At 43.5% G+C, this 72,089-nt stretch overlaps 2 long non-coding RNA genes across 4 annotated transcripts; both read right to left on the bottom strand.

The window, feature by feature from the left end:
• Positions 1 to 13,248: 13,248 nt before the first annotated feature.
• Positions 13,249 to 16,139, bottom strand: LOC140608565 (uncharacterized). The gene is made up of 2 exons (XR_012010541.1): positions 15,965 to 16,139; positions 13,249 to 13,461 (listed from the first exon to the last, which is right to left on the bottom strand). It is a non-coding gene; the product is annotated as an uncharacterized lncRNA (long non-coding RNA).
• Positions 16,140 to 24,977: 8,838 nt separating this feature from the next.
• Positions 24,978 to 46,786, bottom strand: LOC140608562 (uncharacterized). 3 transcript variants are annotated; one of them, XR_012010539.1, is made up of 6 exons: positions 46,591 to 46,786; positions 43,738 to 43,843; positions 40,325 to 40,463; positions 28,684 to 28,888; positions 27,001 to 27,201; positions 24,978 to 25,792 (listed from the first exon to the last, which is right to left on the bottom strand). It is a non-coding gene; the product is annotated as an uncharacterized lncRNA (long non-coding RNA). The 3 variants fall into 3 exon arrangements; XR_012010538.1 differs by lacking the exon at positions 27,001 to 27,201 and having other exon boundaries at positions 46,591 to 46,783; XR_012010540.1 differs by lacking the exon at positions 24,978 to 25,792 and having other exon boundaries at positions 26,533 to 27,201; positions 46,591 to 46,785.
• Positions 46,787 to 72,089: the final 25,303 nt, after the last annotated feature.

Raw genomic sequence — 72,089 nt, 5'->3', positions numbered from 1 at the left:
GGAAGAAAGTATACCTCCCAGTGAAAATAAAGACGTCAGAGTAATCTCTTTAAAGTATGTTCCTATGGTTATCTTGCAGAAATTTTGCCAGTTCTAATCACAAGTACTTTTGAAATGTGTTTTTAAACAACTATCCATCAAAAATGTGTTTGACTTCCTTTAGTGGTATTGAGGGGACCCATGAAATACTAATGAATTACTCACTCTGACATTGAAAGACAAGCACAGAGGTTAGATAAGTCTCAGATGTTACTCAGTAATTCCCTTTAGCTCAGTCCGAGGTGTACCTCACCCATGACTTTAAAGCCGAAGTAAATTGCTAATCTGTCCCTCCAGACACACTCACAACTACAAAACGTAAAGCCTGAGGTGGAAGGAAATTATCTTCCTGTAACATTCTCCTGTTTTCAAATGTCCAACCATCACAGAAAACAAGCTTTAGTTTCTGGACGTGTTCCTTGAACCATTTTCCCTTGGCTGTACTTTCTCTTTTTAAAACTGTTTTTATTTTATTGGTTTTTTCTATATTGACAAAACATTGGGAACAAAAGCAACAATCTAATGGCTAAAGATTTTCTTAGGTTGTGGTTATTAAACCAAAGAAGAACTAATGTTAGCTCTCATTTATAATGCTTTTGTAAAATAGCTGATCATTTCAGAGCTACATGCTGGTATCTCTAATTTATTAGCCTTTTTTTTCATCCATTTAAAAATCACTTTTCTTCCCTCTGTGTCATAAAGATTTTCTGTACAAACTGAGTTTTGGCTAAAGCTACTAAATTAGGCTAATAAAAAAGCATACAAGTGATTAAGAGATCAGCTTGGAACCAGGTGGAAATGACTAATTCTGCTATAAAGATAGTATCATTATGGTCACATGAAACCAAAGAAATCCAGAATATGAAGAAATGCTATGCCTAGAAATCCAATGACCATGTGCTAGAGTTTCACTTATGCTCTTATTCATTCAACATATATTCTTATACATCTATTCACATAAATAATAGATATTTCCCTTTAATAGGAATTACCTAAACCCCTTTCAAACAAAATTTGGAATGAAAACCTTAATTAAAGGACTTTCCAAATGCAAGAATTAAGAAGTTTTTTTATTTGCATATTCTAATTTTTATATTTATTTATTTATTTATAAAATATTTTATTTATTTATTAGAAAGAGAGAGAGTGTGTGCACAGAGGGAGAGGGAGAAGCAGACTCCCTGCCCAGCAGAGATCCCAGTTGGGACTCCATCCCAGGACCCTGAGATCCTGACCTGAGCCAAAGGCAAACAACTGACTGAGCCACCCAGGCACCCCACACCTATTCTAATTTTTAAAGAATCCCCAATGATCTCAAAGTGTCAAAATATTTTTTAAAAATTATTATTTAGAGGCTACCCCTCTGAAATTGTATGGTAATAAATTAACTTTAGTGAGAAATTATGTTGATTTAAAAAATTATTTATTTACTCATGAGAGACACAGAAAGGGACAGAGACACAAGCAGAGGGAGAAGCAGGCTCCCCATGGGGAGCCCGATGCAGACTCGATCCCAGGACCCTGGGATCATGTCCTGAGGCAAAGGCAGATGCTTAATGCCTGAGCCACCCAGGCGTCCCGAATTATGTTGATTTTAAGCATAATTAAATGTAACACAAAAGGCTACTAAATTAAAAATCAGCATTTTATTTGTTTAGACATTGTGATTAGTCCCTTTAGACTTCCTTCTTATAACCATGTTATAAAAAGTTCAGAAGCACATTTTATAGAGGGTAACATAATATGAAACAGACTTAACTAAACTGAATCAACTTCTTTGAAGATTTCAGTAAAATTTTGTTTGGTATCCGAATGCCAAACAGCTCATCTGCTTCTCAAGCTGAAACTAACCTCCAATTTGTTCACTCTAAGACTTATTAGGACCAATATCTGGAAGTAGTTTCAGTTGCACACCTGATTCAGCCCCAGATTCAAGACTCCTTTCATTTTGGTACCCAAAGCCCCCCAACACCCCAACCCAACAGTCCGGTATTCAATTGCCAAATGCCATCTTTCTATCACTAACACAACCTATGACCAAACAAAGCTGAGCTTACTATTTATTGTGGTGAGAGAAAGAACACCACTTTGATAGAGCGTTGGCTGTGTTTCAAAACACACAAAAAAAGGTCAATTTTCAATTAATCGAAAATTGAAGTTTGGTTTAAAGTGCGCCTTTCAATATGGAAGCCTAATAAGGATGGATAAGGATCACGATACAACACTATTCTCATTGTCTGTGGACTATTTTGTACCTTTTGTAAATTGCAGGTAACTGATGGATATGCAAGCTCTGGCTTGTGTTTGCTGAGATTTAATTGACTTCCTTCCCCACTTGGAAAAACCGTTACCTACGTTAAACTGGATTGGATGTTGTGAGCTGGCACAAATGGTCAACCCGTAACCAAACTTGCAATGCTTCCAGGTTCCCTCACTATCTAGCTACAGCCCTCCAGTTTATGTTCCCAACTCTTCTCCTTCCCTCCTGACTTGGCATCACTGGGAACAAACCCCTGACCGCACGGGTCCCCACGGAGACTCTAGGTTGCCCTGCGGCCGACTCTTTCCCTCAGGATCTGAAGAAGCACTGTGAGCTAAAGCCTGTTGACACCATATCAACCTTGAGGGACTCATCACCACAGCAGATCATGATTTCTCCCTGGACAAGTCTCTGTCTGAGCCACTGAGGAAGTCCAGTGAAATGCTGGGGTCATGCTTATCCGTATGTGACAAGCAGCCAAGACTGGACCTTATCACCAAGAGCACTGACATCCTAACCTCCATGAGCAATGATGCATAATCAAAAGATTTCTATCTGCCAACTCTTGGTATCCACTGGACCGAATATTCTCAGAATTTAACTCCTCTTTCTTCACTTTAACCTTTTATGTCAATATTTCTTTTTTTAATTTTTTTAATTTAATTTAATTTTATTTATTTATTTATTTATTTATTTATTTATTTATTTATTTATTATGTCAATATTTCCATTTTTCATTTAAGGCATCCCTCTTTTAAGACGACTGGTCTCCACAATTCTAAAAGAACTGACATGTGCCACACTACCTTTCAAGGAATGATCCAATTAATTTTGCAAGTACAGCTCTAGCAAGAGTCCTCCCAACAGTATTTCCTCATTTCTGGTTCACCTTACTCAGGAGCTTTATGGTCACCTCTGAGTTGTACAACAATTAACGATATTTGTTTGTCTTGAACAAAGAAAGGAGGGGGGACTGACAACTGTTTAATTTCACCGGACGGAGCCTTGAGCTTCTAGCAAACAGTGATGGTTGAGAACTCTCCGCAATTTTTTGTTTTCTAAAATCCTTCATCATTTTTGTTCTAGAAAAACAATTTACCAAAAAGATTCACCCTCCCTAAGTGACTTACATAAGATTTGCTATCCACTCTTTCTCATGACTCTAATAAGCCTCAAACATGACTCCCTTGGTTGCCTGCGACAAGACCTTTCCCTCTTCCCTAAGCCTGCTGATAAAGTCAGACACGTGCTTCCCCTTTAGCTGGTACTCAGCTTCCTGTTCTTTGTCTCATAAGTGATTAGCTAAGATTAGAACTGTTTGTCCTCCTGAAACTAGCCAGACAAACATTTCCTGTTCAGCTAATGATCAACTGTTGCCCTTATTGCAAACCAGTCTTCACTGTAATTCTCCTCACCTGTAACATGTCCCTTCTAGGACGCGCTCATCTCATCTGGGGGGCTTTCCCTGTTGCAAGAGCCTGAATGAAATAATCTCATTGTTCATTTCTTCTCACGCCGCACCGAGGGGGTTCCCTGCGTGGCATGAGGGAACGGATGCCAGTGCCAGTCGCACTCTCTTGTCCTTTTCACTTTCCGGACAAGTAAAAGAAATAAAGGCAAAATGCTATGCACTTACATCGGCCTCAGATAAGACTCTGAGAGATACTGATACAGTCGGTTTGCATAATTTCTGCTTTTGAGATACGGGTAGCAGGAAGTTACATGTTTTTAAAGAAATTCACATTGTTAAATTTGTGAATATAATTTTTACAATGTTATAATGAATCTACCCATTGACAAAATAGACTGTTGTGTTATTTTTAAATACGGTTGATGCAGTGCATGTCTGCCCATTTTATTTTTTTTTATTTGTTTAAGGATTTTATGTATTTATTCATGAGAGACCCAGAGAGAGGCAGAGACACAGGCAGAGGGAGAAGCAGGCTCCATGAAGGCAGCCCGATGTGGGACTTGACCCTAGGTACTCTGAGGTCATGCCCTGAGCTAAAGACAGACGCTCAATTGCTGAGCCACCCCGGCGTCCCTTGTCTGCCCATTTTAAAAAACAACTCATTACCCTGGGTAGGGGTGTTGAGGGGACTCAACAGTAAGAGCCCATCTGGGCTACACATCTAAATTCACTTAATCCTTTTAATGACCTGCGTAAGTTATCATCCTTATTTTAGAGACGCAGAATCAAGGCTCCTAGGAGTTAATATCCAGCTCAAGATCACACATCTGGTAACTGATAGAGTTTGAGGCTCCATCTAGAGCCTCTATCCAGAGTATCTGATAAACCTTCAGAGCTAATTCTTCAGAAATCAGTAAACCATCTCTGAATCGAGAACTCACTCGAGACAAATACATATCTCTGCCTTCTACATGGTACATATTAGACCCATTAAGTATCCCAAAAGATGTCCATTCATTTGCCTTATTGTTCCAAAAATGGCAGATTTTTTCTAGAAGTCTCGGGGATCCCTGGGTGGCCCAGCGGTTTAGCACCTGCCTTTGGCCCAGGCTGTGACCCCGGGATCCTGAGATCGAGTCCCACATCGGGCTCCCTGCTTGGAGCCTGCTTCTCCCTCTGCCTGTGTCTCTGCCTCTCTGTCTCTGTGCATCTCTCATGAATGAATAAATAAAAATCTTAAAAAAAAAAGTGTTAGAAGTCAAACTTATTGTGTACAACCTGTTAAAAAAAAAAACCTTCACTGTTCTGAATATCCTTTGCACAAACTAGCATTCAGATCATTAATTAAATTTAAACGAGCAGTAGAATCAAACCAAAAATCTTCGATTGAAAACAAAAATATGGTTTTGATTACTGGATTTATTTGATCAGAAAACATTTTGCAGAACAACTCTGTGCAAAACAAATAGAAAGATCATTGTGTCCAAAGAACTTGGCTTTAAGGCACCGCAAAAATCCCTGGGGTCAGCTATGAGAGATCATCCGGTGTAATTATCTTCAAGAGGCGTTTTCTGCTGTCTTCGTGAACAGCCTTCTGGGCTTGGCTGTGGAGGCCTCTCTGAGCGCCTCTCCTCCGTCCGCGCCTCTCGGCCCCATCCTGCTGGCTGCACCAGAGTCCTTCACGCTCCCTTGATCCATCACTTTGATACTTCAATTAAAAAACAAATGCCCAGGGAAAAAAGTCTGTCCTGTGTGCTGGTGGCAGTTATATACCGACAAACAACTGCTTAATGGCAGGTCAGCAGTTTGGAAAATTAGAAACTTTTCCAACATAAGCAAAATGAAGGATTCCACTCTATTTGTCTGAGGCCATAATTTTCCAACCCACTTCCACTGTTTGCTTCATGCAGGACATCTCAGAGTCAGAAAAACTATAATTTAATGCTTCCTGATGATGTCGGCTGAAACGCCGAGTTCAGCGTGACCATTAGCTTGTTTATCTGACTCGAGGTAAGGCATTTACCTTCCATCAACCACTATTTCTAATTTTCTTGTGGACGTTTATACCTTCTGAAAAAATTAGCTTTTAAGGTCCTGCAAGCGCAGCCCTAGCAGCTTGGCAAAGTGCAACCGAGTGGACTAATCATCGTAAAGGGTTCACGGGCAAAGACAGGAAACCAGGGCTGAAAAACCAGTGTCAGAGCTTACACAGGTGCAAGAAAAAACCAAGAACACAATTTCCAAGGGGGGTTCTGTGGGTTTTTTTTTTTTTTAACACTGAGAGAAAAGCATTTGTCGAGGTATGCAAAATGTGCAAAATCATTTTAAAAATAGTCTTTCTCTCAGAAATGAAAAATCCTACGATTTTAGGAAATGCTGAACCAAAGGAGTGGTGGAGGATGTGGCTGCGGGATTCTAGGTGTTTCTGGCGCCATCTCGTGACGGCCACGAGCACGGCCGCCGGGCTCCCCGCCTGCACACGCAGCCAGGAGAGCGGGGCCCACTCCAGGATGCGGCACCTGCGGGCCGGGGGTCACCGTGCGCCCCCGACGGACACTGGGCCTCCCGGGAGCAGTGACGAGCCGAGCTCCCTGAACACTGCAGTCGGGCCGAGATCACCATTATTTTGAACAAGAATCATCTTTTCTTTTTAGACACTATCTCTGACCAGAGGTTGGTGACCGTAAAGACAAACTTCATCTCAGTAGAAAACTTTGCACGCCTTTCTGGGTCATAAGACTCTGGCCCGCTCGTTGTCTGTGGACCATTTTGTACCTTTCTGTAAACTGCAGGTAACTGACGGATACGCAAACCCTGGCTTGTGTTTGCTGAGATTTAATTGACTTCCGTGTCCGTTGTGGAAAAACTAGTTCTGCTGCCTCTCTGTAAACCGGATACTAGTTAGTCTGCACCAAAGTCAACCCTAGTGATCTCAGCCTAATTATATTTGGTCTGCTTATTCACGCAGTGCGACAGGGATGGGCATTTACCACGCAGACCTTAAATGTGTTTTGCTAGAAGTTACCATTAGGGACTCTAGATTTGACTATTAATTAGGTCAGCTCCCTTCTCACTTTTAAAATAATAGTCTTTATTTTACAGAATACTTTATATTTAAGGAGATAACACACGAGCACCACGTCCTGTGCACCTAGCTTCCCCGATTGCTCCTATTCTACGTTAGTGTGGTGTGTCTGCTACCGTTCATTAACTAAGATTTCCTCAGTTTTTACCTAACGTCCTACTTCTCCCCAAGGATCCCAGTGAGAACACCTGTTACATTAAGCCATCATTTCTCCTTGGGCTCCTCTTGGCTGTAACAGCTGCTCAGATTTCGCCTGTGTTGACGACCTTGACAGTTGTTGAGAAGTACTGGCCAGGTGTTTTTGCAGGACAGGTGTCTATTGGAATCTGCCTGAGGATTTTCTCGTGATTAGACTGGGGTTGTGTTTGGGGGAGGAAAACCACAAAGGTAAAGTACCATTTTCACCACATCGTATCAAGGTACATATCGAGGGTACAATGCAATTTATTTCTATTGATGTTGACCTTGATCACCTGGCTAAGTTCGTATTTGTGAACTTTCTGCACTGTAAAGGTGTTTTTTTTTTCTATTTTTAAAGATTTTATTTATTCATGAGAGACACAGAGACACAGGCAGAGGGAGAAGCAGGCTCCCTGCAGGGACCCGATGTGGGACTCCATCCCAGGATCCTGGGATCATGACCTGAGCCGAAGGCAGAAGCTCAACCGCTGAGCCACCCGGGGGCCTCTGAACTATAAAGTTTTATATTTTTTATCCCCTTTTCATATTATACTCTTCAGGAGCAAATCACTGTGTGCAGCTCACACTTAAAGAGTGAAGAGTTATGCTCCTTCCTTGAGGGTCAAGTATCAACATAAATCATATGGATTTCTTCTATATGGGAAATTTTCCTCTTCATCCCCATTTATTAATTTATTCAATCACTTATGCATATCAGTTTGGACTCAGTGTACTTATTTTATATTTTGGGTTACAATTCAATGTTTTTTTTTTTAAACATTTATTTTGTTCCTCAAATCTTTCCCATTATGGTTACTGGGAGCTCTTTCAGTTGACTCCTTTGCCCCCTTCACATCCCTCCATCAGTGTGTTTTTTTTTCCTTCCTGTTGTTGTAGATTTTCTTACTTTCTGGAACCACAAGATCTTCAAAGAAGGAGGCACTTCATCACTGTGAGGTGTGAGTGCAAGTCTAGGCTCCCCTCTTGGCCTTTGTCAGCATGAATGGTGATGGAGTTAAAGTTTTTTCTTTGATGTATGACTGAAATCAAATGGTTATTGTCTAAAAATTTATGTCTTTCTAGGATATTCCTTTCTGGTCTTTTGGCTGGAAAGAATATGCTTCTGGTTGTTATTTATTTATTAGTCTGAACCTATTGGCATTTTCAGGTAACTAGCTTCTTTACCTGTAAGTCCAGGGATATATGAGGCACTCCCTCCCCACCAAAAAAATAGACCAAAAAACAACAACAACAACAACAAAAAAAAAACAAGAACAACCCAGGAAACAGAAATACCCCCAAGGAACTCATCACCATTTTGTTCTTTGTGTCCCGAGGTTCCCTCTGGTCTGCCTTCTCTCAACCTTTCAGGATTTTCTTACGTTTTACAACTAGTGAATAGGAGTTTCCCTTGTTTTTAGCATGAGGGATATGTGTACACTTCATCTTCTAAGAAGTGGAAGTCCCACACTTGCTTCTTAAAAGTCCTTTTCAGAAGCAATGATCAAATTCAGTATTATTTCGATAAGTTACTTTGTTGTAAGTGGCACTGACTGGTTTTTCCAGGAGTCACTAAATATTTCTCATCTTCCCTTGTAAAACATATGAAAACCTCTATGTTGTATTTCATACGTAAACCTTAAAGATGGACAACAGGAAATTAGCCTGCCATGGAAGACTTACCTGCTTAGATTATAGTTTGGAGGTTTATTTTGTTTTGTTTCATTTTTCTGAAGGTCTAGTGTTGGGACATCAGTATAGTTCTGGCTCTAAGTCAACAACATCAATCACTGCACAGATCAAATTGGTTTCTGTCCCCATCAGAGAGTAAGACATGTACTCCATAAGACAATAATGCCCGAGGAGTCACTTTTCCGTGAAATGAAACACAAAGTTTGTTTTCTTGCAGCGATAGAGAGACACACAGCCCACAAGGAGCTGTTCACAAATGTTCTGGAAGCAGTACCCAACATCTGGAAGAACCTGAAACTTGCCAAGGACAGTTACAAGTGCCAAGTAATCTAGAATCAATTATCACCTTCCCAACTAAGTAAAGATGACTTGAATGTCCCAAAGTCAATCATTCCTGTGGGTTCTCTGGAACAGTTAACCGAAACCTCAATTTCATAAAATATAAATACCCCTTTCATAATCATAGTAGTCATACTCAATCATATGACCATTTTGACCCTACTGAACACAGCACACTTTTTCATTATGCAGCGACTTTCAGGTTCGGTTTTATCTATTGAACCAAAACATGTTAAATGTTTTATACAAATTCCTGGGAATGTTGATCAGGGGCATAATGTTTCATCTGTATTGTTCAGAATTCAAATATATATGCATTGAGGTCAGAAATTAATTGGTATAGCACAACATGTGGTGGTAAACATATTCTAATAACAAGGATTTCTGTACAAGAAAGCAAAGAGTAAATAAACAGAAATGATCAGAATATTATCACTATTTTGGTAAGATGATATTTATTGGTAAACACTTGTGTTTTTTTTTTTTTTTTTTTTAAGTGTGGAGCAGGCTGCTAAGTTTGTTACAATAAAGGCAAAAAGAAAAAAGGAAGAAACTAAGATAATTACCTAAAATATATCAGTGGTTCTCTGTGGCCCCTGATTCAACAGCATCAGCATTATTAGGAACTAATTAGAAATGCAAATTATCCCAGCCCCCTCCACTGCCCCAGATCTGCAGATTCAGAATCTCTGCGGGTGGGACCCAGCAATCTGTATTTTAAAAAGCCCTACAGGTGATTTTACATATATATACATTCATTGATATCAATATTTCATGTCAGGCAAGGAAGAATTTTAAATATTTTCTCAATGTGTTCATATAATTTGCTCCTTTTCATTATCCGTATCATCCAAGACTCTGTTCATTACTTTTCTTATAAATATATAATTTTCTTAATGAATTAATTGTTTTTGGTACAATCTGAATTTTTGGTTCAATTCATTTTTCAATGACAGATTAATTATTATTTATTTCACCATTATATAATCGATCATACACGGTCTTTCCTTTATATTTTATTAATTTAATTTTTTCTCATTTATATAATTTAAATAAATAACTAATTTAAAGATGTGTAAGGAAGTTACTCCTCATATATAAGAAAATTGAGCATTTGTCGTTTATAATCAGATTTACTAAAACATTCTAGAATGCATTTGCAAGTTGTGCTTAAAATGGCCTACTCTCAACTCAACCTCTGCTTAGTTGGACCTAGAAAATACACAGCCTCTCCAGCATCTTGAGCAGGAAGGCGAGTAAGGGTAGAGAGGTGGTCACAGTAAAAACAGATGGTTCTATTAAACTTAAATTGAAGGTAAAATTTTAACTTTTGCAAATTTTATGTACAGCCACGGGAGCACATTCCTAGACCCAGCTGCCTTCAGGCCCATTATAGTCTTCCTGGGAGCCTTCGTGGGGGGAAGTGAATCAGATGAGGGGCCTCCATAGCTGAGGAAGGTAGCTCCTGGAGGAACCACTAAGAGATATTCTCTCTGGCAGCAGGAATGTTGCTCAACAATCTATTTTATATCCTAAAACTCTTATAAGATATTCAACTCAACAACAATCTAATTAAATTTAGGCATGTTCTGGGACGCCTGGGTGGCTCAGTGGTTGAGCATCTGCCTTCAGCTCAGGTCCTGATCCCAGGGTCCTGGGATTGAGTCCCGCATTGGGATCCCCGCAGGGAGCCTGCTTCTCCCTCTGCCTGTGTGTCTGCCTCTCTCTGTGTCTCTCATGAATAAATAAATAAAATCTTCAAAAATAAAAAAAATTAGGCATATTCTATTGATCCAGAAAATTCAGCTTGTTGAGCGGTTGAATGACACCAAATGAGTATACGGTTTTAATCCAGGAAGACATTGGTTCTACTTTTGACACTACTTTTTTATTTTTATTTTTATTTTATTATTATTTTTTTTAATGAGGGAAAGAAAATCTAAAATACAGGCCCCTCTCTGTCGTCTCCACACTGGGAGCAGTTCTGCTACGGCCCCTCATCCCCTGAAAATGTGCACCTGTGCAAAGCTCATCTCCACCCCCTTCTTGGTCAGGATCCCCTCCCAGCTGCCCAGCCAGGTCACCGTCTGCAGTGGTGCTAAAACCACCGGAGACACTGACGGATCAGAGCCTCAGCAGCTTGGCAGCCCCACAGCCCCCGACCTCACTCCTAGCCGCAGCTTCCGAACCAGCGCCACTTCTAGGGACATTGACCCAGCAGCCACGTTCACTGGGGCTGGGGCTGCCACTGTGGGGTGGCTGGCTCTGGGGCTGGAACTGGGACTGTGTTTGGGAGCCTCATCCTTGGTTATGCCAGGAATCCCTCTCTGAAGCAAAAGCTGTTCTCCTACGCCATTCTGGACTTTGCCCTCTCAGAGGTCATGGGGCTCTTGCCTGATGGTGGCCTTTCTCATCCTCTTCGCCATGTGACGGAGCCCTCTCCACCTCCCATAGGTCTTTCTCCCATGTTTTGTCTGCGCTGCATGTTCTTTTTCCTATACCTACCCAGGCAGCCTGGGGAAAGTGGTTGGCTCAGGGTTTGACAGAGGGAAGACAAATAAATACTGTATTAATAAGAAAAAAAATAAAATATCAAAGTATTGTCAAACAAAAACATTTCATAAATCAGAAAAAATGTCAAGATAGAACATATGGAATAAAGACTATCATTTCATTAATGTAACTACTGTATTTTCCCCTACAGATGGCTTGCAGAATCATCAACTCTTAAAATTCAGTGGAAACCACGGAATTTTGAACAGTTTAGATCCTGCAGTGGTACAGAAACCTAAAAAGTGGAGGACAGGAAGGCTGGGAGGTTTACTAAATGCTTTCCTAGGGGAAGCCACACGACCAAGTGCAGCTGAGCAAAAAGCCACATTTTCTAGGGCCAGATGCTTGGGTCATAAGGGGGTTTGTTAGGTCCCTGTCATGCCTCTGAATCAGAGACCAAAGGGGATTTGGAGAGAAATATGGAGGCCTTAGTTGTTCTTTGCCTGGAAGGAAGGAAGGAGAAAGGAGACGTGAGCACTTTCTTTGGAGGCCTATACCTAGCCCACCACATGGTTTTCACCTTCAGATAAAGAAATCTCTGACAGGAAATTGCATTACTTGTCCCCATGCTCCTCACTAAGGGAGCTGTTAGGACATCCTTCTGGAAAAGAGGAAGAATGGAGGCAACTGATATCTTAATGCACAAAATCTAACTAGAGTTGGAAACGGGAGGAAGTATATGTTTTGGTTTGTTTGTTTTAACCAATCCATCCATCAACCAATTTTTTAACACACGTTTATTGAGCAACTACTACGTACCATGCACTTGTGCCAAGTTCTGGGGCTAAAGGAGACCTGTTCCTTAAGAAACCTCAAGCCCAGGAGAGAGAGTCTAGTATAAACAAGTAAGTGCTACACCAGTCCTGGTGATGAGGCAGTTGTGTGTACAAGATCCCAGGGGTACAAAGGAGTGGTCAAGTCTATCGGTGTTGGGGTGGGGGGAGAAAGGGACTGTAGTCACTTAAAATATAGCTTCCCGTTCTCTGATATTCTTCCCTTTGGGAGGTGGGGTCGATACCTGTCCCCTTGCATCCGGGCCGGTGTGTGCCTGCTTTGACGCACAGAGTACGGTGGGAACGAAGGCTAGTCTTGAAAACCCTGGAGGCTTCCTCCTGGTTCTTTTGCAATGTCTCTGGACGCTCCCTTGTTACACTTCCTCTCAGAACCCAACAGCCATTTAGTGAGAAGACGAAGGCCCTTGGGGAGGCCATATGCAGGCCTTGGGTTTCCTTCTAAACCCTGCCATGGGCTCCTCCAGTCCCACCCCAAGCCGTCGGATGATCCAGCCCAAGCCCCTTGTATCTATCTCTCTGGACGAAGCCGCAGTCTTCATCGGACACAAGCCACCTGTGCCTTGTGCGCCCTGGTGGAGTATTCCGCCATACGTGACAAGGACGGGCCCAGGGGATATTATGGTAAGTGCCACAAGCCAGTGACCAAAGGACGTGCACTGCAGGATTCCACCGACATGAGACATCTAAGCCAGTCAGATTCACAGGATCGAAGGGTGGAATGGTGGTCACCACGGGCCGCCAGGAGGAGGATCTGGGCGGTCAGTAATCGAGGGTTCAGTTAAGTAGGGTGAACAAGCCCTAGAGGCTGCCGTACAACATCGGAACGCATGATTCACAGAACTGTACCGTACACCTAACAATTTTGTGAAGAAGGTAGGTCTCATTTTAAATGCTCTTACCGCAGTAAAATAAAATTTATTTTGAAAAGTAAAATAAAACATGAGGTACCTGCCTGGGTCAGTCGGTTAAGCATCTGGCTCTTGATTTCTGCTCTGGTCATGATCTCAGAGTCATGAGATGGAGCCCCGCGTCGGGCTCTGTGCTGGGCGTGGAGCCTGCTTAAGATGCTTTCTCCCTCTCCCCCTCTGCTCCCTAACTCGCTCTTTCTCTGTAAATAAATAAATAAATAAATAAATAAATAAATAAATAAATAAAATCTAAAAAAAGAGAGAAATTTCTGACTTACAGAATCCAGAAGCATAATAAAATTGTGGTTGTTTTATGCCACTAAGTTATTGGTGGTTTGTTAGGCAGCAACAGACAATCACAATAGGAGACTTCCAGGGAAGGCTTTATAAAATATATAATACGTGAACGAAACCTAATCCACCCTAACAGTACAGACTTTGATCTTAAAGTGGGGTAAAAAAAGAAAATCCCAATTCTACAAGGAACTAGCTACGTCATTTAGGTGACCCTAATGGGTTTGTTGTATGTATTATGGCATAATGACGGACAGTGTTTCTTACACTGTTGGCACAAGGTAAGCCATCGATGTTTAAGAAATACAAGTAGAAATAATAAGAGCAAAAGCAATCAGTCACACTGGTATGGGGTCTACCATTCTAGTCGGGGTACCCTCCTGACATGGGTCATCCAGGACAATTCTCATATATTCCCATTGTCCTGGTATCCTTTCTATTTTCGCATTGGGGTGGAGGTTATTTATTTACCTTTATCCTTTCTATTTTGCTTTTGGGGGGGGGGTATTTATCCTTTCTATTTTCTTATTTAGCGGGGTTAACTATCTTTAAAATGAAGCATCAACATTAATAGTTGCATTAAAACAAACTGGGGTAGATTGGATAGACCTTTGCTTTATACTTCCAGGTTCTGCTGTGCAGTGAGCAGAATTCTCAGTTCAGCTTGGCCTTAAATCAAAAGAATACTTTTCCCATCTCTTTCCAGAAAAATCTAACGATCACCTTTTTTTTTCCCAAGGACAACATGGATGACTCTGTGACAAAATAAAAGTGCATTGGGGGTAAGCAACAAGGAGCAGGTAACTCCTTGCAGGGCAGAGCGGTAGGGAAAAAATATTCAAAGCTTCTTCTGCCTCCTGTGGCCACATGGCGAGGGAGCTGTGGGGGCACAGCCTCTGCTTTAGTGTTTGAGGCCTACCAGCTGCTCATCCGCAGCATTACTGGGAAGCACTGGAAACTCTAAATCGGATGTGGCCGAAGTAATTGGAGGAAATGGAGCCTGGACAGTCGTTGTGTAGAATAAAAGTGGTCTGAATGCTTTGCTACAGTGGTTTAGCCTTTTATTATGCAGGGTGTAATGGTATTTATTTGTGATATTTTATAATATATATCATATAGTAAATGCAATGCTGTATTTTGGGGTTAGGCTCTTGTATTTTGCAATAAACCCTTTTGACAGCAATGCACTCAAAAAAAATTGATGATGTTTATTATCTAACCATTGGAAATCGTAGTGATAGCATGGAAAAATAAAAATAGGCTTCAGATACATCCCCCATCTACCTCAAAAGTGGGAGTGGGCAGTTATTTTAGGAAGACTATGAAGAACTTTTCATCAAGGATCACATGAGTCTTTTAATTCATTTCACTCATTTCTGATTTACATTATTTTTAAACATGTATGAAAAGTAAAACAAATGCAATTAATATGTTGACCCTTGTCAGGACTTTTCAAACACTTAAATAAAGGCTGTTTTACATCAGTGACATCAGATGCTTCAAGTGGGAAGTCAAGTAAATTAATTCCAATGGTATGATTTTTTTTTTTTTTTTTTTAGAGTTTTAATTAAGTAACCGCATCCCACAAGGGGCTTGAACTTACAACCCGGAGATGAAGAGTTGCATGCTTTTCTGACTGAGCCAGCCAGGCACCCTGCAGTGGTTTAACTTTTTAATTCAACTTATGAAACCAATGAAATGCTTCTAAAATTTCCTTTATTTGAAAGGGACATCACTGATGCCATCATGACTGGCACTAGAAAGTAAGCAAAAATTCTGCACTGAAGAACAAATTACATTTTTTTGACATGATAAAACTAGAATATTTGTGGAGAATAAAGTCATAGTAAACACAACGCTGCATTACACTAGGAAATTCATGGAGCAGAAATACTTGAAACTAACTGCCATGCACACCCAACTCATAGTTGCGTCTGAAGCATTTATACTGTATCAGCCACAACCGATAGCTGCTGAAATACACTCATTTTTAGATTCGCATAATTCAGTAACTGACGTATGAACTTCTTGTGACAAGGTTAATGCCGAATAAGAAAAATATGTTAGGATGGCAGGACATGTTTTCTCCTTAGCTGCCCATCATCAGCTAGATTTTTGAAATGCTGACCTTTGACGACTGGCCCTGTAAATCCCCTGTAGCATGTTATAATGCTCTCAAACTTTTCTAAAATGAGTCCTCTAAATTTTTCTTGCGTTCTGTCCAAAATCTACTGGAAATGTTTAATCCAATTATTTGATGAATGGAGAGCTGCAAATTCCATTTCCTTGGCCCCACGCCTCCAAACTCTCAGCTCTGTCTTTCCAGCTAAGCTAGACTGCCAGCCTCGGGTTTGGATTCCCCTCCCGGGAAGCCCTGCGGGTAGTGAGCTGGGACAATTGTTGACTTACCTCATCTGTTTCCTCCTCTCCGGGAGCCCTCTCCTGCCTGCCTATTGTCCAGGATCTTACATCCTTTGTTTCATGTATTTTGTCCATCTTAAAATTGCTTAAGACGAGAGGGTAAATCCAGCCATCACTAGTTTATCAAGGATAGAAATGGAAGTCCCTGAAAATGGTTTGTGAATAGAATCATCATTTATAGAAAAAAAAAAAAAATCAATACTTCTATCCACCAATATAATAACATTGAGTAATTAGTAGGTGAATAAACCTGGTGGAGAGTATATGCTTTGTTATTTTTATGTTTCCCTATATTCACAAAAGTTTCCCAGATTGGATGCTAAACTATCTGGTAACTAATTCTAGCGTATTAATAATGTTTGCTAGTATTCAGCACTAAAATCATTCACGAAATTTTCTATTACATATTTTAATTTAAATAAAATTAGGAAGTGTATCAACACCTTAATTTCTTTCATGTGCATTAATTAATGAGCTCATTGGTTGAACTTTGAAACAGCACTATATAATTATCCCCGATTTGGGGATCCCTGGGTGGCTCAGCGGTTTAGCGCCTGCCTTTGGCCCAGCGCGTGATCCTGGAGTCCCGGGATCGAGTCCCACGTCGGGCTCCCGGTGCATGGAGCCTGCTTCTCCCTCTGCCTGTGTCTCTGCCTCTCTCTCTCTCTCTGTCTATCATAAATAAATAAATAAATAAATAAATAAATAAATAAATAAATCTTTAAAAAAAATATCCCCAATTAAACAAAGCTTTCAGAGTGTAAGAGGATTCCGTCAAACTCTACATTACGGCAGCATTCAGGATTCCATGTTATTTTTTTAAACCCGATGTGCAAAAAGTTCAGTTAAATATATATTAGGCACTTTATTTCACCAATATATATCCTTGCTAGATTCCTCTTGTTTTACTATTATTCTCTTATTCTGGCCTCTTATTCTCATACTTTACATATGTTTGATATATACCCTGGAACATGTTTGAATTCTGATAAATATGTAGTATTTAAGTGTATATTTGTTTTTAATTTACGCTAATGGCATAGCACCATAACATTCATTCTCTTTTTTACATTTCCACGCATGTATTTTCATCCACCCGTGTCACTACATGTATGTATCTGATCCTCTGTTCCAAGTTGCTACCTCGTGTACCACCATGTGTATCCGTCACGTGTTATTATACACTGCTCTAGAGATGGGCACCATTGCCTCAGACTCACAACTGTGCAAGTAAATGGATGGTTATCCTTGCTCGCTACCTTCATGGACATGTGTGGACATTTCTCTGTGATACAAATGCAGGAACGGGCTAGCTGGATCATAGGTTCTCTGAGTACTGCCAGGTTATTATTCCTGAAATTATACCCAAGTATAGTCCCACTAGCCATACAGGGGCTTCCCATTTCTCCACATAGTTCCCAACATTCAGAATTTTTGGTACTCTGTGTTTTGCCAAGCTGGTAGGTATAAAATAGCATGTTAGTGTTATGACTACCAGTAGGTTTAAACCTATATCTGATTTCCCTTCTTTTTCTGATCAATTTACATAAGTTTCTTATGTATTTAGATGTAAAATCTTTTTATTGGTGTAGACTTCGTTATATCCTTACAGTTTTCTGTTTTATATTAACCTCGTCTAACCTTAATATTTATTACACCAATATTATTTCCACGTTTTCAGAAGCTCTCCTGTATTCCTAGTTCATAAAGATATCTTCTACATTTTCTTTAATTTTGTTTAACTTTTCTAGTTAGGTCTTTGACTCTTGTGATATTCATTCACTTTTAAATATGCCTTATTTTATTCCATGTTGGGGCTTTATCAGGATAAAAAGCTTCTACACAGTGAAGGAAACAAACAATAAAACTAAGAGACAACCTACAGAATGAAAGAAGATATTTGCAAATGGCACATCAGATGAAGGGCTAGTATCCAAAATCTATAAAGAACTTATCAAACTCAACACCCAAAAAATAAAAAACCCAGTTAAGAAATGGGCAGAAGACATGAACAGACATTTCTCTAAAGAAGACATAGACATGGCCAACAAGCACATGAGAAAATGCTCTCCATCACTTGCCAACAGGGAAACACAAATAAAAACCATAATGAGATACCACCTCACACCAGTGAGAATGGGGAAAATGACCAACTCTGGAAATAATAGATATTGTAGAGGATGTGGAGAAAAGGTTCCCCTTACACTGTTGGTGGGAATGCAAATCAGTGCAGCCACTGTGGAAAACAGTATGGACGATTCTTAAAAAGTTAAACGTAGAACTACACTATGACCCAGCAACTACACTACTTGGTATTTATCCAAAGAATACAAAAACAGTGATCAAAGGGGCACATGCACCCCAATATTTATAGCAGCACTATCCATAATAACCCAAATATGGAAAAAGCCACCCAGATGAAGGGATCAACAAGATGTGATACACACACACACACACACACACACACACACACAGAGTGGAATATTACTTAACCATTGAAAAGAATGAACTCTAGCCATTTGCAATGACCTGTATGGAGCTAGAGTGTATTTTGCTAAGTGAAATGTCAGTCAGAGAAAAACAAACACCATATGATCTTACTCACATGTGGAATTTAAGAAATAAAACAGATGAAGGGATAGGGGAAGGGAGGGAAAAAATAAGATGAAAACAGAGAGGGAGGGATGCCTGGGTGGCTCAGCAGTTGAGCATCTGCCTTTGGCTCAGGGACAGATCCCAGGGTCCTAGGATCCAGTCCCAGATTGGGCTCTCTGCAGGGAGCCTGCTTCTCCCTCTGCCTCTGTCTCTACCTCTCTCTGTGTGTTTCTCATGAATAAATACATAAAATCTTTAATAATAAAAAAAACAGAGGAGGTAAACCTTGAAAGACTCTTAACTACGGGAACAAACTGAGGGTTGCTGATGGGTGGGGGGGATGAGTAACTAGGTGACATGGGGTGTGATGAGCACCGGGTGTTACATGCAACTGATGAATCATGAACCTCTACCCTTGAAACTAATAATACATTATATGTTAACTAACTGGAATTAAAATACTGAAAGAAAAAAATGTACTTTTTCTTTCTGACTAGGAATACCCAATATGTGCATTTTGTACCTCAGAACCAGACCAAATGGAGTCTAGGCTGGTCACATAGACATCTTTTTTCTTTGTAACCAATGACAGAGCCTTCTGGGGATTTCAACAAGAATAGGCATAGATCACCAACTTACCAAACAATGATATTGATAAGTTGGTCCACATTTTCCTCAGACTCATGACCACAAAGAGACACTATTAATCTGTACGATGCAGGCCTTGCCTGGGGGTCAGTGCTGTGTGGGTAATTTAGGAAAACAGCCAACAGACCCTTGGGGAAACTTACTTAAGATAGTAGATGTCCTTCTGAAGGCTTCCAGTAACCACAGTGTTGTTCACCCACACCCACCCCTCCCCAACCTCGTGCCATCAAGTGAAGCAGAAACTACAAAATGCTTGGACAAAGACGGTAATAGGTGGCAGCAGCTGTCAGATATCTGTACCACTAGTGTGGTAAGAGAGCAGCTTGTGTCTGAGGCTCAACTCTTGCCCCCGTACAATCATTATGTTTGCTGTCTACAGCCACCTCTGCTTTTGCTCAGTTTCCACTTTCTTCAAATATAAAAAATACATCAGTATGTTTTCCCAAGATACAGTTCTTTTTTTTTTTTTTTTAATCTGATGCTTGTGTATTTATTTGGAAAGAATGTTTACACAAAAGTCATGCCTAGCTCAACCTTGGAGAAACAGAGACACCATAATCTGTTTAACCTCAGAAAGCATTTTATAGTTAATGTTTGTTCTAGGTCCTTTTATTACCCCATATCATGTAAGAGTAAAATAGGAATTAGAGAAGTGAAATGATACACAACTAGCAAGGAACAGTCTAGATTTCTGATCACGAGATCTTCTCCCTTCACATGGTGACTGGGGGAGGACATACTTAGCGGAGGAAGCAACATGAAAAAATATGGAACTACAGAGGCGTTTCCAGGAATTCCAGATATTTCTTCATGATGGGAGCTTAGGATGTATGTAGAACTATGGAACAGGGAACCCAAAAGAAAGGATTAGTGGAAAAGGTAGAAACTGAAGGCCTCATGATTGATTCGTTAGGTAAAAAGTGGTCATTGAGAGTTCTCAAAAATAAGTAACATACTCAGGTTTGAATTTCCAGAAAAATTTTCTAAATTCTCTAGGACCCTTATGGAGGATGGCGTCAAGGATTAAAGCTGAATAAAAGAATTGTTTGATCATGAAAGTGATGGTGAACATAAACTAAGCCATTAGTAGTAAAGATAAAGAACTTGGGGAACTTTGAGAGATGCTGGAGTGAACATGCATGAGACTTGATCCTGATTGACTCTGGTGAGAGTGGAGCGAAGAAATGGGAGAAATCAAGTGTGTCTCCATGGTTTCCTGCTTGGGTAGCTTAGGTGGTTGGATGATGTGATAGTGACTTCCTGGACTGGAAATACAGCGAAGGGGCATGTGTGGAAGAAAACAAATGAGTTCAAGACGTCTTGTATGTGTTATAGATGTCTGTGGGGCAGAAGGTAGAAATGCTCTGGAGGCTTTTGGATGGACAGCTCTGAAATCAGTGAAGTCTGTCCTGGAGCTAGATACAGATGTGTGCCTAGACCCTACCTTAGACCGACCAAATCGGTTTCCGGAAATAGGTCCGTGTGTCTCCCACTGAATCAATCTTATATTGAATAACGTGAGGGAGATATATTAGGGACTATCTAAGAGCGATGAGTATATGGTAATATTTTCTTACAATGGGGAAGAGAAGACTCGTGATTTAAGGCTATACATGGGCTAATCAACTTCTTAGGTTCCTCGGGTTAAAAATCTATTGTGATTTAGTATTTAACTTTGTACGTGTTTATTTCATTTCATATTCTACTAAAGAGGCCTATTCAAGCGATTAAAACATAGTTTTTGAAATTCTTTGCTAGAGACGATGTGATCTCCCAAAACAAAACAACTTCTTTAATCCTGCAACAAGATTCAAATCTCTAATATGAGCAACCTAATGGAGTTGAAAGAGTTGAAAAAAGATGGGGTTGGTGTCAAGAGATTTGGCTCTGCTACTTCTTGTTTGGTAAAATCACTTGATTGAAGTGCAATTCAATAAATTGACTGAGTGACTACCATGTACAGAGCACTTAGCTAGCGGTGGAGGGAATCCTCAGATATATACAGCACTTCCTCTTCTCTTAAGAAGCTTATACTCCATTAGCATACTCCTACACGGTAAGCTCTCCAGGAGCTTATCTCTGCACGCCCTAGAGACGGAAATAACTTGAGCACAATCACAAGACAAAGTAGAGTAGGACCGGTGTAAAAAAAAAGGGAGATCGAGTGTTGTTATAAAATTTAAAGAAAAGGGAACATTTATTGAGTATGTACTACGCGCTATCTTTCTTTCTAAGTAATATGCTAGAATTTTGGAACATTCCATCTAAAAATAGCACTGTCTGATAGTCGTTCAATTTTATCTAATCATTAAAGTTAGTTAAATAGGGCCATCTGTTATGAGACCTAAATGCAAAGCTAAATACCTTGCTTTTGACACCTGGTGGAACCGGAGGACTTTGGTCGAACTGCAAGTTCTCCTCCGCGCTCTGCGTCAGTGAATAAGGCCCCCTACTCAAACCACTGTTCTTATCAGGAGGACCAGGTACCCTTTTTGCTTTTCTCTGTAGGGATTTCAGTTCTCTGCCAACCCGTGGAAGTATTGCACAAGCCAATCACATCCTTCTACCAGAACCAAGGCGGAACCTCACAGTCTTGATTCTACAAAGGCTGCCGCCCACAGCCTCTGCTTGTTCACCCTCTTCCTGAAAGCAATCCTGGCCCAGTGTGGTGTGTGATTCTCCGCTCCCCAGGCTAGGAGTAGGCTTGATAAATAAACTGCTGTTGATCCCATCTGTCTAGTATTGGGTTCATGTATCTAGCTATCTCATAACCAAAGGGTGGGAGTCCCTTCCTCACAAACAGGGTGATTAGGTGGTAATTAAAAACAAGTCATGAGTAATTAAAAATAATAGATAATCTAACATAAACGTGACAATGTAGCAATTGCTTAAAAATTTGTACAATCTCCTTAATTAAAAACCAAGAGCAAACACAAAAAACACAGGGTGAACTCTTTAGATATACAAGAAATTCCATAACCTTAGTTTGTGCCTACCTCTCTGATATTATTTTCCACAGCAAGAGTCTACCTCCATCCACTGTAAACCATTTTTGTTTTTTAATGCTCTACGTGGTGATAAATATCTATACTTTTACTTTTTTGTGTGTCTTCTGGCTGGTAAAATGTCTCATTATCTGTTCAACTCCTTAAAAAAAAAGCCGACTCCGTATCTTCTCTACAATGAGGTTTTCCTACACACCCCACAGAAATGCTGTGGTTGTGCCTTCCTCTATATCATCACATCACTGAAAGTCCATATTATTCCATAATGCAACGATTTGTTTATATACTTGTCTCTCTTATTAGCTTGAGGATAGAGTCGGTCACTTTTTTATTAACGCTTATGCTTCCGAGAACTTACCATGGTGGCTAGCATCAGATGATGTCAGCGTTCCAAAATCCTAGTTCAACAGACGCTGTTGAACGAATGAATCATCGTGTAATTGTGTCTGGCCAACATGGGGTTTATAGCCACGAAGCTCACGATGCAAAGAAATAGTTCCATTTCTCCCTCTCTTTCTTCCCGCAGCCCTTCTAATGATTGGAGTAATGGGAGGCTTACGTGTCTGGGTAAAGAAAGCTCAGATTTTCCACCGCCTCCTGGCCTCTGATGGCCACCAGTGAATTGTAATGGACCCTGTGGTCGTTGGGCCTTGGCCTTTATACCCGAGATGCTGAGACCACGGCAGATGCAGTGTAGCCCCACATATGTCCAGTGCGTTACTCTGCGTTTTCCTCATCCTCGAATTAGACTCCTCTGCTTCCTGCATCTTTTTAGGAGCCAAGAAATCTTTGCCTGCCCTCCCCGCCCGCCTCTACGTCACGCAGACTGAGCCCTCCACTGGGCGCCGTACGCATCATCGCTAGAGACGGCTGTTCCGACACCAAGCTTCTGCTCTCCCTGGGTTAAACCAGGACACAAACACACGTCCTCTCTGTTTTGGGACTGCCTAGCTCTATCTGGGGTCTGAGGATTCCCCGTACCATTCTGATCACTCATTTTAAAATTCCAATCAATTCCACCTTTTCAGGTAAGCTTTCCCCAGAAAGAAGACAACATTGTTCCCGCCTGAACGTGAAGGGATCTTTTCTTTTGAACTTCTAGTTTATTATCCCGCCTTCTAGCTGACATTTATCACATACAGCTGTGAAATAGCGTATGTATGTATATATATTTTTCCCAACTATATCATATATTATATATGTGTTTTAGCTTTTCAACTATACCCTAAATTTCCCCTCCTCGTTTTGGATTTTTTTAAATAAGTGAAAACTGCCCAAAAAATGCCATTATTCTTTAAAAAATTACGTATACTCTGATGATAGTATATTATTTCCATGATCTCCAATAGAAGATCTGTAAATTTAATCTAGTAGCTGTTTAATGAATGGTTTCCAGGCCAACAAAAAAACAGCAAACATTACACTAAAACATATTTTTATCACAAGTTAAATTCCACTAGAGCGACGAAAATTTCCAAATACCAAAAACTGTTTTTCAACTCCAGCTATGGCCCACTTATTTCAAACAATACTTAATATAATAGCATTCTAGTATGACAATAGAATTGAGACAATCCCTTAGAGTTCATGTTAATTAGGTTTGCAGATGGCTTTAAATCTTTTCAATTTTTTTCTTATTTAAATTTAAATACAATGGGGAAACGGATTAGATATTGCATGCCAGTTAACTCAGCTACATTGTAAAACAAGTATAATATCAAATTACACATGACATCTATCCATGGGCTTATTCAACTGTAGGAAAGTGGTCTTACATTTTGTCAAACAAGATCAAACTAAAAGATTTAATCCAAACAATTCAATATTTGATGAGCGATAAAAAGTGACATGTGTTTGTCTAAAGAAAGACCTAAATGCCTGGACAAACAGATGTGCCTCTAGAAACATAAAGCTTTTGTTTTCCTTTTGTTCAGATTGTGCCAAGGAGGAATATTGTCTCCATTACGGTGAACATTTTATTATCGTGTCTCAACAGGAGTGCTCTGGTTGAGAAAGCCCTTTTCATTCTAAGTTCTTGTCCCCCATGGGCTCTAAGTTTCTTATTCTTACTTTCAATGCAGAACCGATTTTTTTTTCCCTCTTGAAATGTTTGATGAAATTTCTATGTGGCCAATTTTGAGTTATTGGAGCATAAAAATGATGATTTTTTTTTCACCAGATAGGCGATTTTTCAGGTGCTCTGGGGACGGTTAACTTAAGAATTTATTTCGAAAAGTTAAACATTCTTCAGAATATCATTATTCAAGAGAAACAAATTCATCAGAAATAAGACCAACGAAATAAACAAGTGGTATAGATTGAAAGTCCGAAGACGTAGGGAATCTGAAACCTGAAAACTAGGTTTGTTATAAATAGTTGCATCAGTGAGTTCTCTTCTTCAGTGTGCGGAAGAGGTTTAGCAATGGGGGGCTCTGAGGCTGGGCAGTTTCTTCCAGTATGTGCTTTTCTACATCCTAAATATCCTTGAGACCAAGTCCTGTCTTTGTGCAAACTCTCATGTCAGAAAAGACAGTAAAATAGGGTACAAGGATTTAAGAATGTTCCTCAAGAGTCAGTGCTCCTTCCTCTACTCCCTTTCTGTATGTCTCAGAAAGTTCCAAGTACATGGCATGGAGATTGGTCACTGCCCCATGTCACAGCAGGATCTCAGTTTGTTGCCCTTAGTTTGTGCCTTACCTTTCCTTACCTTCCTTACCTTGTGCTTTTCCTTCACTAATTCTGTTTTTGCCTGAGATTTCAACAGCAGAGATCATCGAAAAGAGTAACTCGTTTTTTTGTTTTTAACCACTTTATTGAGGTATGATTGACAGGCTGTACATACACAAAATTGTTTCTGCCTCTTCAAAAGAAGCATGGATCCATCACTTTGTCCCCAAAGTTAAGACCTGGTGTCACGGAAGGAGAAGCAGTCTAGCATATTGTAGAAAGCACTGAAGACATGGGTGTGAATCCTGACTCTGCTAGATTCAGCTCTACGATCTTAAGCAAATTGGTTTAGTCTCTCAAAAAGCGGGTCTCCTCACCAGCAAAATGAGGATTTTGATACTTTGAAGGCTATTTTGAAGATTAAAGACGATGTATGTAAAATTCAGGGATTGGCAGATGTTTCACAAATACTTCTGTTAACTGTGACCTTGAGCTTCAAAGAGAACCCTGATGAAAGGGCTCGGGCTTTCTTGAGAGGGAAGTTTGCCCTCATGCCCTCGCATGGTTTGAAAAGTCTTTGCCTCACAAAGAATTTATTGACTCATTTGAGACAACGCGTGGTATAATGAAAGGAGCACCCAATTTGGAGTCAGGAGACTTAAATCTTGACCCTTCTTTCTTGCTAATTCATCTCTGTCACCCTGAGTAGGTCCCTTAAATTTTACGGGCTACCGTTTCCTCGTCTATCATGGAATGAGGCGCTAGGACAGAGGATCCAAAAGTCCCTTCTAAAATTTTCTGACCCTGAGATTCAGAGCTCACGCCAGACTAGGGCAGCAGTGAAAGCGGAGGAGAGGAACACATGGGAGCGGCTCCCTGAGGCATGTAGTTCCAGGTCAATCTGAGAGCGAGATCAAGAGAGATTAAAACTAAGTTCAGTAAGAGAAACAGAGTCGTTGCTCTTTTAAAGTACTTTGGAAATTTGGTTTCTCTCAGGATATGTTATAGAGCTCATTGGCATTAAAACCCTTGGTGCATGTAAATCACACGTTTCTAAGATCGCTTCCAATGGCACCGGGAGCCCCGGATCTTTGAACCAGAGACCATTAGGTTGAAAGAAGGAAGAAAAGATGTTATGATGGTTAAGAGGGATTCAATTGGCTGGTGTCAAGGTGGTTAATGACACCATTTTTTTTTCCTTTTGTACGTATGACCTCTACATTAGAGGCATCTATTTTCCAGGAGGGAGATTATTTTCATTATGATTCTGAGACATGTGCAAAGAGCTTCCAGCTGAGACAGACTTCCCAGAGCCCCCGTTGGGAGACTGAGCATTAAGATACATGCTGTGATTTCACCCTTGTCAGCGCAAGGAAGTACCAAGAGACGACTGGCTTCAGGCCCGTCTGCCGCCGCCCTTGCTACCAACCAGAGGAGCTGCTGCTACCTCAGTGAAAACGGATCCAGCTTTCATCTTAAATACTGATGGACATCGGACCCATGATGCACCCAACCTCAGCAATCTGGCTATGATTTTATTTTATTTTATTTTATTTTATTTTATTTTATTTTATTTTATTTTATTTTCTGTTTTATAAAAGAAATCCTATTTTATAGAATTGGATAACCATGCTATTGCTGGTATAACAGCTATTGTAAACACTTGGTCAATTTTTATTGTTGTGATACATTTTCTATTGATGATCACTGGGCAACACAGAAAATATAAACAAGAAAATAAAAGCCACCTATTATAGAATCTTCCTGAAATGGCCTTGATAGTATTTTATGTACATCCTTTCAGCCTTTTCATGTGCATGAATATGATCTTCCCAAATTGGGATAATATGCCTATTATTTGACATTGAAAAAATAATTAAGATAATATCATGAAAGTCTCCCATGACATTAAATGTTCTTTGGGGAATATGGTTGTCGGGACGAGGTAAGGGTGGAGGGGACAAAGAGAAGAAATGGAAGTGGTGAGAGCTGAATTGGGAAGTCTCGTTGGGCTGGTTTATAAAGCAGCCAGGGTCTTGTAGGCCATGCTACTGCGGAGGAGGAGGCAGAGGGTTACGGTGCAGCGTGAGCAGAAGTCACTGAACCCACCTCTCTAAACAGGGGTGAGCGAGACAGTTGAGCAGGATAACCCAGGATCCTTGCGATTCATTTATGTCATGAAGGGAGTACAGCAGAGAAGAACAGGCCATGGACTTTGGACTCAGCCATTTGGGATTTGATTCAACATCCTGAACTTAACCCATGGTGCCACCAAGACAAGTTATGTCACGCCTTATGAGGTTTCCTCATCTGTAGAACAAGGACAATCATATACATAACTTCTACTCACGATTAAATGAGATAACACACGGAAAGCTTGTGTCTTTCTGCTGGCACATATACGGTGCTCATTAAACTTTTCCATTCTTATTATCCAATTTAGGTTATAGAGGGAAAGATCATCTGTTTTCCCATAAAAGACATTCACTCCTGTTAATGGGTCTGTCAGGGACACTATTTCTCAGAAGTGAGAGCAACTTTGTGTGTATTTACTATTTCCCTTATACAGAGTTGTTCACACAGTTGGGGGGGCGGGGCTTGAGACTTTTTCCATCAGTTTGGCCACCAATCAAATATAAAGGAACAAGTGTGGTAACTTAGGGGGTGAAATGTGGATTTAGTGAAGCCAATGTCCCTTGAAGATCTTTCCCCAAGATGACGGCCCCTCGTGGCATGCATCCTCCCCAGTGCTTCCTGCCCATTTTTCTTTGTTCTTCCTCTTCCTCACCCAGCTCCCACTGGTGCCTGCCTTCTGACCATGAAGCTCCATTGCTAAAACACCCTCCTCTAGTCTCATCCTCCTCACCTATGATGAGATCCATCCTCTAACTCCCAGAAAGGCACAGATTGCCGGGCCTACGGCTCACCTCACCTACGGCTCTGCCCGGGGCAAGCTGTGTGATCTGGTGAAATGAGGAGGTAACAGTAGGGCCTATTATATAAACGTGTGTACACATATGCACACAAGTTACTTATGGCTACCCTATGTTATGTAATTTGGGGCTGCTACACACTTTCACTAAATTAAGACATTACAGAGCACTTATAAAAATAACTGATAGAGGGGATCCCTGGGTGGCTCAGCCGTTTAGAGCCTGCCTTCAGCCCAGGGCGTGATCCTGGAGTCCCGGGATCGAGTCCCGTGTCGGGCTCCCTGCATGGAGCCTGCTTCTCCCTCTGCCTGTGTCTCTGTCTCTCTCTCTCTCTGTGTGTGTGTCTATCATGAATAAATAAATAAATCTTTAAAAAAAATAACTGATAGAGAGTAAGCCCTTACATCTTAGCTATGATTTTCTTATTTTGTATAAAAATAAAAATAATAACTGTGAATCAATCCGGTACTGAATGAGATGGTCTGTCTCGAAGCACTTAGTCTTGAGCATGGCCCCGCATAGCCCTGGCCCTCAATGGCGATAGTCGTTAATCTCTGTGTCCTAGCTACAGTGAAATCCTTCCAGCTTCCCGGGTGAGTGATGCTCTGTTACGTCCAGATGCTCAGTTACATCTCTGCACACTCTGTTCTTTTTGTCTGGAACTGTCCCCCTGTGGGACCCCTGCTCATTCTTGAGGTCTTCCCTTGCACGTTGGGTCTCTGCGAAGCCAGCTCTGTCAACGGCACAGACGGGCTAGAGGCCCTTGCTGTGTGTCCCCATGGCACCCTAGCACCCTGACCGTCTCCATTCGTGGTGCAGTAACGCGCCACTCCCCGCACCCTTTGCCTCCACCCTTTACCTTATCCACGCCTTCGCCGTCCACGGTCTCAGTTACCCGCGGTCGACCTAGTCTGGAAGCAGATGACCCTCCTTCTGATTTCTTTCTCGTCAGAAGACCAGCACCAGCCTGACACCCTCACTGCCCCTCACCATACAGACGTCTCAGCATCTCACATCATCACAGGGAGCAGCGTGAGTGGAGCGCAGTCACACGTTGAGATATTCTGAGAGACCACATTCGCATAATTAGTAGAGTGTATTGTTCTAATTGTTCCACTTAATTATCACTATTATCGTTAATATCTTAGTGTGCCTTACCTTCATATTATTAAATAATCATTTAATTCATAAACTAAGCCTTACCGTGGGTGTGAGTGTGTAGGCAAAAACATCATCGATACGGGGTCAGGCACCATCTGAGGCTTCAGGCATCCGCTGCGGGTCTTGGGCCGTATTCCCCACGGATCAGGGAAGGGGTTGGCAGGACTGTGTAATCGCTGACTTTATCGTCTTTGCTCCCGACTTGGTGGCTGGCCCTGGGAGAGAAGATGCCTAGCTCCCGAAATACCACATGCATCGAATAGATAATAACAATAACAAAATTGTTTTAAAAAAATAAAGGGTAGTCATAAAGGTGAGAGGAAAACCAGGAGAGTAATTCCGTGCAACTCAGCAGGCCGCTCGGGTCTCAGGAAGGGACTGCGCGGCGGCCGGGCCTGAGAGATGTTGGCGCGCTGGGCCGTGGGGAGCCGAGCGGCCACCTGAGGGCCTGTGACTTCGGGCCGCGGGGTGCAGGGGGCAGGTTGCAAAGGGAGCACGGCCGGGCGGGAGCCGAGGAATCGCAGCAGCCAGTGTAGACGCCTCTGGCCAAAAGCGTGGCTGTGAAGCAAGAGGAGCAGGAGAAGAGCCCCTCAGCGTGCGCGTGAGCCCGTGGCTGCTGGGCACGCGTGTGCTTCCCAAGGGCGTGCATGGGTCAGGTGCAAGGTGGAATGTGTTTCCAAGGTGAGGGGAGGCGAGGCCACCGGCAGGCCTGTGAGCCCAGGGCGGGCTGGACAAGGAGCCGCTCGGGGCGGAGGTTCCTGGGACTCTGGCCTGTGCCCACGGGCAGCGGTGGTCCCCGGCTGCTGCTTACGTGGACGGTTCCCCAGGACCGTCCCTGTGCCCCCGGCCCCGGCTGGGATGGCTCCGGGCAGCCCCAGGCCCCGGCCCCGTCGCGCACAACAACTGCGGGTTTTCAAGACAACGAGGCACGGGCTCTGTGGCTCCTCGTGAAGCCCCGCGGGCCCAGCTGTGGCCGGGCCGGAGAGCAAGGCAGCAGGTGGCGCGTTCATGCCCCGACGGCGTTAGCACATCCTAGGTGTGCCACACACGGGTCTACACCCGCTGAAGCAGACTCGGGGCGGGGGCGCTCGGTGGCTGCGTTGGTCGTGACCTCAGGATCATGGGATTGCGCGGTGGCCCGGCGACCGGCCGGCCTGGAGCCTGCCTCAGTCTCCCTCGGCCTCTGCCCACCGGCCCTCTCTCCCTCTCTCTTTAAAAACAAAAATGTAGGAGATAATGATGTTGAAGTCTCGGCTTCTCATTTGGAAACTGTTGGTATCTGTTCATTTAAAAGGACAGTGGCAGGACTCAGCAGGGCATGTGGAGCTTCTATTCTAAAGAATACTGAGGACAAGGAAATGCGTCAGCCACTGTTTGCAATTTGTCACTGTCTAAACTCCTGGATGACTTTGTGAAAAAAAAAATTTACATTTTCTTAGGACACTGGAAAAGAGGAAAACTTTGGAGCAATGTTTTTCTGTTTGTTTTTGTTCTTTTTACATTAAACTGTTTTTGCTTTGAAAAATGTGATCACACGCAGAAAAGGGAAAGGTTTTTTTATCTTGTGCTTTCACTGCAGATCTTTTTTTCGATGGAGCTCTTCGAAATATTCTGGCCATAGTCTTAAAAAATTTCTCAAAATCGAAAGAAAATATTTTTACTGAGTATTCTTTGAAACTCCACTCTGATTTGGGATGGACGTACACATGTAAAATGTTCAAAAGGTACAAAATGAAATCGAGTAAAAAGTAAGTTTCCCGAGTCCCACTCGCCGAGCTCCCGCCCTAGAGGCAACTGCTATTAGGAGTCTCCTGTGTTCTTCTGGAGGTATTCTCTGCATTTATAGTTACACATGTTGACATGTTCCCCTCCATCAGCAGTAGGTTATATACATGCTCATCTATTTTGTTTTGTTTTTCTCCTGAATGGTCCTTGGACTAAGAAAGTATAAGAAAAATCCTATCAGGCATCCTCAGCAGCAGAGCCTTGGCCTCTAAGTGACCAGTGAGATCTCCACCTCCCCTCCCCTCCCCTTCCAGGCACCGTTATGCATGGAGGCTTCTGGTTTTGCCTGAGGGAGGACAAGGAAGGAATATTTTTGAGGGGCGGGGTGTCTGTGGTTGGTGCAGAGCTAAAGATGAGAGACATTTTATGACCTTAGCCTGGGTTAGATGCCCAAGGTCAGAAAAGTGGAGGATTTATGGGAAGGAGGAGATGGTCAAATGTTAATTTCTGGGAAGAAGGGCCATTTCGAGCCCTGGGGACCAAATGTGGCACACAATTGGAGAGGAGGCCATTTCCCCCCATTTCCCCTTGGAAACTAGCAATAATCCGACATTCCTCAAATCTGCAGGCAGGGAATGTGGAAAATTATAAGCCAGAGTAGCAAAGGAAGGAAAGAGCAGACACCATGTAGTTACAGACTGGTTTGTGGGCATGTGTGTGGCATCCTTTTGGGGAACTCCCAAAAATAACTTGGGGACACTCGGAGATGTGCTAATTCCTAGTCATCAAACCAGCTGGAACTCCTACCATCATATTTTGGGCGTAAGAATAGACTGCAACTTGATCTTACCCCCTCAATCTGGTGAGGCTAGAAGACTTGGATTATCCGTAAAACTGGAAATTACTAAATATACAATAGGGGCAATGCCTTGTAACAGGATGGTGGGATGGAAATCTTGATTGCAAAACAACAGATACCTCTTCCAAGCTGAAGTGCTGAGCCAGGATCGAAAAGGAAGAGACTGAGAAGCAGCAGGTCACTCTTATCAGGAATACAGAGAGGTGGAGAAAGAGCTTGAAATGTAACTTCTTCTTTTCTAAGTTTTACTTTAGTTCCAGCATAGTTAGCCTGGAGTGCTGCATTAGTTTCAGGTGTGCAGTGGAGCGAGTCAGCAGTTCCCTACAGCACCCGGTGCTCATCACAAGTGCCCTCCTTTATCCCCATCACCTATTGCACTCATCCCCCAGCCATGTTCCCTCTGGTGACCAGCAGTATGTTTTCTATAGGTAAGAATCTACTTTTTTGTCTCTCTCTCTCTCTCTCCTTTGCTCATTTGTTTTGTTTCTTAAATTCCACATATGAGTCACATCATACGGTATTTGTCTTTCTCTGGCTGGCTTATTTATTTCCCTTAGCATGATACTGTCTAGCTCCGCTCATGTTGTTGCAAATGGCCAGATTTCATTCTTTTTTTGTAAACTGAATTATATATATACACCACATCCTCTTTATTCATTAAGCTGTCAATAGACACTTGGGCCGCTTGCATATCTTGGCTCTTGTAGGTAATGCTGCAGTAAACATAGAGGTGCACATATCCCTTTGAATCAGTGTTTTGGTATTTTGGGGGTAGATACCCAGTAGTGCAATTACTGGATCATAGAGTAGTTCCATGTTTAACCCTTTGAGGACCCTCCACACTGTTTTCCACGGTGGGTGCCTCAGTTTGCATCCCCGCCAGCAGTGTAAGAGGGCTCCCCTCCCTCCACATCCTCGCCAACACCTGTTGTTTCTTACGTCGTTGACTTTAGCCATTCTGACAGGTGTGAGGTGATGTCTCCTTGTGCTTTTGATTAGCGTTCCCCTGAGGATGTATAACATTGAGCACCTTTTCATGTGTCTGTTGGCCACTGAACTATAACTCGTTAGGAGGACTTCTCAGGAGAGTTCTCCCGAGAGTCGTGCCATCTACAAGGGCAGGTTCTGAGGGGTGCCTGCCCGTCACCGTAGCCAGGCCTTTGGTCAGACCAACAGGAGAGTCTGGTACGTGTTCCCCAAGACTGGAGAATACAGTGGACTGGCATCTCATTCTCCCAGGGAGTCTCTTGGGTGATGGATGTGCTGGGTTCCAGAACAGACAAGCGGAAGAAGGGCTGTATTGGGAGCCACCAGCACTCCCAGAGTTCCCCGGGGTGAGCAACAGGTGCATGTTCTTCGTGGGTGTGCTGTGGGCCGTGGGTGAGAAGGCTTGAGCCGGGCGGGGTTCTTCTGGAGAGAAGTCGGAGGGGGGGTTGCCAGATTGCTAGGGGCTAAGGAAAGCCTAGGAGACCAGACAGCACAGGAAACCCGGGTCCAGAGAATCTCAGGCGGCTGTTTCCAAGCAATTGGGGGGGTTTTCAAAATAACCCCCACAGTCTGTTTCTCCACAGGCTCCGCTCTGGGCAGCAGCCAAGCCTCGGTAGGGCTACTCCTGCACACCCAGTCAGGGAGCTCTCGCTCCCCTTGCCCCTCCCGTGCCCCTAGCAGCACCCTCTTCGCCCCTGAACAAGCAAAGCAGGGAAGAGGAGCAGGAGAACCCAAGAGGGAAAGCTGACCGTACTGGGGCGGGGGGGGGCTGCCACCTGCAGTCACGTCCGGAACCTTGATCACCACACGGTGGGACACTTTAACGGGAGCATTTAGACTCAGACTAGGGAGCAGCTGACGGGAGCCGCGCATCCCACTCCGTCCAGGACACCGCGGCGCTCCCCGGGGCGGGGACACATGGCCCAGGTGGCGGACTCTGCCTCTTCCCCCCGTGTCCCGGAGGCTCCTCAATGTTCACGTCCCTTCAGTTAACTTCTTGCTGGCAAGGCCCCCTCCTTCCCGCCCGCTCGGGCTCCACTTCTTCCCTTCTTGCGTCCTCTCGGGGTTCCTCTGTCACCTCGGGCCCGGCCCCGGGAGCCAGGAGTTCTCCTCCCGGGAAGGCTCTTCACTCCCCGCGCGACAGTGGCCATCACCGGCGTTTGCAGCCCCTTTCTGCGGAGGGACTGTCCCGAGGGCGTTGGCCTCAGCCCGGGAGCCCACGGCCACTGCTGGCGACGGGACGGGGCGCAGCCCGAGCTGCCTCTGCTGGGAAGCACCGCGCCTTCCAGCGACCCAAACCCCGCATCGGTGCGGTGGCTTGAAGGCTCCAGCTCACAAACCCCCGCAGTTGTACACACCAGGCCCCTGCCCCTCCAGGGGCAGCTGAGCTCCCACTCCTGTCTCCACTGCAACGCCTGCAGGCCCGAGGTGGCCGCCTCTGGACACGGAGGCCAGTGACACCACCCTCCGTTAAACGAGAGGGCCAGCGTGGCGCGGGGCGTGTTGGCAAAACGCTAGTGGGACGGAGGCATTTGCCAGGTATTAACTACTACCGTGTCTGTAATCCTCACTCATTTTAATCCCAAATTTATCCGTCTCTTGGATGCCCGGGCTATTAGTTACTTCTTCCTCTTCTCCTTCTTTTCTTTCTGTTTCTTTCTTCCTGCTTCTTTTTTAGATTTTTTTTTTATTTATTCATGAGAGATACAGAGAGAGAGAGAGGCAGAGACACGGGCAGAGGGAGAAGCAGGCTCCACACAGGGAGCCCGACACGGGACTCGATCCCGGGACTCCGGGATCATGCCTCGGGCCAAAGGCAGGTGCTAAACCGTGGAGCCACCCGGGGATTCCCTCCTTCTTTCTTTCTTTTCTTTCCTTCCTGGTTCTTTATTTACACATGTTTTTCTTTCTAGGTCCAGGATTTCTTCTCAAGAACCTATATAGAAGTTTAAATGGCTTTGCAATAATAATCCAGAAAACTGTGTCCCTGTCGCACATGGGATTGAAGTCCCTTCCCACTGCCTGAAGGCTAAAGCTGTAAGATGGGAAAGACTGCAATAGGATTATAGAATATTGGATCAATAGGATTCCTTAAAACTTCTGCTTCTCTTGATTGGTATTTGCCGTTTTGTCCTTCTTTCTTATTAGTTCACTTCTGAGCACATGGAGAGGTTTTAAAAATACTACTTGTCATGACAGCTGCTTTGGACCGTCATTTCTAAATCTTTATTGACATTGGAATCCTCAGTACATTCTCTTCTCGAAGCCATGTGCCACTAGAAACTTTTTTTGGCTCCCAAGAAGACGACATTTCTCTTCATTCTTGGTAGAATCAGGATTCCAATTTGGATATTATTGATATTTTTTGCTCCCTAGTAACTGGTGGAGGAAGGAAAAACAGCATTTGGAAGAAGAATTAAGGTCCTCTAGGGAGGAACTTCACTGTGGGTGTGGCGGATAGAGAGAAGAAGGTAGACCACGTACCTCAAGAAGGTCGACCGTCGTACCTTCCCAGAGAAGCGAGCGGTACGATCATCAACCTCTGAAGGCTAACTGGTTCTCTAACCATGTTGTCAATTATTTGACTTCACAGTGTTAAAGTAGAATTTCTTATAAAGCAAAAATTGATCTATTAGGATTTGTAAACCCTTTGAGAGAGTAATAGCTTTACTTTTCAAATGACATATATCTCAAGGCAGGGGGGGTTAGGTTGTTGGCTTGATGAACGGAAGCAAATATTTTATCACTTTGATTAGCAGATATCAGAGAAATTGTAGGCAGATGGAGAAATCTTTACAATGTTTCTTTGCACTAGTCCAGGGTGCTGGGTTTTTCTTAGCCCATCGTTTAAGTTTAAATTCTACTTTGAAGGGGGAAAAAAAGCATAAATTTAACGAATACAAACTAACGATGATAAATGTCAAAAAAGCTTCCATACTTAATATTTTGTTCAAGTAGTTTTGGGTCATTTGACTCGCAGTTTTTGTTTCTCATCTGCCACACTTTGCAGCAAGAAAACTCATTAATATTCAAAGTCCCTTCAATTGCTTCCTCCTACTTTCCAAAATATGTTCCATTCAAAATCTCTGTAGTCAAGCAGACATGAGGAAGAAAGAGAGTTTCTACGGTGTTTTTAAAAGCTGATTTGTGGCAAAATCATTTAATTTTTTTGTTGTTGTTCAAGCCCCAAAAAGGAGTATCTAGAGAAAATTTCCTGAGCCATGAAAGTCTCCCAAGGGGAACTAGTGAGGTGAAGAACAGCTCCTCAAAGAGTCCCACCCTCTCCTGTCACAGGAGGGTCACAAGATGTTCCACCCGGACTCAGGTAAACTGAGGCTCAAGCCTTCCCCTACAAAGATACCCTTGAGGTCACCAGGGCGTCGTCACAGAGTCTTTCCCCTGAACCCTTCTTGGTAAAAAAGCTACTTAGAAACTTGTTTCAGCATGACAGGACACATAGGCTAAATACATTTTCATGAAACTGGGCCTTAGGTCCTTCTACTAGTACCTTTTATGTTGTTTATAACTATGGTAACTGGTAATAAACTATTATCCATTCCTTCCTCCTGACTCCAGTGTCATGACCAGCTTACTACTTTGAATTCTCCTATTTGCTACTCCCGTTTTCTCACTGGCTATCACTGGGATTTTTCAAAGCTACGCTTTGAAAAAATCATAACCAAGACTAAGTTCAAGTAATTTTAAGTTTATAATATGTATTCCTACACATGCTACGCCAGCTCAAATGTCAATACTCAAATGAAAAATGAAGAGTTAAAAGTACTTTAAATACAAGCAAAACCAAGTTCCAAGGTTCATAGTTTTCAACAGTTTGCAGAAACAACCACTCTTTCCTTCCTTTGTAAATTGTTTCTTCCAAACCTTGATATTGTGAGACAATTAACATGCAGACTAGTTTACATTTGAGGACACTGCTCCTATCCTTTAGTCAAAGGATCCGCTAATGAAGGGAGAATGTATATTCCTTAACTGGCTAGAGCTGTTCGTGTAGGACGATATGTATCCATATTTTTTGCCTGTTGTTATTCTCATTTTTAAGTCAAACTTTGTAATGTTATGAACATTTAGAAACACGTAATTTGTCAAGTCAAATAAGACATATTAAAAATAAGCAGTGCCTTGCTACCTCTTTCTTCTCCTCTGATTTTGTTCAGAAACGAAGCAAACCCAAGACCGAATCTTGACAACCGAATGGCTGCTTAGTTCACCACAGCGTTAGGGGTACCGAGGCAGATGAGGGTCCTCTGGTCTCCTTCCTCTAAGTAGATCAACAAATAAATTACCAGACTAAAAATATCCCCTTCTATTGTTTTAGTTTTTCGTGGAGATTCCTTTCCATCTCTTTCTACATTTTTTGCAGTATTTTATTACCTGTAGAAGGAAAAAGCAGCTTTACGAGAGTAATTTTTAGTGTGTTGTATTTGTAAAATCCATGGCGAGGCGAGTCAGCAGGAGTTGGCTGACTACGCTTTGCCGTGGCCATGAGAATCGAGGAGCTGCTAATTCTTCGTAATTGTTATAAATTTCCTGGCCCACATCAATAATTCTGTATTCAGTCAACGGTGCCCATACCACCCATTGAGAAGCCCCGCTCCAGGAGGGACACCCCTTAAGTCTGTTTTGAATAACAGTAGACTTCAGAGAATGGGTGGAACATATGAGTTGAAGGGCTGACTCTGTGAATCAGAACTTCAGGAAACCACAGTGAATTATCTGGCAATTAAACATATCCCATTGATAGAGCCTGAATCTAGATCAGCCTCAGGCCTTTGCTTTAGGACTGGCAAAACAGCCCCTGGATGTCCAAAGGGTTTTGTTCTATGGCCATGGTTCCCACCTACCGCCTTCTTCTATAATCCTCTTTCAGTGGGAGGTGGTATCAGAAATACACTTCCGCTACCATGCATTAGAAAGCAATAGAGTTCACGATGTTTATCCTGTGTCTTCTGAAACCAAGCGTCTCCCATTCTAAGACTTTCAAACAAAATTCAAAACAGTGGCCTTGGAGCAGAATTTCAAGGGAGGCCCCTACAAAGCCCGCCAACTCCATGGTTTCCAGTAAAAGGAACTCCTGCTCCAGTCTTTTGAAACCTGGTTCAAGTAAAATACCATTCTCATACCAGGGTTTGAATCACATTTCCTCTGTCCACACAGCTTCTATAGTCTTGCCAGAGAGAGCATTTACCCCTCTGCTTCCTGATTAAAAAAAAAAAAAAAAAAAAAAATCTGGCTGGCCTATTTTTAATATGCTAATTATCTCCATCTGTAAGTGCTTCCTAGCCTCTTTGGCTTTTCTTGGCCCAACCTCAAATCCCAACATCTCTTCCAAGGGAAAAAAATGGGTATCCGCCTTACGGCCAGAAGCCAAGGTGCATAAAGAGAGAATTGAACCCTTCAAAAACTAAACCCAAATATGGCGCAAATTGGCAATCAGAGTTTTAAGACTAAACATTTTTAAAGATTATCAACTTTACGTGAACTTACTCTCTTTCACTTGGTTCCCAAGAAGAACAGTTCCCCAAGATATTTATTTATTTATTTATTTATTTATTTATTTATTTATTTATTTATTTATTTTATTTTCCCCAAGATATTTAAATCATTGATACTTTTTCATGATACTTCCCCAGATACACAAGAGAGTCGGGATGAACACATTTACGTGAAGCAGTAGATGCCACGAGGTTAGGTCTCGAGGCTTTCTAGGACCATAACTGTTTTGTTCGTGGACCATATGTTTAGCCATAAAGATTACATGAGCTATCTCACATGAAACCTCATACTGTGTGATGAGGGAAATAAGAACATCTTTGAAAAATGAAGTAAACTTTCAAAAGAATATGTTTTCTTTGGCCCCTGGGAATTTGTTTTAAAAATTGAGAGAGGAGGGATGAAAGCCACGCTCCACCAATGCTAGCAGAAGTGGCACGTCATGCTTTCTGTTTGGGTAGGAAGTGGTTGGATTAAGGTCAGCACTTGTATAATTTCCTGACAGATGTGTAAGGACAATCATCTCAAAAACGTCTCCGTAACCACTTCATGAGAAGCGTGCTTTTGTTTCCCTACCAGTATTTTTAGAAGTTGAGGAATATTTTTTTGTGTGTTTTAACTGCTTAAAAATCTTCAAAAATCCACACAATCTTCACATACCTTGCCATTTTCACTTTCCCCCCCAAGGACTGGTTTTGGCACTTAGCCAGAACAAATTCCTGGGGGCAGATGCTATCGGTCAGGAGAAAAAAGTAAAACAAGGTAGAAAACAGAGCCCAAAGCGACAAAGACTCACGTCTTGACCCAACTGTGGTCAGGGCCCTAAGAGCCTGCTTGACTGGGCCTCCTCGTTGGCCTGCCTTTAGCAAGAATCTTGCTGAATCCCTTTAGTGAGAATCCCTCCCCTTGATGTTTGATCAAACACCTCATCCGTTGTCCTTGGCATTTAAGTCTTGGTGTCCCTGTGGCAACAATCCTGTTAAGCCAGTTTAACAAGAATTCCCTGCCCTTGACGTCTCTCTGAGTAATTTTCTACCTGTTGGAGCTGCCTTTGCTGTTTTCAAAGTTGAACTCAACTCCTCTCCCTGTTGTGATGGTCTTGCCCAAAGCCTTCCTTATAATTTTTTTTAAAAAGATTTTATTTATTTATTCATGAGAGAGACAGAGAGACAGAGAGAGAGAGAGAGAGGCAGAGAGAGACAGGCAGAGACACAGGCAGAGGGAGAGAGAGAAGCAGGGAGCCCAACGTTGGACTCGATTCCAGGTCTCCAGGATCATGCCCTGGGCTGAAGGCTGTGATAAACTGCTGAGCTACCCGGGCTGCCCCCTTCCTTACCATTTTTAACAAGTTCAGAATAATTTTTCTTTTTTTTTTTTTTTAATAATTTTTCTTTAACAAGGGATATGAGTAGGACTTAAGACTGGAATGAACATTGTGAATTTAAAGGTCCCCAAAACTACAAATTGTCATCCAAATAAATATTTACTGAATAAATTTTGAAATATTCTCCTTAAAATTATTGTTTCTAATATTTACTGTTTAAATAATCAGTTAACTAAGATGTCTTACCTCGGCACACTCTACTGTCATCCCGAATGTAACAGCTGCTGTAACTTTACCATACTTTTGACAATTAATCATTTTCTAAAATGGTTTCTAAAAATATAACCAAAAAAAACCATATTCTGTTGCATATATGCAAAAAAATGTGTGCGTGATTACAAGAAAGAAAATCAGTAAGAAAAAAGCTTTAAAAGCAATAGGTAAAAAAAGAAAATAAAGCAATAGGGAAGGATAAAGGCAAGTTAAGGCACTTTTTTCTTTTGAAGTTTCTTTTGTTAACTAGACTTATTGTAGTGATCATTTCACAATATATAGGAGTTTGGAATCATTCTGTTGTACACCTGAGACGAATATAATGTTATATGTCAATCACACCTCAAAAATTGTGTGCAATTTATGCACAAAAACTATTTGTACATAAATTTATATATATATAAATAAACCATGAACCTGAGTACTTATGAGATTGTATTCATAATGGGCAGGTCATTAAGCTCCTCCAAGCTTCACTTAGTCCCATTTCCCCTCAAGCCAGAGCCCTTAAGTGGGACACGGCAAATACGACATTGATCGAGGCCTGGTGTTGTACATGAATAATTTGAGCGAATTTTTCATCGTATTTACTTTGTGTTTCAAGTTTTGTTTTAACGTAAAAGGTAAGGCTTTCAATAATTGACCCTGGAGTAAACTTACCATGTTTATTTTGGTCTTAGAGCGCCCTCGGTCCCACTGCCACCTACTGCAGCTTGAGAAGCAGGACAGGAGACGCAGGCTATGTAAGCGTAGGAAACCAGACGACACAGCGCGCGACACCCGCTCTCCTTCCAGTTACCTAAGAAATACATGAATATGCACTTACTGCAAAAGCTCCAGTTACCTGCTTTTTACGTCACCTCTCCTTCCCAGAGAAAGCCACCGTAAACAATTCAGTATTACTTTAGAGGTTCTTAAGTGGATTCTACATGTATACGTAATTTCCTTTGTCGCATAAATAGCGGATTGAACTGTCCGCTGGCTAACACGAGGTGTTTTTCTCTTAGTCTTTCTGAAAGAACGGTCTACTGTAATACAGTAGTCTTTCTAAAAAGCTAAATTGCCTTGACTCACTTTGGTTTTCAATCCACATTTATGACAAAAGTCACATTCAGAAGTAATGGGCAGATGAATTTAAGGAGTAAACGCTAACCCTGGGAGAACCTGTCCGCTAATATCTATGCATTAGATAATTTAGATGCCGTGGTATCTAATTTTAAAAATATAAATGCCACTATATTTCTGCTTTTATTTGACTTTGTAATGAGAAACTTAAATGGATCTTTCCAAAATGAGCTCTTAATTGCCTTGGTAGCCTCCCCTTGCTCTTGGTAATAACAAATCCGTTATCCTAAAAGCGGCAAATGTCAGGGAGCTAGAATTGGGGTCCAGCTTTAAAACTGCTTGAAATTCTGTCCTGGGATTTTGTGTTTCCATTTTTCCTCACGGCTATAGTTTAAAATATTTATTGGACTTAAAAATTGGCTACGTTGCCTGCGGAACCTGGAACCCAGAGATACCAGCCACCAAAGAAAAGAGGAAATGAGCAGCGGGGCGAGAAGTCCTGTACATGAACTGGGGCCGCGGCTGTGTCCATAGTGGGCTTGCCTGACTAGACTTAGATTCAGATTTGTCCTGTCCTTTTTATTGTTCCTTAAATTTAGCAAGATATACATTTCCTCCAGCTATAACCTAAATCATCTGGGGCACATCAATTTGGTCTGAGGTCATACAAGGCGATGCAGCCATAATAGGTTTTTGCAAACGTACTGAATTATGTTTTCATGACCACTGAGGGTTCTGGAACTAGTTAATTCACTGCATTTGTCATCAAGCTGAAGGAATTCTTTAGGAGCTTTACAATGTTTGGGGGCTTTTTTTTTTTTTTTAAAGAAAAAAATCCTTTTATTATAAAGTAATGCATGCTAACTATATAAAATTTGGAAATAGGCGAAAAGTAAAAGCTATAATTCTGCTATTTAGTGATAATTCTTCTTGGAAGATATTGTTGAAAACCTATCCAATGGCCATTTATATTTTTTTCTCATGAAAAGTAAACCAGATTAGAAGTAACAGTATGCCCAGCCTCAGGGGATGACCATATTAGTCTAAAGGAAGCATGAGCAATACCATTATTTTCCCCATGTTTAAGCATGTGACTCTTTTCTGACCTGGGTGCTGTTGGGGAAGCGTTCAGAGGGCCATGGCAAGATTTTGCTTCCTAAAGGATTGCATTTTAGGGAAAGGCCCCTTGTGCTAATGCCATTGTACATCCTTTTTTGAATCTAGTCCTCTGAGTATGTAAGGCTTGGAACTGCAGCAGTCATTTTGCAACCATGAGGCAACAATTTGAAGGTCAAAACTAATATGCCAAGTGCAACATAAAAGAAGCCTAGAAAGAACTCTGATCATTGCTAATAAAGTTGAGCTGTTGAACAAATACATCATAGACTTTTGTTAAATTAATAATATTTTTCTGTTTTTAGTAGCTGTTAACTGAGTACTCTTAATAAACCCTGATTCATTCAAACTCATGTACCGACTATGAGCACTCTTGATGTGTTTCCTTTCATACTGTTAAAGTAAAATAAAAGGGAGACAAAACCATTTTAAGACACGTAAGCGAAATATATTTTAGTGTATTTCGTAGATACAAGTGAAACTTAGATTTTTCCTATAAATGCTTCTGATAATCATAAATGAAACTAAAGTCGGTTTTCCCAAAATGGGATAAGAGAATCACTTTTAACTAATCCCTGCCATCTGGAAACCTCCATTGTAATAACCAGTAATTATGAGTGTTAGAGCAATGTCCTCCTCTGTCACTGTTAGCCACCCTGAAATGTCCTGCCTCTGAACTTTATGCCACTTTTAGGTTTGAAGTCTCTTGTTTGCAAAGCTTTTTTTTTCCCTGCTCAATAAAATATTCATACCAAAAAAGCTCTCTGAATCTTCTTTTGACAGTATACAAATACTTTTAAAATATGGAATTGTACGAAACACAGCTTTTGTATTCTGTTTCTCCCCCTCCCACCTCCCCTGGAATAGTATCCTAAGTCAATAAATATTCTTTAAAAACATAATTCTTAAAAATTTGGTTACAATATTCCATCCTACTGATATATACTTATGTTTGACCATACCTTAATTGTTGGAAAACTTGGCTATTCTTTGAAAATATATATGACAAATATTTTGATAAAAAAAATTCTTGCACCAATTTTTTCTTTTTTAAAAAACCAGACTCTAAATTTTTGCTATGCAATACGTTCCTAGAAGTGGATGCTTCTGCTCTTTGTTATATACGACCCTATTGCATTTATGCTGTTTGAGGCGGAGCATCTAAGGAGTAGATTGACTTGTTTTCTCTTTCGCTTCAACACCACTTGGTCATACTCTCCTCTCTGAAGTCAATGTTTGTTACCAACATTTGCGGTGACACAGCCCACAGGCCTGCACAGTCCTCACGGACAGCTGCCTTTTGTTTCTAGAATACAAGGCAAGAGATAGAGATAATTGTGTCTCCGAGGACTGGATGGTGTTTATCAGTAGAATAAGAGCTTAGAATCGCAGGCTGTGCTGTGGTAGCATTGAACAATTCCCAGAAACACGGGCCCCCAGTTGTTCTCTAATACATCCGCTATTTTGCTTGTGTTTGTGATGCAGGACCACCTGAAGTACAGGATCCAGGCAGGCATGTATGTGAGTATACTTTTGAATAAAGGCCACTCACTGTTCTAAACTAGAGAAAAAAGACATTTTAACTTTAAGTATTCAAGCAATACTTAATTTAAGGGATTTCGTCCATAACTGTATGTGTGTGGAGGCACACGGAGTTTGAATTCTTCGTGTCCTTTTTATCTGTGATGATTGATGCCTCCTGGATAGGTTCATCCTATTGAAATGATTATTGGGAATTCATAATGGGCTCTCTTGATGGAAATTGATGTATAATAATTTATGCACACACGTGAGTAAACATGAAAGGAAAAGCCAGCGTGGATTCAAGCACCAAATGGCTTCTGTATGAAACCTCATCCCATAACGGACTGATTCTGGAATGACACAATTACCAAAGCCGCGGTGACACATTCCGATGGTCTCTTTGCTAGAGCTTCAGTTTTCACAAGATTTGTTGTAGTCTTCGGTGCCATTATTCAGTACGCATGATCTCATTATCTGTTAGATTGATCAAAACATTAAAGACTAGTGTTTTGTATTACTACACATTTTTATGGAAGTAGAATAAATTTAAATAATGTTATGGCTATATGCGGCTTATATTGATGGCATTTGTGGCTCGTTTGTAGAAAAATTCGTACTCAGTGCAAAATCAACTCCTTCTCTGTTAATATATTCCTGCTTATTGATCTTGTGGGAAGTTTATCATATTCACTCAGAGCAAGGAAGCTGAGTGTAAATGAATGGATATGGGGATGTAGGAATCCAAGAACTTGATATTTAGTTGTGGTTCTGCCACCAATTATGATTTGGCCCGAGTCTCCACATCCATCTCATGAACTGCTCTGGTGAAGTAGTTTTCTGCATGATTCCCCCAAGTAACCTGAATAACCAGGTTGTAAGGGAAGGAATTTGAGGACTAGGCAATCAAGTTGAGTAATAAGGAAATGAAAGTAATCTAAAAAACTCCTAGGTGACGTGCTGAGCTGCTAGGGAAATCAGTCAGTAGAGCAGAAAGGTCTGCCACAATCTGCCATCACTGTCAGATGTTCTTGTCCATAAAAGCAGAAAAAAGCCCTCAACCTCCCTCAATTCAGAAAGGTCACATCTATTACCTGTGGCAATGCTGCTAAGCATCCAATCTGGAAATTTTTTTCTATATATGGAGCTGCCGTTTTACGTGCCAGCCAGTTTGTTTCTTTTCATATCTTATAACTATCTCCACTGAATGTAGGATAGATGTAGAATTACCCGGTTGGAAGATAGATTAGAAAAGTGGCAGAAAAATGCTCACCTATTGGAAGTGATAGAGGGAAATAAAATGGCAACTGTCACCTCTGGCCGTCCAACAGTCACGCGCTACATTTTGTTGTAGAGACAGTCAGTAAAAGTGAGTCAGGAGCACCCGCAGGAGAGTAAGTTAATGCGAAACAGCGTGGGGTCACTGACCACTAGAGAACTGCAGAGGGATACCAGACGAGATCCAGGCACCTTGCTCCTCATCTGTTAGAGCCACACAGGTAATCACAGGGCCACGACAGCTGACGAAGCTTATTTTAGCACAGATATACAACGTGAGTGCTTTACACACGCATACACAGAGCTTCAAATGTCCAATAATAAGAATTAACAACCATGGAGTATGGTCGCGTGCCAAGCGTCAGGCTAAGCACTCAGAGCAGTCTTTTGAAGAGGGTTCCCCTACCTCCACTTCACCGTTTAGAGCACGGATGCTTAAGGAAGAAAAAAAAATGACCCTCCTGGGAACACACTATTAATGAACTGTCAATTAGGATTAAAATTCCAAGTCTGTTTGCCTCTAGGTCTCTAGCCCTTAACATTGATAGGATACGGGGTTCTCGATTTGCTCTCCAGAGAACCTGCACCTAAAATGCTGTTTCCAGGGGCGCCCGGGGGGGAGGGGGGGCTGGGTGCAGCCGGCGAGTATCTGACTCTTTGTTTCAGCCCAGGTCACAATCTCCGGGTCGTGGGAGAGACAACCATCAGGCTTCACACTCAGTTTGCTTGAGATTCTCTCTCGCCCTCCCCCTCTGCTCTTCCCACTCATGCTCTCTCTCAAATACATAAATAAACCTTTTTAAAACGTGTTACTTCTATCACTTGCCAACCTCCTTAGCTTCCTTTATTTTTCCTTCATGGTATTTGCCATTATTATATAATTTATGTTATCAGATGCCTTATACTTTCCATTATTATACAGATCATCTGTATTATCATCTACTGTTCCCGTGTACGTATTGTGAACCCCCATCCCCTCCATTCTGTCCGCCACTGTGCTTTGTCCCCTGCCGACCTCCTGGGCTCTGAACGGAACCTGGCACAGCGTAAGTGCAAATACGTATTTTGGGGGCTACATCTACGCGTGGTAACCTGGTAACAGGACAGTCACAGTAGCTAAATTTTTTTTTCACAGTCGGGGGTTTTAGTTTTCCTTTATCTGGTATTTGCGTTACTTGAAGCTCTTGCAGTCACTTTTTTTAACTTATCAACTCTACTTTTAACGTTAGTAGATTAGGTGAGTGACACCTAGAGAAAGAATAAACGTCAGATAAAACTTGTGGAACATATTTTAAAAACAGGCTGAAAAATTTTGCCCTAAGTGGAAGCTAATAAGCTGACATTAGTTCAAAACATTTCACAGGATGAGCAAGAAAATGAGTAATTGGGCTTTGACCAGAGACACAGAAGGTCACTTTACTGGAAAATGCTTTGCAAAACTTTTCTCAGAAAACTGCTTTATCATTTGAAATTTGAAGTGTTAGGCGGTAGCTTCTGTGTTCCACTTCAGAGATAACGAGCTCATCTTGCCATTCCGCAAAGATATTTGCTTGACAGCTTTCATTTCTGTTGCCAGAAGTATATTTTTTAAATGCTTTGTGCTGTAGCTTCTGCACTCTTCAAGGTGATGAGGCAAAAGGAAAAAGTACCTTTGTGTGTTTTTGACAGCAGTGGAATCAGCCTCAAGAAAATTTAATAAATCAGGCACAATAGGAATGCGGCAATAGTCATGTTTTTCCTTTACTGCCGTCTGCCCCGACCCTGAACTTCTAAGCCAGCCTGGCTCACGGACGTCGGGGTCCCCGTGGGAGAGAAGGGCCCCCTGTTCGCAGGAGCCGCCTGGGCCCTGTCTTGCCCCCCCCCCCCGTCCCCCAGGCCCCCCAGCATCAGTCCTGCTCATCCTCCCGCTTCCTCAGAGGCACACCTTCTCCTGCGTCCCTGCTCACCTCTGCTCGTGAAGACCGAGTGCCCTGGAGGAGCCGGGCCTTGGGCGCTGGGTGCAGCGCTGGATCACGTCGAGGTCGGGTCCCTGGGGCGCTGGGGGCTGCGCTGACCTCGGCGGTTCGGCTCCGGGATGCGCGTCCTCGTAACGTCCAAGCACAGGGCGCGAGCGTCAGGTCCCTGCTCGGCGGGGGAGCTCGGGCTGCAGGGGGGTGGGGGGAGGGGAGCCCTCAGGCCTCAGCGAGGCAGCGCTGCAAGAGGTGAAGTCCGGGGCCACGCAGGTCGGCCTCACGGAGCAAGTGGCGCCCTCCCCGGCCATGAGGCGCGCGGGGCAGCAGGCCAGGCAGGGGTGCGGGCGTAGGGCGAGCCTCAGGGAGCATGCTCCACTGTCCAGCTGGGGGGCAGGGGTGCGGGCGCGGGGCGAGCCCTCGGGGTGCATGCTCCAGTGCCCAGCTGGGGCCGGGGAGCACCACCGGGGGCAGGGGTGCGGGCGCGGGGCGAGCCCTCGGGGCGCATGCTCCACTGCGGACACGTGGCCGGGGGAGCACCGCGGGGGGACAGGGGTGCGGGCGCAGGGCGAGCCTCGGGGTGCATGCTCCGCTGCGGACACGTGGCCGGGGGAGCACCGCGGGGGGACAGGGGTGCGGGCGCAGGGCGAGCCTCGGGGTGCATGCTCCGCTGCGGACACGTGGCCGGGGGAGCACCGCGGGGGGACAGGGGTGCGGGCGCGGGGCGAGCCCTCGGGGCACATGCTCCACTGCAGACACGTGGCCGGGGAGCGCCGCCGGGGGCAGGGGTGCGGGCGCGGGGCGAGCCTCGGAGCCCATGCTCCCCTGCCCCGCGGGACCGGGACCGGGCGGGTGATGCCCGCGGGGCTGCGCTGCGCCGGGCCTGGGGTCCGCTCTGGTCCAGCTCAGGCGCGAGCAGCAGCTCCGAGGCCTTCCGTCGTCCGCGAGCGGTCCTCGGGCCCAGACGGTGAGGCCGCGCCGCCGCTCCCCTGCAGGCAGCCAGCGGGGGGCTGTCGTCTTGGTGCGGGCGGCCTGCGGGGACGGCCGTGGGGGGCCCGGGTGCGATCCCCAGGGGCCATGCCCGCGGCCGTACCTGGGTCGGGGCGCGGCCGGGCTGGGCCTTGCCGACTGCTTCCCGCGGCCTCTGGGGCCGCCGCCTGCGTGATGATGGGAGAAGCGGGCCGCAGGGGTGCGGACCCCGCCCGGGGGAGGAGGCCGCAGCGCCCGGGGGAGGAAGCCCCAGTGCTCCAAGGAGGAGGAAGGACGCCTCGCTCGCAGGAGGAAGGACGCAGCCCCCGAGGAGGAAGGACACCTCGGTCATAGGAGGAAGGCCGCGGCGCCTGGAAGAGGAAGGGCGCAGCCCCCGAGGAGGAAGGATGCCTGCTCCCAGGAGGAAGCCCCCAGACCCGGGAAGATGAAGGACGCCTTGCTGGGAGGAGGAAGCCTGCAGCGCCGCGAGGAGGAAGCCCCCCGCTCCCCGAGGAGGAAGGACGCAGCCCCTGGAGGAAGAAGGACGCCTTGCTCGGAGGAGGAAGCCCACAGGCCATGGAGGAGGGACGCCTCACTAGGAGGAGGAAGGCCGCAGCGCCTGGAGGAAGAAGGACGCCTGGCTCGGAGGGGGACGCCCCCAGCGCCCGGAGGATGCAGTCTGCAGTGCCTGGAGGAAGGACCCCTCGCCTGGAGGAGGAAGGACGCCAACGCCCGAGGAGGAAGGCCGCAGCCCCAGGGAGGAAGCCCCCAGGCCCTGGAAGAGGAAGGACGCCTTTCTCGGGGAGGATGGACGCCTGCTTGGAGGAAGAGGCCTGCAGCACTGCTAGGAGGAGGCCCCGCTCCCCGAGGAGGAAGGCCGCGGCCCCCCAGGAGGAAGGACGCCTTGCTTGAGGGGGAAGCCTGCGGCCCCTGGAGGAGGAAGGACGCAGCCCCTGGAAGAAGAAGGACGCGTCATTGGGAGGAGGAAGGATGCCTCGTTCGTAGGAGGAAGCCCGCTGCACCCCGAGAGGAGGCCCGCAGTGCCCCGAGGAGGAAGGATGCCTCGTTTGGAGGAGGAAGGCCGCAGCTCCCGGAGGAGGGAGTCCTCCTCGCCCGGAGGAGGAAGCCTGCGGCCTCTGGAGGAGGAAGGACGCCTCGGTCGTAGGAGGAAGGCCGCTGCACCCCAGGAGGAGGAAGGCCGCTGCACCCCAGGAGGAGGAAGGCTCCTGCACCCCAGGAGGAGGAAGGCTCCATCTCCCCGAGGAGGAGGATGCCTTTCCCGCAGGTGGAAGCCTGCAGTGTCTATAGGAGGCTCCCGCCGCCCCGGAGGAGGAAGGACGGAGGAGGAAGGACGTCTGGCTGATAGGAGGAAGGCCACAGCACCTCCCTCCCTCTCTCTCTCTTCCTCTGTCACTCTCCCTCTCTCTCCCTTCCTCTTCCTCCCCCTCCCTCCCTCTCCCTCCCTCTCCCTCACTCTCCCTCCCTCTCCCTCCCTCTCCCCTGTGGCTTAGGCTCAATTCCTCCGCAGCCTTCTTGACCCCTGGAGGCACAGCTGTCCAGGGATCCAGAAGTCCCCACATCCCAGATTTCCGCCACCAGGAAAGAAATTCCCTCTTCCTGCTTCGGATCTTTAAGACATCAGTGTGGACTGTGATCAACGTGGCTTGAGTTTCATGGCCCTGTGGCTCAGCCCGTAAGGCCATACAATGGTAGTGGCAACCACGGGGTCAGCAGGTTTGGAGACGGTGGGGGTGGATGGTGTGACAAAGTGGGTGCTCTCACAGGACAGAGGAGGGGGCTCCACAAAGAAACCCCTGTAGAAGCCTGTGTTCGGTATTTATTGAGCTTAACTGCGAATTCAGACTCAATAGTAATGTCACTTAGTCTCCCCAAGTCCATAAATTAAAAATTAATCTGCACAGAGCAGAAAGCCCCAGAAGAGCAGGGTTTCCAACACAGGCTTTCCTTCTATTGACAGGGCTTTTCTTCTCTTATTTTTTATTTATTTATTTATTTATTTTTTAATTTTTATTTATTTATTTATGATAGTCACAGAGAGAGAGAGAGAGGCAGAGACATAGGCAGAAGGAGAAGCAGGCTCCATGCACCGGGAGCCCGACGTGGGATTCGATCCCGGGTCTCCAGGATCACGCCCTGGGCCAAAGGCAGGCGCCAAACCACTGCGCCACCCAGGGATCCCTCTTCTCTTATTTTAAGCAACACATCTTAGGGGTTAAATTTCGCCTTTCTACCTTTGTCATTCTGCTGGGTTGCCACTACTTTAATTGTATTTCTTGGGAATTCATTTACATGTACATGCTCAATTTGTGCTTTAAAAAAAAAAATGTTTCAAAACAAACTTCATCATATTTTTTACATGTACAGTCTTCTTAGCAGTTCTTGAAGTTAGGCGATATCTTTCCACAAAAGAATTAAATTGTAGATTAAGTAATTTATGACACAAGTTTTCAGAATAATGGGCTTTAAAAAACACGTATGCAAATGTTTTTAAAAAATAATGTGCTAATTAGTAAAACAGCACGTAGCCCATGTTCAATGCTGTCACAATTATTTTAACACTAAGAGGAATAGGTGCTGCAGAGTTTTGTATTTTCTTAAGGATTTTATTTATTTATTTATTTGAGAGACAGAGTATGTGCATGAGTGGGGAGGCACAGAGGGAGAGGGAGACAGAAGCAGACTGAGCCGGGAACCCAAATGACGGACGTGGGGCTCCATCTGCGGACCCTGGGATCATGACTTGAGCTAAAGGCAGACGCTTAACCGACTGAGCCACCCAGGTGCCCCAGGGCTGCATAATTTTAAATGAGATACACATTAGAGAAAAATTGTAGATGGCTAAAATCAGTCGCGACAAGGCGATATTTGCACCAGTGACTAAAAATTCTGAACAAAGCAATATTTGCACCAGTTACTAAAATCCATGGGTTTTGGAGACTGAGGATAGTATCAGGAGTGTTCGGTGTTAGACATACATCATAGCTTTTCTAACAAACTTTGGGCGACCTGCCTAGACTCTGAATGGTGAGAGTTTATCTAATAAGATCCAAGAAGCAGCTTGGTTCCTCATTAGCAACATGAAGTCGAAGTTTCCGAACACTGAGACTCGAAACGAAATGCATTCCATTAGACTCAAGCCCCATGACCCACTGTTTCCAAAACAGCTGAGTCCTGGTCTCTGTCTCTGTGTCTACCTCTGTCTCTTCTTTCCCCCAATCCGGGTCTCTTTCTTTAACTGAGGGGAACGTGCACTATGATTATTTAATGCATTTGGTATGTTCACCTGGGCACTTGGTTACCGCGTTGCCTATCGCTCCGCTCCGCTTTCCCGTTTGCGGTATGCGACGGTTAGGAAAGGCACATGCCATGTCCGTGGCCCTGTGGGCCCTGCTCTCAGGAGTTGGCTGCGCGAAGGGTGGCCCAGGCTTCCTTTATCGGAATTGGGACAGGCAGCTGGGCGTTTGTCTATTAGCCCATCTGCCAACCCCTCGCAAAATCACGCAAGTATTTCCGAGGCTAATGCTGAGGCCAGAACTAAGATAATGAGCTCAGATAATGAGACACCGCTTCCTCTTGGATATCTTAGTTTCACAACCATGTTGTGGTGAGAAAGTACTATTTTGGCCTAATGGAAATATTGCTCATAAAAATTAACACAGAGACAATTCCTCCCAAAGAAAATATGCTCTTAAGCTGGAAAATTCTGACAGAAAGATACAATCTTCAAACTGAAAGAGAAGATTAGTGGTCATTTGGTTCAATTCCTCTAATATGTGAATTACTTCTAGAACGTTCCTGACAAGTGTTGCCTAGTTTCTGTTTGAAACTCTCCAGTGCTAGAGACACAAGCAGTCATCTTTTGTGTTAGGGGTATATTTGGAAAGGGAAGTAATCATGATGGCAGTAATCACTTCAAATAAATGCTCCAGGAGAAAGAGGGGAACAGAAAATCCATCACCACTCCCCTTCCATCCACCATGACTTAGGAAAAGCTCTTCTTTCTTTGATGTGGATGTTGGGAAGAAAGTTTGGGACAGAGTAAGTTTCAGGGTTTTCTGAAAGCAAAGAAGGGGCCTAAAATATCTAACAGCTTTATTTTATGATTTAAAATTAGGGAAATTTTTTAAAATGTGGATTCAAATGACTCAGATCAAGACCCAGGATTAAAACATGGTAATAATCCTCTTGAAAAAAAAATTACCATAATGGAAAAAGCCAACCTCTGCATATGGTTACGTAGGTGGGAGCTGGGAATGTTTGTCCTGGGTCTGGGAGCTGTTTATTCTGGAACTTGTTTCTGATGAACTTTAGAACCAAGAAGAAAGCACTAATCTGGGCACTAAGAGATGTAGGGAAATGGTGGGATGCATTGGCCAAATGGTGGTGGCAAGGAGGGTAGGGAAGTTGGGGGTGGGAGACATGGCATGCTCCCACTGGAGGTATCTGAACTCAGGTTTCATTTGCATTAAGTCCTTATTTTATTTTATTTTTTGGGTCCGCAAAGATCTATCTGTGCAGTGACATTCATGACTTTGACGATGGGTCTACACTGACTTCTGTTCCTTCTGAACTTTCTCAACTCTGTGGTCAAGGACATTCTTTCCATTAAGTTGTCTTCTCGATGTGATAGACATTTTTGTCTTGATGCTTCACGTAAACACCCTTCTTTCAGCCCTCAGTATCTTACTTCAACACCATCCTAGAGTCCAAATCACAACATGTGAAGATTACCATTCGGTCACTTGGAATGTGACTGGAGAACGTGCTATTTTGTCTATACTCTAGCTTCCCTAGCACGGCAGATGCTGTCGCTGCCCCCGCTTGTATCCCCGGGCACTCACTTTTAGTTCCTGTCCAAGAAGGCTTCCTTTTGTAAAGCCTCACAACTTTCACCCCAGAGCTTGCTCTCAGTGCGGGCGTGAGCAGGCCAGCGAGGCCAGACATTACTGTCTGGGAGTAGTCCTCGGGTGATGATGAGGGGAACTGGGGAGTCTATACTCCAGCTCCCCCAGCTGAGCATGCGGTTCGGGTCACACTGCCTTCCAGAGTTGCCCAGCAGGGCCGAGCCTCAGATGCCCACATGGTAAAATGTGCCAAAGAACATGCCTTCATCCAATTCCTTCCCTTTCCTGTCGCTCTGCTCAGACCCGCCCGACGTCCCCGGGTTGCCTCCGCGAGATCGACATGCATCGAAATCTTCACTTCCACGGCCTGCTTCCGGGGGAATCCACACTAAGATACCTGAGGAGGTGCCTGAAAAAGTAAGAGAGTGTGGGTATCCATCAGGAAACCCATTTTGGGGATCCCTGGGTGGCGCAGCGGTTTAGCGCCTGCCTTTGGCCCAGGGTGTGATCCTGGAGACCCGGGATCAAATCCCACGTCGGGCTCCCGGTGCATGGAGCCTGCTTCTCCCTCTGCCTGTGTCTCTGCCTCTCTCTCTCTCTCTCTCTCTCTGTGTGTGTGACTATCATAAATAAATTTAAAAAAAAAAAAAAAGGAAACCCATTTCGTCTCCTGTAACAAGGGATTATGCGTCATGTGTTTCAAGGGGAAGCACCCTCACCTCTCCCGACTTTGGGAACACGAAGAGATTCTGCTAACACGCTAACATCTCTCTCAATGTCTGGAGTCTTTTAATTTTCTGTGCCACCTTGATAAAAGTGAGGGGTTGAGAGTCCCCCCAACCCCTGCCTCTTCCATTTGCAATTCCCATATCATAACCTTGCACTTCACTTTGAAATAGAGTTTTGGGTGGCTCTGTGGTTGGGCGTCTGCCTTCGGCCCAGGTCGTGACCCTGGGGTCCTGGGATTGAGTCCCCTGCAGGGAGCCTGCTTCTCCCTCTTCCTGGGTCTCTGCCTCTGTCTCTGGGTCTCTCATGGATAAATAGATAAAATCTTAAAAAAAAAAAAAACCCATAGTTTTCATTGAATTCGTGTTTCAACTGACACTGACACCTTTTTAATACCCGGCTGTGTAGGGCACATGTTGTGTGTGCTGTAGACGATCCGAAGGCCCTGTGGGCCCCTGCTCCAGTAGGGAGCACCCCAAGTGCTCTCCACGGTCACCAACGCTCTCCAAGGAAGGCGCACCAGGCTGGATGGGAGGACACGGGCTCTGCCCACTGGCCGAGCAGGCGGCGGCCCACCAATGTCAGGCAGGAATCCCTCAGGGTGACAAGTGCCATATCCGACCAAGTATTGGTCAGACATGAGACGACAAAGGGTAAAACCTGTACCCAGTGGCTTCCAGGGCCTTCCTCGCGCACACCCCATGAAGCCCTTCCCCTCTGCATGGGGCTGAGCGCTGTGAACGGAACAGCAGTCTCCTAAAGAGCTTCGTTAAAAAACAGAAAAAAGAAAAACTGGCCCAATAATGGCGATAATTGCCTTCCACAGATCACCGTAAGATTACTTAAATGTAAGGTGTAGGATTTTAAATCTCATATTTTACTTCATATTTTGGATCAGTTCTAATCCTTCATATCAGAGCTTCACCCTTTTAGCGAAGAGGAGAGTGTGAAGGTCACTCCGTTCCGTGTCCTACGTGTCTTTGGTGCTTCTGCTTTGGGCCCTCAGCCTCCACTTGGCCACTAGCCCGTGAGGAAAACTGCCATCGTCCTGGCCACCAACTCATTCAACCATCAGATGAACCCCGGGACTGGCTGGCTTTGGAGCGCCCTGCCGCCCTGGGATCGACTTCCATATCTGTTGTATTTCTGATCGAAACTTTACTACTTGAAAGATGACGTGGCATCTGCTGGGCTTTGTTTTGTATGTTACCAAGGGTGCTGCTCTGCTGTGCTACGTGCTCCCAAAGAAACTGTCCCCAGAACATCCACATTCATAGGAGCCTGAAGCTGCAAGGACATTCAGTAACAACCTTCACCTCCCCAAGATAATCCCAATAGACCTTTTCCACATTAATGGAAAACACTGCCGTGTGAGTATGTCGCCTTCAACAATTTGCACATATTCCAATATCCAAGCTTTGACCTTTCATCACAAACTTTGTTTTTTTTTGTTTTTGTTTTTGTTTTTTTTTCATCACAAACTTTGAAGTTCGCAGTCAACAAGTTTGTTCTTGTGTCTCCTTCAGATAATTTCATAAGGCAGCGAATAGACCCTTCTCTTGATCCGGGGATATAAGCTGAGCTCCAAGACAGCATCTAGGGCACCGAGAAAGACCAGAAGAGAGTCACCGCTGCGATGAGGAGGTCAGGTGAGGAGCAGAGGGATGTTTTCCTGGTTATTCTCATTTGATCATTGTCTAATTGGCTCCGTCAGCATTTTCTCCACTGTGTTCTGTAGAACTTGGTGATTCCTCAACTTATTTTTTCTAGATGTTAACAGATATTTCATGAAAAAAAGAATTCTGTTGTTTATTTTGAAACAAACAGGCAGCTGTATCCTCACATGCAGGCAAATGTCCTGGGCATATTAAAAGCATTGGAAAGTCCTGCAGGAAAGAAATCTGTCTAATCCACTGGTTGACCACACAACCTCTTCCCCTCTGTACTCATGGAACACATACTCCATGGAATACTGCATAGGGACCCTGGCCCGCATCTTTGTTAAAAAACACAAATTGTGATGGCTAGACTAAAGAGAATATAGCAGGTGGAACCGAACCGGTAAAGAGGAGAGTGGATTATTCCAGACATAATTCTATGAATGAAATAAAATAACATATTCACTTTTTCAAGACTGTGGTTGACTTGCACTAAGCTTGTTGCCTAATACAACCTCTGGGTCTTTTCTTTCACAGGTTGTACTTTGTGGTTCTTGTTACATATTTGTAAAGATATAAGAAGAAAAATATGACATCGATTCCTATTAAGTTCTGGTCTACTGAACTTAGTGGCTTCCTTACCTCAGCCACAGACACACACATTAAATTAAAGATGAAAAACACATTTACAGTGTGGTAGGTAATTTAATTAATTAGGAAAACTGTTGCGTATGATTTGTGTAGTCACATACTATTTATTTTTTAAAAGTGCCATGAAATGGTATAAAACATTTAAAGATGCCATACTTATTAAAAGATGGAAATTATGTCCCAGAAAATTACCATAGTCAAGGATTTTATAGTTGGCAGTCACTCTCATAAAAGATGAAAGTCAGCCTCCCAGACGGAGTTTGAGGAACGGCAGAAATGGAAACGATAGCATTGGTTTACTGATAAACTGACTCTAATTTCAGAATGTAACCAAACAGAAAATTCCAATTAACCCTAAGTGCTATCTAAGAGCCACACACTGTTACAGCTAAAACAGACCTGACATTTCTCATTTGGAAAGTGACATGGAAACTAGGACATAAAACAAGAGGGTAAAAGACATTCAAATAAGCTGAAGAAAACTCAAGAAAAATGATTCATAATAATTAATTTACTTTTTTGCCACATATTGCAGTTACAAGCCAAAAGGATGTGGTGAGCAGGAAGTCTTGATGTTTAAATATATTACATAATGGACGTAAGTGTAGTACACAATTCTGATAAGTTTGAGAAAATACTAGCAAATTATTTCCAGATTGAGGATCCTTTTAAAAATTTAATCATCTGAATTTGTACAATTTGACTTGCTTTTACTGAAGAAATTATGTTCTACTGCTAGTTCCCAAAATGTCCTCAAATTCTCAAATGCCCTTCAACGGTGAAAGAAACATTTTGTTGTCGCATCAGTACCAGTTAAGTTGCTTTAAGCTTTTAACCAAAGTGAGTTTACAATTACATTTTTATACAAGTGAAATGAAGTTTTAAAAAGAAGTTAATGTAGGGGCATTTGGATGGCTCAGTTGGTTAAGTGTTAGATTCCTGATTTTGGCTCAGCTCATGACCTCAGGGTCATGAGATCGAGCCCTGCCTTGAGCTCTGTGCTGGGCATGGAGCCTTCTTAAGATTTTCTCTCTCGCCCTCCCTCTACCCACCGCCCCACTGCTGCTTCAAGCATGCACACATGCACACTCTCTCTTAAAAAAATAAAAATAAAAATAATTAAATAATTAAATAAATTTAAAGAAGCAGTTAATTTGAGAAGCTCCATCTTAATATTATTTTCTAGTTCTGTTGTCTATATCTTTATTTATTTTTAAAATTTTTATTTATTTATGATAGTCACAGAGAGAGAGAGAGAGAGAGAGGCAGAGACACAGGCAGAGGGAGAAGCAGGCTCCATGCAGGGAGCCCGACGTGGGACTCGATCCCGGGACTCCAGGATCACACCCTGGGCCAAAGGCAGGCGCTAAACTGCTGCGCCACCCAGGGATCCCTGTTGTCTCTATCTTTAAAACACAGACCTATTATGGTAAAAACAATCAGGTTTTTTTGTACCCACAACTATTGAAATGTATGTCCTTCTGGTAGCAATAGAGCCTGGTTGTTAGGTAAGCTTCCTACCTTCAGTTATTATATTCAGAGCCCTTCACATAAAAATATGTTACACACATTAAATAGGCATCTATGATTATTGTGACACACAAAGCACTGAATTTTAAAAGAAGAATAAGTTCAACATACACTTGGCCAAAAATGTAGGGAGTGTTTATTTCCTTTTTCTATAATAACCAAAGTAATGCCCTCATTAACACAATCGTATTTTCAATCTGAGCAGATAAAATTTATTTTTAAAAGATCTACTTCTATTACTTGGAATTGCTGAAAAAGAGCATGCACAAAATTACTTTGTGGGAGAAACAGAGAAAAGAAAGACTTAATGGCAAAATGGGAAACGGAGAAAATGGGGGAAAGCACTAGAATTAAGGACATTCTATTTTCAGGTCATACGCATCCGGTGTGGAAAAGACTGGGAAACAGAATGGGATTGTTAGGTTTGGGAACAGCCTTATTGTTTAAGAGGCTAGCTATAAATATCCGAGGCCAGTATGCAAAGATAGACTACAAGTTACACATTAGCCCATTCATTCCCAGTTAAGCACACAGGAAGCGAGACGAAAATTGCTTAACAGACGATATCTTTAGATACTAGAAAAATGCATTCGATTGATTGAAAAAAAAAAAAAAAACTACTCACTGTGCTGCCGAATATCTGATACTTCGTGTCTGGCAAGCACTGTATACAGGAAACAGTATGTTTTGGGGTGGGAGGTGGAGTGTGGAGCGTACGAGGCAGGGAGAAAGGGAGATCATTTGTAATTTTACTCTTGCCTTTAGAATGATAAGAATTGAAGAGGAAGCAAACAGTTTCAGAGCATTCTAGAATAATGAAGCAAATTGTCAGGTTTTCCCAAGTCTCTCGTGCTGCCCTAGGAAAACAAATCCTTTACTGCAAGGCCCTCTCCAGAAATGTTATCCTCAGGAGTGTGCCCCTCTCCACTGCACTTCCCGAGGCCCCCTGGGATCTTGCCGCATCCTCAGTAGACCTCAGTTGTTTACCTGTGAGGTCTAGATGGGTTTCTCACCTGTGAAGCCTCAGACACTCGACTCTGTTCTAGCACTGCTGGCCCGTATTTCTGGGCAGACCTGTATTAAACTTCAAAACCAACATATAAAACCTGAATATTAATATTGTTTAATTTGGGGAGAGAAATAATAATACAGGGATCAAAAATTTTTAATGTGTAGGGCAAACACATTCTTTTCTTGGAGGAAGAATTCTATGGAAAAACTAAATGATAATTAAAAGTCGGCTTAGTAAATATAGGTCAAAGCAAAGGAAGCTTCGGTGACGTGGATAGTCAACAGGTGAAATGGAAGTAAGTTCAACAGAATCAGGGCCACGTGGTCTCCTGCACTTCACCCCACAGTACAGATGGTCCTTGGGAAAATCCTTGGGGTCCTTTGGCCTTGACACCTCCATTGGACGATGGTTAGAGGGACTCAGTGCCTCTGGTTATTCTGCTTTAAGATGAAACCTCAAGGGCAGGTTTAGAGCAGACCTCTGATGAACTGAACGGTAATATTTCTAGGGAGATGAGAAAAGGGCCAATGATCCCAGAGGGCAAGAAAGAAAGAAATGTTTCGACTGATGACCTACTCTGTGACCTACCAGAACTAATGAATTGGAAAAAAAAAAATTTGTAGTAAGTGTGCAATTGAACTTTTACAATATGCCAGTCATCGCGTGCAAGGTGCTCTAGTTACAGGGTATTAAAAATAGACATTAACCTTAATTCCCACAGTCTAAGGAGACAGATCATTTCAACAAAGAGCTTAATAGAGGTGAGCAGAAAGAGAAATTGAAATAGCAATAGCCTAAGGGGCGCCTGGTTGACTCCATCGGTGAAGCGTCTCCCCTGTGCTCAGGTCATGATCCCGGGGTCCTGGGCTGGAGCCCGCGTCTCGGTTCCCGCTCAGCGGGGTCTCTGCTTCTCCCTCTCCCTCTGTCCCTTCCCTGGGCTCGAACTCTCTCACTCTCTCTCTCTCAAATAAATGAATAAAATCTTAAAAAAAAAAAAAGAAAAAATAGCAATAATCTATCATAAGAAGAAAATCCTGACGTTTTATGTCCACTAAATCCAAAATCCTCTTCTCTCCACATAGAACCAAGTCTGGGTTTTCTGAGTTCATCTTCTGCTAATTTTCAAGCTTAGCGTTTGAGGAAAGAGGACGGCACTGGGTAAACCCGTCAGCTGTGTTTACAACGCTCTGGTCTCAGAGGAGGATGGAGTCTTGTGGAGCTGGCATTCTGTCTCTTACCTACTTCTTTTTTTTTTCTTAAGAATTTTTTAAAAAATTTTTAAGTGATCTCTGCACCCAACATGGGACTCGAACTCCCGACCCTGAGATGGAGAGCCGCATGTTCTTCTGACGGAGCCAGCCAGGCCCACCCGCCCACCCCAGTGCTTCTGGTGAACCCAGGCCGAACAAGGGTGATGCTCGGGCCCCTGGATTAGATTAGATCCCTGCTTTGGGATCGAGATAACTGAGTCAGAATAAGGTTGATCTAAAAGAAAATAGAAATCTATTTCTGCTGAAAAAACTGTATTATGTAGGGATTCTCTACTTAGAGGAAAGTCCATGGCAGGGCCAGACGGCCCGGGTGCAATTCGCTGACCCATTCTGTAGCCAGAGGGGACAAGGGTGCCCCCAGCCCCCACCTTTGCCGCACTTCATGGGGATGTCCTTCGGGAGGCCCAGCTGTGACCCGCCGCCCCAGCGGACTGTCCCGTGGAGGCCACCTCCTTCTCGGCAGAAGGGTTCTGGGCAGGGATCCTGCTAGATTTCTTTGATAACGAACCAAAACCCACCAGCCCAAGAGATTGAGACTGTGTTTCATTAACACGGCTTCCCAGAAAAGAGCGTGGTGCCAGGCCCCCACTAGCGTAGCTGGCGTCCAGGCTGGCTCTGGGGCTGTGCTGGCCCGCGCGTCCTCGGCTCGAGCCCTCGGCCCTCCACTCCCACTTTCAAGCGGGTTGCAAACTCTTCCCTGGAAGTGTTGGTGTTTCCGCGTCTCCGGTACCTCCCCTCTGCAGCCCTGGAATCGGAGACGCAGGAGCCACTCAGCCTGTGAGGAATAGCCAAGTGGGTAGCGCAGGTAAAATGGGAATGTGACACATTGTGAGACGTGTGTTCGCGGCCGCGGTCCAGCGTGTGTTACTATTACTGCCCTGAGCCCCGCCGCACCCCTATTCTCTCCTGCATGTATTTGGAACAACTCAAAACCCTTCTGTAGCCAGGCCCACCAGCCATCGCTATTATTTACCAATACGTACCCCCCGGTCTACACTGCGCACCTGTGGCCACTCATTTCCTCCCCATGTTGTATAGGTGAGGACACTGGGAAGCAGACTGGGGAGGCGGCCTGCGGTCCCCGGGGGGCAGGCAGAGGCCGGGCGGGGCTGCGACCAAGATGGGCCAGCGTGGAGGTCGCCCGGCCGCCTCTGTCGTGACCCCGAGTGGAGGTCCAGCCGCCGTGGCCTGTACCAGAGGTGGCAGGTGACTCTGGGAAGCACAAATGAGTTTAAATAAAACCGATGATACTGACATTTAAAAAATAGCTTCAGTGTTGATTTTTGAATATTTTTCCTTTTTTTCTTAAATCGGAGTAGAGCCGACACACAATGTTTCAGGGGGTTCAGGTGTTGTGCTGGGCGGTAGGCGAGGCCGCACACTCGGCTCCTTCACCACAAGTGCAGCCACCGTCTGCCTCCTTGCGTCGCCCACTGTGCTCCTTGTGCTGTGCCGCTCACCCCGGGGATGTCTGCGATCCATCGTGGGGAGGCTGGACCTCCCGCTCCTCCCCCGTTTTGCCCGCCGCCGCCCCCCTTCTCCTCTGCTATTCATCAGATTTTTCGTTTGAACCAATCCCAAGGTTACAGAATAATCGCAAGTTTAGTCTTTTTTTTTTTTTTTTTTTTTCTGCTGAACCCTTTGAGTCGGGGTCTGATGTCCTTCCATCCCTGAGTGACGTCCGGTGCCTTCTTTCTCTGCCACGTGCACAGCCAGCAGAGTAAGTGAGGCCGTCGGGTGCAGAAACGCACTACTGCTGTCTCTCCCCGACCCCATTCAAGTTCTGCCAATAGTCCCAGTAACGTCCTTCCGAGCAGAGGGACCCAGCTCAGATCGTGTATTGATTTTAGTTGTCATTTTTCTTTTTTATAGGATCTTTTTTTTTTCTTTTGCACCTATATTCACAAATGAAATTGGCTTAGATTCTTCTTTACTTGACTGGTTTGGGTGTTAAGGATTAAACTCACAGAAATCTGGCTGCTGGCCCTTTTTCTAGTCTTTGAGATGTTGAATTTAACGAAAGGATTTGTTCCATGAAGGTTGATAAAAATTCATCTATGAAAACATCTTGGCCTTGTGTCCTTTGTGGTAAAAGGCTTTGATTTCTGCAACGTGCTAGCTTTTTATTCCGTTGGCCAGTTTTTCCTGTTTCTACGGCATTGATTTGTGCACTTTTATTACTTCCTTCCACTTTATTACTTTTCTGTTTTGCTAGCTTACTTAGTAGGATGCTTAGCTTAGTTCAAACTGTGTTTTTGCTTTTGAGTAGGTCTTGCAATTCTTTCTTGATAGTTGGACATGATACGCTGCCAGAAGGAACTGCTATAAGGAGGCCTTTGGGAATGTGCTGGAAAGGCCCGTGTGTGGGGAGAAGTGTTCCGCAGTCTTATGATCCTGTTTCCATTTCTTCGGAGCCGATGCCTCCGGCACAGGAAATCACAGGCTATCAGCTAGAAATGCAGTCGTTCCGTCCACTAGGAGATATGGATTTGAACATTTGGTGTCTTCAGAGTTGCTTTCTATAAGGGAAGTGGTTCGAAAACATCGTCTTAGAAAAAAATCAGAGGCACATCTTAATACCTACTGAGCTAAAAATGCACGTCAGCCAGATTTAAGTGTTAACAAAAAAACCAGACATCTGAGAAGCAACTGAAATTTTACATAATGAAGAAGACAGGACGAGACATGAAAGTAGGGCTGAGTCAGATGAAAATAGATCCTGAAGACTTCAGAAGTGCCCACCCCTGATTCAGTGCTGTCTGGTGGGTCGGCACTTCTCTACAGTTTTGGTATTTGTAGTTAACATACGGGTTAAGTTGCTTTAACAGAGGCCTAAAAATTAGGAGCTTAACTAAAACAGACGTTTCATTCTTTTTAATGTAACATCTGGTCATTCATCTTTGCCCTCCTCAACATCTGGCTTCTTTCTCTACAAGGTGGCTCTTCCAGGTGTCCCCACACTCCAGTACACACACACACACACACACACACACACACACACACACAAATCAATTGGGCGTTGTTTCTACTGATTACAAGGAAGTAAGGAAGTATGTTGCTAACCCTTGGAGACAATTAGCTTTTATTTATTTTTTATTTTTTTAAAGATTTTATTTATTCATGAGAGACACGTAGAGAGAGAGAGAAAGAAAGAGAGAGAGAGAGGCAGAGACACGGGCAGAGGGAGAAGCAGGCTCCATGCAGGGAGCCTGATGTGGGACTTGATCCCGGGACTCTGGGGCCGAAGGCAGGCGCTCAACTGCTGAGCCACCCAGGCGTCCTGACAATTAGCTTTTAAAGGAACATAGATGGGGCACCTGGGTGGCTCAGTTGGTTAAGTGCCCGACTCTTGATTTTGGCTCAGGTCGTGGTCTCAGGGCAAGAGATGGAGCCCCGTGTTGGGCTGTGCACTGGGTGTGGAGCCTGCTTAGGATCCTCTCTCTCTCCCTCTCCTTCTGCCCCTCCCCACCTGTGCTCTCTCTCTCTCTCTCTCTTTCTCTCTAAAGAAGAAAAAGGAACATAGAGAACGTGTTGACATAGAGCTTGAAGTGGAATCAAATAAAAAACAAAAATAGAAAGAAACAAAAATGAATTAGTGTCTCCTCTCTTCTTCCTGTTTTCCACATTCACGCCTCATTTCCAGCTCAGTACAGGAACAAAACTAGGTCACTAAAAATGTTTCCATGGTATCTGAGTTTTCTCCTTTAAAATAAAACTCAAATACTGACCACTTTTGATGGTCAAGAAATCACCTACTTAAAGCAAAAATGATGTCAGATTTAAATGTACCTACATGTTGGTGGAGGGGCCATATGGTAATTAATCCTCCCCCTCCTCCCCGTGTGTGTGTGTGTGTGTGTGCACGCGCACACACGTGCACGCATGTCCGTAACCCATTTGTTGGATCGACTAAGTGTCTTCGTGCACAATCTATGTATATTTACAAATAATCCATTTCCCCTAGTCTACATGTTTCTGAGATACAATGAAGTATTTCTCTGACTCCTTCCTACATGCTTTTTAAAAAAATCACCAGTCTGCCTTACATTTCCCCCCCACATAGTTCTAGGAGTTTCTAAAGCATTGACAATGCATCTAAGCCTTTCTTTAATGGAAATTTTTGAAGTGTGCCCTCTCCTAAGGGATTGTTCCTGTCCTCTTACCACTAGTCTGCAAGTAGCACCAATTATTTTCCTCCCTCTAAGCCAAGGTTTGCAGCGGCAAGTACATCTTTCATAGACTATCATTAAGGAAAGATGAATCTGGGGGACCCCGGATGCTCATTTACTCTCCCTTTCTAATAGCCTAGAAAACAAAAACAAAAACAAAAACGCTGGCTCAGCAGGTATGAGTTAGCTCAACTGATAAACAGGCTGAAACCAGCTACTGAACTCCAGAGACTTTCTTTTCCTAACAAGACCTTTTCTTGGGTCAGAAAGCTTCTGATGTAGTATACTGGTCCAGCTATGTCCTGCTCCTATAAATATGTCCTGTTTGATTGGGTAGGTCCCTCAAGGAGACGTCCTTGCAGTGTGCCTGACTTAAGCGCAGCTCTATATGAGAACATGATGCTTGAGGGGGCACATGTGTTCTGCTCGTTGGCTCTAGGTCTCCCTCCAGTAAGATCCTCTTCTATTTACACAAACTGGCATCAGTAGGATGCTTTTATAAAGCTCTTTTTTGTGTGATAACCATCAACGTGGCTGCTATCCACCAATGCCCATTGAACACACGACCAGTGTTTCTGGGAACTCCAGTCCAGGGCACTTTCTCTAGTGCAGAGGGTCCTAAAATCACCACCATTGTGTGATGTACTTTGATCACAAAGAATGTCCCTGGAGACTACTGCGACTAATGCCTCCTACTTTCATATTGATTAAAGTTTTGGAGGAGAAGCACATTAGATTTTATTTATTGTTTTTTAATAGCCTTTTACCCGAGGACATAGAGTGGGTTCCTGAAGGGGCTGGACCAGAGGAAAATTGGGTAGACTCTTGGCGAGAGTTGTCTAACCAAAAAATTCCTCTGATTGTCCTTCTCTTTGCTTGGCGCCCACACTTAGGTGCTCACCGGGGGTTGTGAACACTAAGTATCCTTCTACCTCCTAAGTATCCTTCCTTATTTCCTTCACTTCCAACTGCCAATGTTCTAATTTGGGATTTCGCCGTCTTTCTAGTTTCTTCTTTTTAAAATTTTAAAAAAGATTTTATTTATTTATTTGACATACACACAGACACACACACACACAGAGCACAAGGAGGGGGAGCTGCAGAGGGAGAGGGAGAAGCAGGCTCCCCGCTGAGCAAGAAACCCCATGCAAGGCTGGATCCCAAGACCCTGGGATCATGACCTGAGCTGAAGGCAGATGCTTAACTGACCAAGCCCTGCAGGTGCCCCTCTAGTTTCTTACATAAACATATTTGACTCAATAACAAAAGAATTATACTTTTTAATACTGTGTTGTTTTGTTTGGGGGTAGCCATCAAGGACTGAGAAGCATTTTGGGAACCAAGAAGGCCCAAGCCAGGCGGAAAGAGTTGATCAAAAAGGAAGGCAATGGGAATACTGAGCAAATCTGAGGTGACCAGGCAACAGAGGCCAAGTCCAGGGACCATATTTCTCACTTATGGCTCTATCCTTGATCCATAAAATAGTACGTGTCATGTCATGAGTGATCAATAAATATGTCTTGATTGAGTTAATAAATGAGTGAATAGTTGGTCAAGAAATTAGGAAAGCCATTTCTATAAAGGTCCTTTCATAAAACTCAATTTCAATATCCCAGGCTTGGCTCTCGTACCAGTTATCAGCGTGTTGCCTCTGAGCTCCCAACCCAACCTTATGATCCTGAAACTCAAACTTGCAAAGAATTCTTTGCCAGCAAGCACGCGATTGGTGTTGCAAATAGAGAGCCCCGAAGGGACACTGCAGGAAGTGGGGCGCTTCTCCCGGACATGGAGAAGGTCTTTTCTGTGTAATCCAGTGTGCACCTGCAAATGATACTTACCCCCACCCCAACGAACCTTCTCACCGTCCCGGCCAGCGGCCATCCAGTGAGTCAGGAAGGCACGCAGTGCTTGGCTTTCCCATTGGAAAGCTCCCTTCTTGCAAAACACCTCATCACCCCAGTAAGTGGCCTCTGAGCAAGCTTTCAATCTCTGCACTTCCCCAGCTGACTTTCTAGCCTAATTAATGTTCCAGTGGCAGCTTCTTAGTGAACGGCCGCCCAGGGGCCAGGCCCATCGGAGGCAGCTCAGCAAAATTCTCTGCCATCTAGTGGGCCCCATGGGCACCTTTTCCAGTGAGGTCTGACTGACTCTCCAGCACAGGTAGGGCCTTCTTCTCAGTTTGGTCCTTCCTGGGTGTCGGGTCTGCACCCTAGAGCGGTAGCTGCTCCCTGTATCGGTTCCTCTTGTAATCTTTAGAGTTCTCTTGGCCCCTGTGAGTAGTTAATATCCTGTTACTAGTTCCTGATTCTTTGCATTAAATTTCCCTATTCAGAGAGCTAGTGTATTTTTTCCTTCCTGGCTGGATGCCAATGGACATAGCTATGGAGGGAGGTCACCCATGCCCCGTGGTCCCGACTCTTATTCCTCACAGCATATCTGCTCTGTAGGGGCTCTCCAGGGCACCCCAATCACCATGATGTCAGCCCAAGGAGATAGAGATCCATTATTAAAGATTAGTTTCAGATTTTGCTGATTGGAGGGGTAAATGCCATTGATACACTGCCTAGCTGATGCTCCAATGACTGCAGGAGAGAGGCAGGCGGTTAGAGCCCTGCCTCCCGCAACTGGGATGGAGCTAGAATGGAAAGGCTTCATCATCTTTCCAACAAAGCCTCTCTCTCCATACCAGGGCTACTTAGACACGTAGAAGAGCAGTACTTGTAGAAACAAAGGAACAGTGCAATTTAAAGAAAGAGAAAACAGTCATACTTGCTGCAGGGATTGAAGATAATTTGGTTGATAACATCCATTCTGTGCATTTAATTTATAAAATGCTTACAGGAGACCAACTTTTAATACTAAAGTAATAGAAATGAACCTTGCTATGCCCTTTGAATCATCTGAAATAATAATTAGGTCATGCTAATAAGCAAAACTCAGGATGCTACCAAAGCAATCAATAGGACCATGTGCACTGAATTACTTTATTAATAATCTAACATAATTTGTTTCCCATGCAGACAAAACGCAGAAGGATGGTATTTTGTGTTGCATTTCCTTGATGGCTTTTAAATTAAGCTTTATAGTGTGTCACAGCTGTCAGCATCCTCACCGTTATCATTACTCGCAAACATTTAGTGCCCACCCGCTGTGTACACAGCACTGGGAGGTTCGTTAAAGAGGAAGAGCAATAATTCCCTGCCCTTGAGGTAGTAGAGGGGTGATTACTTACACTGAGTACTCTGCTTGGTTCAGCAGTGGATGAGCAGGACGTCTTGGAGCCGATGCCCTGACATCCCTACGCAACTTCATCCCCATTAGAGCAATGACATTGACATTTCTGCACTTGGTCTTCTTTATTTTAGATCATAAAACAATGAATTGGTGTATTGTACAAGAGTTAAACAAAATAGCAGTTCCAGGGTAAAAGCTAAAATTCTCCCTTAATTATACTGATGAACATTTGCTTCATGATGGCTGCTTCATACAATGTTGACTTTGTGCCAACTCTGCTCGACACTCATGTGCACGCCTACACTTTACAGATGAAGACATAGAAAGATCTAGAGAGGGCCTACAGTGAGTGCCCACGATCCGAACTCAGGAGGCCTGGCACCCATGTCCATACTTGGTCCCCCTCACCCACAGTTTTGGTTACCGTCGGGCACCTGCCATCCAGGAGCAGATGATCCTCCTGCTTCCGTATGGTCAGAAGGTCCACAGTAGCCCACTGCCGTGTCGTTCACCTCATTGCTTCTCGTCGTGTGAGCATTTTGTCATCTCACATCATCACAAGAAGAAGAGTGAGTACAGTGCAATAAGATATTTTGAAAGGCCACATTCACATACCTTTTGTTATAGTACATCGGTATAATTGCTCTATTTCATTATTACTTATTTCTGTTCGTCTCTTACTGCGCCTACTGTGTAAGTTAAATTTTATCGTGTATCATAGATATGTATGTGTAGGAAGAAACGTAACATGTACAGGGTTTGATACTACTCGTGGTTTTCAGGCACCCACTGGGGGTCTTGGAATGTATTCCCTGTGGGTGAGGAGGGGCTCCTGTTCCCTTAACCACTACTCCATATGGCCTTTTCCACATAATCCCCCCCGAGGTAACCACCACCACCAAGGGGTGCTTACTCTTCTAGGGCCCATTCTGTGAATTGAATAGAAGTGTGTATGTGAGGGATGCCTGAGTGGCTCAGTGGTTGGGCGTCTGCCTTTGGCTCCTCAGGGTGTGACCCTGGGGTCCTGGGATCGAGTCCCACATCGGGCTCCTGCAGGGAGCCTGCTTCTCCCTCTGCCTGTGTCTCTGCCTCTCTCTGTGTGTCTCTCATGAGTAAATAAATACAATCTTTTTTTTAAAAAAAAAAGTGCGTGTGTGTACATGCATGCATATCTTTTAAAAATATAAATGGAAAAATATATAAATGGGATCATAGTAACATTTAAGAGTTGTTTTCAAAAATAAAAAATAAAAACTGTTTTCACTAAAAATATCTTGGTTGTATTATCATATGTATGTTCAAGATTGTGTGTCTCTGTGAGTGTGCATATACATCTGTATGTGTATATATACACACTTACACACATACACATATACATGTGTGTATATATTTAGATGGATTTTTAATATTCCATAATTCAGATGTACCATTTGGACATTCTAAAATTAATAAGCACTTTAAATGTCTCCCTGTTTTTGCTCATATATATGTACTTGAGTACATGCTTGTGAACATATCTTTGTACATACGTGGGATTTGGGGGACAGGATTCCTAGAGGTGAACTTTTTGGATCAAAAGGTGTGCAGAGCAACGTTTTCATGCTTATTTCTACCTCCTGACATGCTGCATTCTGATCACATACAAAATAAATAGAGCGCTATCAATGACATGTGTTACTCCAGGGCTTACCTGAGATGCCCTTTCACTCTCTCACCTGTGTATGTGTGTCAGGTCACAAATGAGAGAGAATAGTGGCACTCTTTAGTGCAGATATCAGTGTATTGCAAAATCATGTTCCTAACGTAGTCTCGAGCCCTGTAATGGCTTCCTACATAAGGCCAGCGTCCCACCTGCCTTTAAGTATTTTTCAGTGCACTGAACACAGTCCCCACTGACATAGAGTCTAATGTCCTGGTGCAGTTGAGCTGTTATAACAAAATACCACGGACTGTGTGGCGTACAAACAGCAGACATTTATTTCTCACGGTTCTGGAAGTGGAAAATCCCAGATCAACATACATGCATGATCAGGTGAAGACCATGGGGAACAGACCTCTCATCGTATGCTCAGATAGCACCAGAGGATAAGGTGTGGGTGGGGTCTCTGCAGGCACGACGCCCTTTCATGAAGGCTCCAAACCATCACCGGGTCACCCCCCAAAGGCCCCACCTCCTAACTCCACCACACTGGGTGTTGGATTTCAACAGAGAATTTAGGGGACACATTCAGATCATAGCACTCTGGATTTGCTACAAAAATTCTGGGAGTCCTCTTGGACTTTCTTGGTCTCAACCTATTACCACCCTTTTGCCAAAAACCGACTGATTTTATGACATAGACTTGTGGCTTGCCATAGGTATGGAATGTTTGCAGCTTGATTTCAGCCTAACCAAATGACTCTGAAGACGAAACTTTTCATTAGTGCCCCAAATGATTCATAGACTGACAGTGACAATAAATAATGAAGGTAATGTCTTCACTGCGTTCCTAGTGGATTTCTAGCCCAGCTACTCCTACTCATTATCTCATTATCTTCTCCTCCATATGTTTCCCTACTCCCCTGACCTCCACATAGCTTCCAGAATAAAAAGATTTTAATAGGTAGAGTTTTGGAATTAAAGCATCATTACACTAGATATTTATACAGTTAGTTTGTGACCTTCAGCATCTCTTGGGGACGTGAAAGCATCGGCACTTCTTTCTCCTGCAGCTTGCTGGATTATTAATATCTGTCACCTGAAAATTTCCCACGTATATATAACTATTTAGAAATGAATTTTAAATCCCTGTTATAGCTAACATCATATTTCAAGTTCCTAAAATTCAATAATCCCTTTAAGGTAGTTAAGAATGATGAAGAAAAAAATTAGTAGGCTTTTCCTTTTATTAGAAAGAATGGGCTATGTCAAAAACAAAGCAAATGACACATTAACAGCATCGATATTGCAGAGCTTCTCTTTTGTTTTTCATTAAATTATGGTTTTTGTGATAGTTACACATAGATACAGGCTAAGGGCCCAGTAATTTGCAAGTTTTATAAGAAAAAAATAACAAAATCTCCCTTACCCCAAACACACCCATCTCTTCCTTTTACCAATTTAAGTAATTATTTTGGTATTTACCTCTCTGTCCCTAAACAAAATCCTTGCTTTGTCATTTCATGGTGTTTTAGTTTTAGGTTGTGTTTATTGAGTTCTGTTTTGGAAAAAAAAAAAAAAGAAGAAGAAGAAGCTTTTAGCTCTTTTTTGTTTGCCTTGCTCTTACCTTCTAACAATAGGTATCCTGTTTACTCCTATTCCCCAATGTAGTTTTATTTTAATTTTGGATAGATAAGTCTTTTGTGTTAATATGAGCATAATAATGCATATGCAATTTCTTTAAAGACATATAGTAAACCATGATAATTTTTTTCTTCCTCACACATTTTTGTTCTCTGGTATTTATGGTTTTTATTGTTTTCCACTGCTGCTATCTTTTTGTTTGGTTTTCTATGTACTTTTCACTATTTCAACCCCAATCTCGTTGGCACGTGTCTCACTCTGCTCTAAATACATCCAGTATCAGGTCTTGTCAATTTTATCTTCCTGAAGTCATCCCTTCAGGAATTTCTGACACACTCCAAACGAGACTGGTTGCTGCCATGGCCGGTGCCCATTTCGTTCCTAGACCTCTTTTCACGTCTTGTGGGTTGGCTCTCCTGTTCTCTGCATTGCATTCCTTCCCCTGTCCCTGTTAACTCTCTCATCGTAGTGGGGCATCTCTTTCAGCAGCTTCCTGGGATACAATGCACGGGAGGTAAAGTTTTTGAAACTTGCTTTCCCAAAAACATCTTTGTTCTATCCTGACCATGCATTGGTGCCTTCCAGGTCCTGATGTTGATGCTGAGAAGTTTAATGATATTCTGATTCCAAGTCCTTTCCATATGTTCATTTTCCTCTTCAAAAGCTTAGCTCCTATCTTTGGCTGAAGTTCTCTGAAATTTTCAAATCCTCTGCCTTTTAAAAATATAAATGGAAAAAATATATAAATGGGATCATAGTAACATTTAAGAGTTGTTTTCAAAAATAAAAAATAAAAACTTTTCATGTGAGTCTGTTTTCATCCATAGAGCCCAAACAAGGGGCTCTAGCAGTCGGGACCATGAATCTGGAAATTTGCTTGAATTACTGCACAGCTAATTTATTTCCTTTTCAATCTTGTTCTGTGTTTTGGGTCTCCCTATTATATAAATATTTGATTTTCTGAACTGGTTGTCAGATTTTCTTATCTTTTCCCTTGTACGTCATAGTCCTATTTTTTAGCTGAAATAGTTTCTAAATTGTTATATCCTAACTTTTCTATTTTTTAGTTATTGATTAAAAAATTATATGGATATATTTAAAATGCCTCTTTACTATCTTTACTATCCAAATGCCTCTTTTACATTTTAAAACAGTATTATTGTTTCATGATTAAAATATCTTCTATTGTGGAAAGGTAATAAATGGGTAGTGGGGATTAGTTTGCCTTCTTACATCGGCAAGACCTTTATTTTCTCCTAATTGATTTTTAAAAATTATTTTAAAACTTTTTGGTTGTTTAGTTCTCAAAAGTTAATTTTAGCAGTTTTCCTCATGCCTGATAATCCTCATATATTTGTTTATATTCACCAGTGGAGTACTAAGGAGTTGACTGGAGCCCCTGAGCTCATGATGGGAAAGCGTGAGTTTTACTATAGGTGACTGGCTGAGCCATGTAGTTGGGAAAATCCTGATGTCAAAAACTCTTGAGTTTTTCCCATTGGATCTATCAGAATCCTCAGAGAAGAGTCTTTCCATCTCCTGTCTAGAGAGTGAAGCCTTGGCTGCATTATTATTGAGATAAAAGAGGGCTGAGTGGAGAGGGGGCATTTGCCCCATAGCATCCAGTATGCTGACAGTCACCCATTACTCCTTTTTTTGGTTCAATCTGTGTGCATCAGTCATTTGGGAATAATTACATATTTATCATAGGACTACAGTAAGGATGAAATGAATTAATAAATGTAAATGCTTAGAAAATACCAGGTACACAGTAAGTTCTATGCAAGTATAGCTATTATTTTTTTCTCATGTTTAGCAGTCTAATGAGCCTGTATTTGAAAATAAAATCCAATTATTTATTTGCTTACTTATTTACTTTGCTGGAGATGATGGATGTGAAGCCCTATTTATTGCTCACATAGACTTCTAACCGTTTTCTGCTTTCAGAGGATGATATCACCAATTCCTTAAACTCTAAAGGATTTAAAGATTGTTCTTGGCTCTCCTTAAAGCTGGTTTAGAATTCATTTTTGGAGAGTATGCTAAAGCTATTTATTCATCTTCTTTAGGCCTTCCAAAACGTTGCTGCTGTTCTTTTTTCTTCTGTGTTTCACATCCTTGTGAGTAT

The sequence above is a fragment of the Canis lupus genome, chromosome 18 (genome assembly GCF_048164855.1).
Source record: "Canis lupus baileyi chromosome 18, mCanLup2.hap1, whole genome shotgun sequence".
NCBI lineage: Eukaryota > Metazoa > Chordata > Mammalia > Carnivora > Canidae > Canis > Canis lupus.
This window is presented reverse-complemented; position numbering and strand designations above follow the sequence as displayed.